The following is a 72,089-nucleotide window of genomic DNA, read 5'->3' as shown; positions in this document are numbered from 1 at the left end:
GTAGATATTTCCATGTTCATACAGATAGCGGTGTAGATAGTTCCAGGTTCATTCAGATAGCGGTGCTGATATTTCCATGTTTATACAGGTAGCGGTGTAGATATTTCCATGTTTATACAGATAGCGGTGTAGATATTTCCATGTTTATACAGATAGCGGTGTAGATATTTCCATGTTTATTCAGATAGCGGTGTAGATATCTCCATCTTAATACAGATGGCGGTGTAGATATTTATATGTTCATACAGATGGCGGTGCAGATATTTCCATGTTCATACAGATGGCGGTGTAGATATTTCCATGTTCATACAGATAGCGGTGTGGTTATTTCCATGTGTAAAGAGATAGCAGTGTAGCTATTTCCATGTATATGCAGATAGCTGTGTAGATATTTCCATTTTCATGCAGATAGCTGTGTATATATTTCCATCTTCAAACAGATAGCGGTGTAGTTATTTCCATGTTCATACAGATAGCGGTGTAGATATTTCCATGTTTATACAGATAGCGGTGAATATGTATGCATGTTTACACAGATAGCGGTGTGGATATTTCCATGTTCATCCAGAGGGCTGTGTAGATATATCCATGTTCATACAGATAGCGGTGTAGATATTTCCATGTTCATACAGATAGCGGTGTAGATATTTCCATGTTCATACAGATAGCTGTGTAGTTATTTCCATGTGTAAAGAGATAGCTGTGTAGATATTTCCATGTATATGCCGATAGCTGTGTAGATATTTCCATTTTCATGCAGATAGCGGTGTAGATATTTCCATGTTCAAAAAGATAGCGGTGTAGATATTTCCATGTTCATACAGATAGCGGTGTAGATATTTCCATGTTCATACAGATAGCGGTGTAGATATTTCCATGTTTTTACAGATAGCAGTGAAGATGTATGCATGTTTACACTGATAGCGGTGTAGATATTTCCATGTTCATCCACATGGCTGTGTAGATATATCCATGTTCACACAGATAGCAGTGTAGATATTTCCATGTTCATACAGATAGCGGTGTAGATATATCCATGTTCATACAGATAGCGGTGTAGATACTTCCATGTTCGTACAGATAGCGGAGTAGCTATTTCCATGTTGATACAGATAACGGTGTAGCTATTTCCATGTTCACACAGATAGCGGTGTAGATATTTCCATGTTCATACAGATAGCGGTGTAGATATATCCATGTTCATACAGATAGCGGTGCTGATATTTCCAGGTTTATACAGGCAGCGGTGTAGATATTTCCATGTTTATACAGATAGCGGTTTAGATATTTCCTTCTTAATTCAGATGGCGGTGTAGATATTTATATGTTCATACAGATGGCGTTGCAGATATTTCCATGTTCATACAGATGGCGGTGTAGATATTTCCATGTTTATAGATATAGCGGTGTAGTTATTTCCATGTGTAAAGAGATAGCTGTGTAGATATTTCCATGAATATGCAGATAGCTTTGTAGATATTTCCATTTTCATGCAGATAGCGGTGTAGATATTTACATGTTCAAACAGATAGCGGTGTAGATATTTCCATGTTCATTCAGATAGCTTTGTAGATATTTCCATGTTCATACAGATAGCGGTGTAGATATTTCCATGTTCATACAGATAGCGGTGTAGATATTTCCATGTTCATACAGATAGCAGTGTAGATATTTCCATGTAAATACAGATAGCGGTGTAGATATTTCCATGTTCATACTGATACCGGTGCTGATATTTCCATGGTTATACAGGCAGCGGTGTAGATATTTCCATGTTTATACAGATAGCAGTTTAGATATTTCCTTCTTAATACAGATGGCGGTGTAGATATTTATATGTTCATACAGATGGCGGTGCAGATATTCCCATGTTCCTACAGATGGCGGTGTAGATATTTCCATGTTTATAGATATAGCGGTGTAGTTATTTCCATGTGTAAAGAGATAGCTGTGTAGATATTTCTATGTATATGCAGATAGCTTTGTAGATATTTCCATTTTCATGCAGATAGCGGTGTAGATATTTACATGTTCAAACAGATAGCAGTGTAGATTTTTCCATGTTCATTCAGATAGCTTTGTAGATATTTCCACGTTCATACAGATAGCGGTGTAGATACTTTCATGTTCATACAGATAGCGGTGTATATATTTCCATGTTCATTCAGATAGCGGTGCTGATATTTCCATGTTTATACAGGTTGCGGTGTAGATATTTCCATGGTTATACAGATAGCGGTGTAGATATTTCCATGTTTATACAGATAGCGGTGTAGATATTTCCATGTTTATTCAGATAGCGGTGTAGATATCTCCATCTTAATACAGATGGAGGTGTAGATATTTATATGTTCATACAGATGGCGGTGCAGATATTTCCATGTTCATACAGATGGCGGTGTAGATATTTCCATTTTCATACAGATAGCGGTGTAGTTATTTCCATGTGTAAAGAGATAGCTGTGTAGATATTTACATGTATATGCTGATAGCTGTGTAGATATTTCCATTTTCATGCAGATACCAGTGTATATATTTCCATCTTCAAACAGATAGCGGTGTGGATATTTCCATGTTCATCCAGAGGGCTGTGTAGATATATCCATGTTCATACAGATAGCGGTGTAGATATTTCCTTGTTCATACTGATAGCGGTGTAGATATTTCCATGTTCATACAGATAGCGTTGTAGATATTACCAGGTTCATACAGATAGCGGTGTAGATATTTCCATGTTCATACAGATAGCGGTGCTGATATTTCCATGTTTATACTGGTAGCGGTGTAGATATTTCCATGTTTATACAGATAGTGGTGTACATATTTCCATGTTTATACAGATAGCTGTGTAGATATTTCCATGTTTATACAGATAGCGGTGTAGATATCTCCATCTTAATACAGATGGCGGTGTAGATATTTATATGTTCATACAGATGGCGGTGCAGATATTTCCATGTTCTTACAGATGGCGGTTTGGATATTTCCATGTTCATACAGATAGCCGTGTAGTTATTTCCATGTGTAAAGAGATAGCTGTGTAGATATTTCCATGTATATGCAGATAGCAGTGTAGATATTTCCATTTTCATGCAGATAGCGGTGTAGATATTTCCATGTTCAAAAAGATAGCGGTGTAGATATTTCCATGTTCATACAGATAGAGGTGTAGATATTTCCATGTTCATACAGATAGCGGTGTAGATATTTCCATGTTTATACAGATAGCGGTGAAGATGTATGCATGTTTACAAAGATAGCGGTGTAGATATTTACATGTTCATCCAGATGGCTGTGTAGATATATCCATGTTCATACAGATAGCGGTGTAGATATTTCCATGTTCATACAGATAGCGGTGTAGCTATATAAATGTTCATACAGATAGCGGTGTAGATATTTCCATGTTTATACTGATAGCAGTGAATATGTATGCATGTTTACACAGATAGCGGTGTAGATATTTCCATGTTCATACAGATAATGGTGTAGATATTTCCATGTTCATCCAGATGGCTGTGTAGATATATCCATGTTCATACAGATAGTGGTGTAGATATTTCCATGTTCATACAGATAGCGGTGCTGATATTTCCATGTTTATATAGGCAGCGGTGTAGCTATTTCTATGTTCCTACAGATAGCGGTGCAGATATTTCCATGTTCAAACAGATAGCGGTGCTGATATTTCCATGTTTATACAGGCAGCGGTGTAGATATTTCCATTTTTATACAGATAGCGGTTTAGATATTTCCTTCTTAATACAGATGGCGGTGTAGATATTTATATGTTCATACAGATGGCGGTGTTGATATTTCCATGTTTATACAGATAGCAGTGTAGATATCTCCATCTTAATACAGATGGCAGTGTAGATATTTATATGTTCATACAGATGGCGGTGCAGATATTTCCATGTTCATACAGATGGCGGTGTAGATATTTCCATGTTCATACAGATAGTGGTGTAGTTATTTCCAGGTGTAAAGGGATAGCTGTGTAGATATTAAAATGTATATGCAGATAGCAGTGTAGATATTTGCATTTTCATGCAGATAGCGGTGTAGATATTTCCATGTTCAAACAGATAGCGCTGTAGATATTTCCATGTTCATACAGATAGTGGTGTAGATATTTCCATGTTCATACAGATAGCGGTGTAGATATTTCCATGTTTATACAGATAGCGGTGAAGATGTATGCATGTTTACACAGATAGCGGTGTAGATATTTCCATGTTCATCCAGATGGCTGTGTAGATATATCCATGTTCATACAGATAGCGGTGTAGATATTTCCATGTTCATACAGATAGCGGTGTAGCTATTTCCATGTTCATACAGGCAGCGGTGTAGATATTTCCATGTTTATACAGATAGGGGTTTAGATATTTCCTTCTTTGTACAGATGGCGGTGTAGATAGTTATATGTTCAGACTGAAGGCGGTGTAGATATTTCCATGTTTATACTGATAGCAGTGTAGATATCTCCATCTTAATACAGATGGCGGTGTAGATATTTATATGTTCATACAGATGGCGGTGCAGATATTTCCATGTTCATACAGATGGCGGTGTAGATATTTCCATGTTCATACAGATAGTGGTGTAGTTATTTCCATGTGTAAAGAGATAGCTGTGTAGATATTTAAATGTATATGCAGATAGCAGTGTAGATATTTCCATTTTCATGCAGATAGCGGTGTAGATATTTCCATGTCCAAACAGATAGCGGTGTAGGTATTTCCATGTTCATACAGATAGTGGTGTGGATATTTCCATGTTCATACCGATAGCGGTGCCGATATTTCCATGTTTATACAGATAGTGGTGAAGATGTATGCATGTTTACAAAGATAGAGGTGTAGATATTTCCATGTTCATCCAGATGGCTGTGTAGATATATCCATGTTCATACAGATAGCGGTGTAGATATTTCCATGTTCATCCAGATGGCTGTGTAGATATATCCATGTTCATACATATAGCGGTGTAGATATTTCCATGTTCATACAGATAGTGGTGTTGCTATTTCCATTTTCATACAGATAACGGTGTAGCTATTTCCATGTTCATACAGATAGCAGTGTAGATATTTCCATGTTCATACAGATAGCGGTGTAGATATTTCCATTTTCATACAGATAGCGTTGCTGATATTTCCATGTTTATACAGGCAGCGGTGTAGATATTTCCATGTTTAAACAGATAGCGGTTTAGATATTTCCTTCTTAATACAGATGGCGGTGTAGATATTTATATGTTCATACAGATGGCGGTGCAGATATTTCCAAGTTCATACAGATGGTGGTGTAGATATTTCCATGTTTATAGATATAGCGGTGTAGTTATTTCCATGTGTAAAGAGATAGCTGTGTAGATATTTCCATGTATATGCAGATAGCTTTGTAGATATTTCCATTTTCATGCAGATAGCGGTGTAGATATTTACATGTTCAAACAGATAGCGGTGTAGATATTTCCATGTTCATTCAGATAGCTTTGTAGATATTTCCATGTTCATACAGATGGCGGTGTAGATATTTCCATGTTCATACAGATAGCGGTGTAGATAGTTCCAGGTTCATTCAGATAGCGGTGCTGATATTTCCATGTTTATACAGGTAGCGGTGTAGATATTTCCATGTTTATACAGATAGCGGTGTAGATATTTCCATGTTTATACAGATAGCGGTGTAGATATTTCCATGTTTATTCAGATAGCGGTGTAGATATCTCCATCTTAATACAGATGGCGGTGTAAATATTTATATGTTCATACAGATGGCGGTGCAGATATTTCCATGTTCATACAGATGGCGGTGTAGATATTTCCATGTTCATACAGATAGCGGTGTAGTTATTTCCATGTGTAAAGAGATAGCAGTGTAGCTATTTCCATGTATATGCAGATAGCTGTGTAGATATTTCCATTTTCATGCAGATAGCTGTGTATATTTTTCCATCTTCAAACAGATAGCGGTGTAGATATTTCCATGTTCATACAGATAGCGGTGTAGATATTTCCATGTTTATACAGATAGCGGTGAATATGTATGCATGTTTACACAGATAGCGGTGTGGATATTTCCATGTTCATCGAGAGGGCAGTGTAGATATATCCATGTTCATACAGATAGCGGTGTAGATATTTCCATGTTCATACAGATAGCGGTGTAGATATTTCCATGTTCATACAGATTGCTGTGTAGTTATTTCCATGTGTAAAGAGATAGCTGTGTAGATATTTCCATGTATATGCAGATAGCTGTGTAGGTATTTCCATTTTCATGCAGATAGCGGTGTAGATATTTCCATGTTCAAACAGATAGCGGTGTAGATATTTCCATGTTCATACAGATAGCGGTGTAGATATATCCATGTTCATACAGATAGCGGTGTAGATACTTCCATGTTCGTACAGATAGCGGAGTAGCTATTTCCATGTTGATACAGATAACGGTGTAGCTATTTCCATGTTCACACAGATAGCGGTGTAGATATTTCCATGTTCATACAGATAGCCGTGTAGATATATCCATGTTCATACAGATAGCGGTGCTGATATTTCCAGGTTTATACAGGCAGCGGTGTAGATATTTCCATGTTTATACAGATAGCGGTTTAGATATTTCCTTCTTAATACAGATGGCGGTGTAGATATTTATATGTTCATACAGATGGCGGTGCAGATATTTCCATGTTCATACAGATGGCGGCGTAGATATTTCCATGTTTATAGATATAGCGGTGTAGTTATTTCCATGTGTAAAGAGATAGCTGTGTAGATATTTCCATGAATATGCAGATAGCTTTGTAGATATTTCCATTTTCATGCAGATAGCGGTGTAGATATTTACATGTTCAAACAGATAGCGGTGTAGATATTTCCATGTTCATTCAGATAGCTTTGTAGATATTTCCATGTTCATACAGATAGCCGTGTAGATATTTCCATGTTCATAAAGAGAGCGGTGTATATATTTCCATGTTCATACAAATAGCAGTGTAGATATTTCCATGTTAATACAGATAGCGGTGTAGATATTTCCATGTTCATACAGATAGTGGTGCTGATATTTCCATGGTTATACAGGCAGCGGTGTAGATATTTCCATGTTTATACAGATAGCATTTTAGATATTTCCTTCTTAATACAGATGGCGGTGTAGATATTTATATGTTCATACAGATGGCGGTGCAGATATTCCCATGTTCCTACAGATGGCGGTGTAGATATTTCCATGTTTATAGATATAGCGGTGTAGTTATTTCCATGTGTAAAGAGATAGCTGTGTAGATATTTCTATGTATATGCAGATAGCTTTGTAGATATTTCCATTTTCATGCAGATAGCGGTGTAGATATTTACATGTTCAAACAGATAGCGGTGTAGATTTTTCCATGTTCATTCAGATAGCTTTGTAGACATTTCCACGTTCATACAGATAGCGGTGTAGATACTTCCATGTTCATACAGATAGCTGTGTAGATATTTCCATGTTCATTCAGATAGAGGTGCTGATATTTCCATGTTTATACAGGTTGCGGTGTAGATATTTCCATGGTTATACAGATAGCGGTGTAGATATTTCCATGTTTATACAGATAGCGGTGTAGATATTTCCATGTTTATTCAGATAGCGGTGTAGATATCTCCATCTTAATACAGATGGCGGTGTAGATATTTATATGTTCATACAGATGGCGGTGCAGATATTTCCATGTTCGTACAGATGGCGGTGTAGATATTTCCATGTTCATACAGATAGCGGTGTAGTTATTTCCATGTGTAAAGAGATAGCTTTGTAGATATTTACATGTATATGCTGATAGCTGTGTAGATATTTCCATTTTCATGCAGATACCAGTGTATATATTTCCATCTTCAAACAGATAGCGGTGTGGATATTTCCATGTTCATCCAGAGGGCTGTGTAGATATATCCATGTTCATACAGATAGCGGTGTAGATATTTCCTTGTTCATACTGATAGCGGTGTAGATATTTCCATGTTCATACAGATAGCGTTGTAGATATTACCAGGTTCATACAGATAGCGGTGTAGATATTTCCATGTTCATACAGATAGCGGTGCTGATATTTCCATGTTTATACTGGTAGCGGTGTAGATATTTCCATGTTTATACAGATAGTGGTGTACATATTTCCATGTTTATACAGATAGCTGTGTAGATATTTCCATGTTTATACAGATAGCGGTGTAGATATCTCCATCTTAATACAGATGGCGGTGTAGATATTTATATGTTCATACAGATGGCGGTGCAGATATTTCCATGTTCTTACAGATGGCGGTGTGGATATTTCCATGTTCATACAGATAGCCGTGTAGTTATTTCCATGTGTAAAGGGATAGCTGTGTAGATATTTCCATGTATATGCAGATAGCAGTGTAGATATTTCCATTTTCATGCAGATAGCGGTGTAGATATTTCCATGTTCAAAAAGATAGCGGTGTAGATATTTCCATGTTCATACAGATAGAGGTGTAGATATTTCCATGTTCATACAGATAGCGGTGTAGATATTTCCATGTTTATACAGATAGCGGTGAAGATGTATGCATGTTTACAAAGATAGCGGTGTAGATATTTACATGTTCATCCAGATGGCTGTGTAGATATATCCATGTTCATACAGATAGCGGTGTAGATATTTCCATGTTCATACAGATAGCGGTGTAGCTATTTAAATGTTCATTCAGATAGTGGTGTAGATATTTCCATGTTTATACTGATAGCAGTGAATATGTATGCATGTTTACACAGATAGCGGTGTAGATATTTCCATGTTCATACAGATAATGGTGTAGATATTTCCATGTTCATCCAGATGGCTGTGTAGATATACCCATGTTCATACAGATAGTGGTGTAGATATTTCCATGTTCATACAGATAGCGGTGCTGATATTTCCATGTTTATATAGGCAGCGGTGTAGCTATTTCTATGTTCTTACAGATAGCGGTGTAGATATTTCCATGTTCAAACAGATAGCGGTGCTGATATTTCCATGTTTATACAGGCAGCGGTGTAGATATTTCCATGTTTATACAGATAGCGGTTTAGATATTTCCTTCTTAATACAGATGGCGGTGTAGATATTTATATGTTCATACAGATGGCGGTGTTGATATTTCCATGTTTATACAGATAGCAGTGTAGATATCTCCATCTTAATACAGATGGCAGTGTAGATATTTATATGTTCATACAGATGGCGGTGCAGATATTTCCATGTTCATACAGATGGCGGTGTAGATATTTCCATGTTCATACAGATAGTGGTGTTGTTATTTCCAGGTGTAAAGGGATAGCTGTGTAGATATTAAAATGTATATGCAGATAGCAGTGTAGATATTTCCATTTTCATGCAGATAGCGGTGTAGATATTTCCATGTTCAAACAGATAGCGGTGTAGATATTTCCATGTTCATACAGATAGCGGTGTAGATATTTCCATGTTCATACAGATAGCGGTGTAGATATTTCCATGTTTATACAGATAGCGGTGAAGATGTATGCATGTTTACACAGATAGCGGTGTAGATATTTCAAAGTTCATCCAGATGGCTGTGTAGATATATCCATGTTCATACAGATAGCGGTGTAGATATTTCCATGTTCATACAGATAGCGGTGTAGCTATTTCCATGTTCATACAGGCAGCGGTGTAGATATTTCCATGTTTATACAGATAGGGGTTTAGATATTTCCTTCTTAGTACAGATGGCGGTGTAGATAGTTATATGTTCAGACATATGGCGGTGTAGATATTTCCATGTTTATACAGATAGCAGTGTAGATATCTCCATCTTAATACAGATGGCGGTGTAGATATTTATATGTTCATACAGATGGCGGTGCAGATATTTCCATGTTCATACAGATGGCGGTGTAGATATTTCCATGTTCATACAGATAGTGGTGTAGTTATTTCCATGTGTAAAGAGATAGCTGTGTAGATATTTAAATGTATATGCAGATAGCAGTGTAGATATTTCCATTTTCATGCAGATAGCGGTGTAGATATTTCCATTTCCAAACAGATAGCGATGTAGGTATTTCCATGTTCATACAGATAGCGGTGTGGATATTTCCATGTTCATACCGATAGCGGTGCACATAGTTCCATGTTTATACAGATAGTGGTGAAGATGTATGCATGTTTACACAGATAGAGGTGTAGATATTTCCATGTTCATCCAGATGGCTTTGTAGATATACCCATGTTCATACAGATAGCGGTGTAGATATTTCCATGTTCATACAGATAGCGGTGTAGATATTTCCATGTTCATCCAGATGGCTGTGTAGATATATCCATGTTCATACATATAGCGGTGTAGATATTTCCATGTTCATACAGATAGCGGTGTAGCTATTTCCATTTTCATACAGATAACGGTGTAGCTATTTCCATGTTCATACAGATAGCAGTGTAGATATTTCCATGTTCATACAGATAGCGGTGTAGATATTTCCATTTTCATACAGAGAGCGTTGCTGATATTTCCATGTTTATACAGGCAGCGGTGTAGATATTTCCATGTTTAAACAGATAGCGGTTTAGATATTTCCTTCTTAATACAGATGGCGGTGTAGATATTTATATGTTCATACAGATGGCGGTGCAGATATTTCCATGTTCATACAGATGGTGGTGTAGATATTTCCATGTTTATAGATATAGCGGTGTAGTTATTTCCATGTGTAAAGAGATAGCTGTGTAGATATTTCCATGTATATGCAGATAGCTTTGTAGATATTTCCATTTTCATGCAGATAGCGGTGTAGATATTTACATGTTCAAACAGATAGCGGTGTAGATATTTCCATGTTCATTCAGATAGCTTTGTAGATATTTCCATGTTCATACACATAGCGGTGTAGATATTTCCATGTTCATACAGATAGCGGTATAGATAGTTCCAGGTTCATTCAGATAGCGGTGCTGATATTTCCATGTTTATACAGGTAGCGGTGTAGATATTTCCATGTTTATACAGATAGCGGTGTAGATATTTCCATGTTTATTCAGATAGCGGTGTAGATATCTCCATCTTAATACAGATGGCGGTGTAGATATTTATATGTTCATACAGATGGCGGTGCAGATATTTCCATGTTCATACAGATGGCGGTGTAGATATTTCCATGTTCATACAGATAGCGGTGTAGTTATTTCCATGTGTAAAGAGATTGCTGTGTAGATATTTCCATGTATATGCAGATAGCTGTGTAGATATTTCCATTTTCATGCAGATAGCTGTGTATATATTTCCATCTTCAAACAGATAGCGGTGTAGATATTTCCATGGTCATACAGATAGCGGTGTAGATATTTCCGTGTTTATACAGATAGCGGTGAAGATGTATGCATGTTTACACAGATAGCGGTGTGGATATTTCCATGTTCATCCAGAGGGCTGTGTAGATATATCCATGTTCATACAGATAGCGGTGTAGATATTTCCATGTTCATACAGATAGCGGTGAAGATATTTCCATGTTCATACAGATAGCGGTGCTGATATTTCCATGTTTATACAGGTAGCGGTGTAGTTATTTCCATGTTTATACAGATAGCAGTGTAGATATTTCCGAGTTTATACAGATAGCGGTGCAGATATTTCCATGTTTATACAGATAGCGGTGTAGATATCTCCATCTTAATACAGATGGAGGTGTAGATATTTATATGTTCATACAGGTGGCGGTGCAGATATTTCCATGTTCATACAGATGGCGGTGTAGATATTTCCATGTTCATAAAGATAGCGGTGTAGTAATTTCCATGTGTAAAGAGATAGCTGTGTAGATATTTCCATGTATATGCAGATAGCAGTGTAGATATTTCCATTTTCATGCAGATAGCGGTGTAGATATTTCCATGTTCAAACAGATAGCGGTGAAGATATTTCCATGTTCAGACAGATAGCGGTGCAGATATTTCCATGTTCATACAGATAGCGGTGTAGATATTTCCATGTTTATACAGATAGCGGTGAAGATGTATGCATGTTTACACGGATAGCGGTGTAGATATTTCCATGTTCATCCAGATGGCTGTGTAGATATATCCATGTTCATACAGATAGCGGTGTAGATATTTCCATGTTCATACAGATAGCGGTGTAGCTATTTCGATGTTCATACAGATAGCGGTGTAGATATTTCCATGTTTATACTGATAGCGGTGAATATGTATGCATGTTTACACAGATAGCGGTGTAGATATTTCCATGTTCATACAGATAGCTGTGTAGCTATCTCCATGTTCATACAGGCAGCGGTGTAGATATTTCCATGTTTATACAGATAGGGGTTTAGATATTTCCTTCTTAGTACAGATGGCGGTGTAGATAGTTATATGTTCTGAATAGATGGCGGTGTAGATATTTCCATGTTTATACACATAGCAGTGTAGATATCTCCATCTTAATACAGATGGCGGTGTAGATATTTATATGTTCATACAGATGGCGGTGCAGATATTTCCATGTTCATACAGATGGCGGTGTAGATATTTCCATGTTCATACAGATAGTGGTGTAGTTATTTCCATGTGTAAAGAGATAGCTGTGTAGATATTTAAATGTATATGCAGATAGCAGTGTAGATATTTCCATTTTCATGCAGATAGCGGTGTAGATATTTCCATGTCCAGACAGATAGCGGTGTAGGTATTTCCATGTTCATACAGATAGCGGTGTGGATATTTCCATGTTCATACAGATAGCGGTGCAGATATTTCCATGTTTATACAGATAGTGGTGAAGATCTATGCATGTTTACACAGATAGAGGTGTAGATATTTCCATGTTCATCCAGATGGCTGTGTAGATATATCCATGTTCATACAGATAGCGGTGTAGATATTTCCATGTTCATACAGATAGCGGTGTAGATATTTCCATGTTCATCCAGATGTCTGTGTAGATATATCCATGTTCATACATATAGCGGTGTAGATATTTCCATGTTCATACAGATAGCGGTGTAGCTATTTCCATTTTCATACAGATAACGGTGTAGCTATTTCCATGTTCATACAGATAGCAGTGTAGATATTTCCATGTTCATACAGATAGCGGTGTAGATATTTCCATTTTCATACAGAGAGCGGTGCTGATATTTCCATGTTTATACAGGCAGCGGTGTAGATATTTCCATGTTTAAACAGATAGCGGTTTAGATATTTCCTTCTTAATACAGATGGTGGTGTAGATATTTATATGTTCATACAGATGGCGGTGCAGATATTTCCATGTTCATACAGATGGTGGTGTAGATATTTCCATGTTTATAGATATAGCGGTGTAGTTATTTCCATGTGTAAAGAGATAGCTGTGTAGATATTTCCATGTATATGCAGATAGCTTTGTAGATATTTAAATTTTCATGCAGATAGCGGTGTAGATATTTACATGTTCAAACAGATAGCGGTGTAGATATTTCCATGTTCATTCAGATAGCTTTGTAGATATTTCCATGTTCATACAAATAGCGGTGTAGATATTTCCATGTTCATACAGATAGCGGTGTAGATAGTTCCAGGTTCATTCAGATAGCGGTGCTGATATTTCCATGTTTATACAGGTAGCGGTGTAGATATTTCCATGTTCATACAGATGGCGGTGTAGATATTTCCATGTTCATACAGATATCAGTGTAGTTATTTCCATGTGTAAAGAGATAGCTGTGTAGATATTTCCATGTATATGCAGATAGCAGTGTAGATATTTCCATTTTCATGCAGATAGCTGTGTACATATTTCCATGTTCAAACAGATAGCGGTGTAGATATTTCCATGTTCATACAGATAGCGGTGCAGATATTTCCATGTTCATACAGATAGCGGTGTAGATATTTCCATGTTCATCCAGATGGCTGTGTAGATATATCCATGTTCATACAGATAGCGGTGTAGATATTTCCATGTTCATACAGATAGCGGTGTAGTTATTTCCATGTTCATACAGATAGCGGTGTAGATATTTCCATGTTTATACTGATAGTGGTGAAGATGTATGCATGTTTATACAGATAGCGGTGTAGATATTTCCATGTTCATACAGATAGCGGTGTAGATATTTCCGTGTTCATCCAGATGGCTGTGTAGATATATCCATGTTCATACAGATAGCGGTGTAGATATTTCCATGTTTATACAGATAGCGGTGAAGATGTATGCATGTTTACACGGATAGCGGTGTAGATATTTCCATGTTCATCCAGATGGCTGTGTAGATATATCCATGTTCATACAGATAGCGGTGTAGATATTTCCATGTTCATACAGATAGCGGTGTAGCTATTTCGATGTTCATACAGATAGCGGTGTAGATATTTCCATGTTTATACTGATAGCGGTGAATGTGTATGCATGTTTACACAGATAGCGGTGTAGATATTTCCATGTTCATACAGATAGCTGTGTAGCTATCTCCATGTTCATACAGGCAGCGGTGTAGATATTTCCATGTTTATACAGATAGGGGTTTAGATATTTCCTTCTTAGTACAGATGGCGGTGTAGATAGTTATATGTTCTGAATAGATGGCGGTGTAGATATTTCCATGTTTATACACATAGCAGTGTAGATATCTCCATCTTAATACAGATGGCGGTGTAGATATTTATATGTTCATACAGATGGCGGTGCAGATATTTCCATGTTCATACAGATGGCGGTGTAGATATTTCCATGTTCATACAGATAGTGGTGTAGTTATTTCCATGTGTAAAGAGATAGCTGTGTAGATATTTAAATGTATATGCAGATAGCAGTGTAGATATTTCCATTTTCATGCAGATAGCGGTGTAGATATTTCCATGTCCAGACAGATAGCGGTGTAGGTATTTCCATGTTCATACAGATAGCGGTGTGGATATTTCCATGTTCATACAGATAGCGGTGCAGATATTTCCATGTTTATACAGATAGTGGTGAAGATCTATGCATGTTTACACAGATAGAGGTGTAGATATTTCCATGTTCATCCAGATGGCTGTGTAGATATATCCATGTTCATACAGATAGCGGTGTAGATATTTCCATGTTCATACAGATAGCGGTGTAGATATTTCCATGTTCATCCAGATGTCTGTGTAGATATATCCATGTTCATACATATAGCGGTGTAGATATTTCCATGTTCATACAGATAGCGGTGTAGCTATTTCCATTTTCATACAGATAACGGTGTAGCTATTTCCATGTTCATACAGATAGCAGTGTAGATATTTCCATGTTCATACAGATAGCGGTGTAGATATTTCCATTTTCATACAGAGAGCGGTGCTGATATTTCCATGTTTATACAGGCAGCGGTGTAGATATTTCCATGTTTAAACAGATAGCGGTTTAGATATTTCCTTCTTAATACAGATGGTGGTGTAGATATTTATATGTTCATACAGATGGCGGTGCAGATATTTCCATGTTCATACAGATGGTGGTGTAGATATTTCCATGTTTATAGATATAGCGGTGTAGTTATTTCCATGTGTAAAGAGATAGCTGTGTAGATATTTCCATGTATATGCAGATAGCTTTGTAGATATTTAAATTTTCATGCAGATAGCGGTGTAGATATTTACATGTTCAAACAGATAGCGGTGTAGATATTTCCATGTTCATTCAGATAGCTTTGTAGATATTTCCATGTTCATACAAATAGCGGTGTAGATATTTCCATGTTCATACAGATAGCGGTGTAGATAGTTCCAGGTTCATTCAGATAGCGGTGCTGATATTTCCATGTTTATACAGGTAGCGGTGTAGATATTTCCATGTTCATACAGATGGCGGTGTAGATATTTCCATGTTCATACAGATATCAGTGTAGTTATTTCCATGTGTAAAGAGATAGCTGTGTAGATATTTCCATGTATATGCAGATAGCAGTGTAGATATTTCCATTTTCATGCAGATAGCTGTGTACATATTTCCATGTTCAAACAGATAGCGGTGTAGATATTTCCATGTTCATACAGATAGCGGTGCAGATATTTCCATGTTCATACAGATAGCGGTGTAGATATTTCCATGTTCATCCAGATGGCTGTGTAGATATATCCATGTTCATACAGATAGCGGTGTAGATATTTCCATGTTCATACAGATAGCGGTGTAGTTATTTCCATGTTCATACAGATAGCGGTGTAGATATTTCCATGTTTATACTGATAGTGGTGAAGATGTATGCATGTTTATACAGATAGCGGTGTAGATATTTCCATGTTCATACAGATAGCGGTGTAGATATTTCCGTGTTCATCCAGATGGCTGTGTAGATATATCCATGTTCATACAGATTGCGGTGTAGATATTTCCATGTTCATACAGATAGTGGTGCTGATATTTCCATGTGTATACAGGCAGCGGTGTAGATATTTCCATGTTATACAGATAGCGGTTTAGATATTTCCTTCTTAATACAGATGGCGGTGTAGATATTTATATGTTCATACAGATGGCGGTGTAGATATTTCCATGTTTATACTGATAGCAGTGTAGATATCTCCATCTTAATACAGATGGCGGTGTAGATATTTATATGTTCATACAGATGGCGGAGCAGATATTTCCATGTTCATACAGATGGCGGTGTAGATATTGCCATGTTCATACAGATATCGGTGTAGTGATTTCCATGTGTAAAGTGATAGCTGTGTAGATATTTCCATGTATATGCAGATAGCAGTGTAGATATTTCCATTTTCATGCAGATAGCTGTGTACATATTTCCATGTTCAAACAGATAGCGGTGTAGATATTTCCATGTTCATACAGATAGCGGTGCAGATATTTCCATGTTCATACACATAGCGGTGTACATATTTCCATGTTTATACAGATAGCGGTGAAGATGTATGCATGTTTACACAGATAGCGGTGTAGATATTTCCATCTTCATCCAGATGGCTGTGTAGATATATCCATGTTCATACAGATAGCAGTGTAGATATTTCCATGTTCATACAGATAGCGGTGTAGTTATTTCCATGTTCATACAGATAGCGGTGTAGATATTTCCATATTTATACAGATAGCGGTTTAGATATTTCCTTCTTAATACAGATGGCGGTGTAGATATTTATATGTTAATACAGATGGCAGTGCAGATATTTCCATGTTCATACAGATGGCGGAGTAGATATTTCCATGTTTATAGATATAGCGGTGTAGTTGTTTCCATGTGTAAAGAGATAGCTGTGTAGATATTTCCATGTATATGCAGATAGCTTTGTAGATATTTCCATTTTCATGCAGATAGCGGTGTAGATATTTACATGTTCAAAGAGATAGCGGTGTAGATATTTCCATGTTCATTCAGATAGCTTTGTAGATATTTCCTTGTTCATACAGATAGCGGTGTAGATATTTCCAGGTTCATACAGATAGCGGTGCTGATATTTCCATGTTTATACAGATAGCGGTGTAGATATTTCCATGTTTATTCAGATAGCGGTGTAGATATCTCCATCTTAATACAGATGGCGGTGTAGATATTTACATGTTCATACAGATGGCGGTGCAGATATTTCCATGTTCATACAGATGGCGGTGTAGATATTTCCATATTCATACAGATAGCGGTTTAGTTATTTCCACGTGTAAAGAGATAGCAGTGTAGATATTTCCACGTATATGCAGATAGCTGTGTAGATATTTCCATTTTCATGCAGATAGCTGTGTATATATTTCCATCTTCAAACAGATAGCGGTGTAGATATTTCCATGTTCATACAGATAGCGGTGTAGATATTTCCGTGTTTATACAGATAGAGGTGAAGATGTATGCATGTTTACACAGATAGCGGTGTGGATATTTCCATGTTCATCCAGAGGGCTGTGTAGATATATCCATGTTCATACAGATAGCGGTGTAGATATTTCCATGTTCATACAGATAGCGGTGTAGATATTTCCATGTTCATACAGATAGTGGTGCTGATATTTCCATGTTTATACAGGTAGCGGTGTAGTTATTTCCATGTTTATACAGATAGCAGTGTAGATATTTCCGTGTTTGTACAGATAGCGGTGTAGATATTTCCATGTTTATACAGATAGCGGTGTAGATATCTCCATCTTAATACAGATGGTGGTGTAGATATTTATATGTTCATACAGATGGCGGTGCAGATATTTCCATGTTCATACAGATGGCGGTGTAGATATTTCCGTGTTCATACAGATAGCGGTGTAGTAATTTCCATGTGTAAAGAGATAGCTGTGTAGATATTTCCATGTATATGCAGATAGCAGTGTAGATATTTCCATTTTCATGCAGATAGCGGTGTAGATATTTCCATGTTCAAACAGATAGCGGTGAAGATATTTCCATGTTCAAACAGATAGCGGTGAAGATATTTCCATGTTCAGACAGATAGCGGTGTAGATATTTCCATGTTTATACAGATAGCGGTGAAGATGTATGCATGTTTACACAGAAAGCGGTGTAGATATTTCCATGTTCATCCAGATGGCTGTGTAGATATATCCATGTTCATACAGATAGCGGTGTAGATATTTCCATGTTCATACAGATAGCGGTGTAGCTATTTCGATGTTCATACAGATAGCGGTGTAGATATTTCCATGTTTATACTGATAGCGGTGAAGATGTATGCATGTTTACACAGATAGCGGTGTAGATATTTCCATGTTCATACAGATAGCGGTGTAGATATTTCCATGTTCATCTAGATGGCTGTGTAGATATATCCATGTCCATACAGATAGTGGTGTAGATATTTCCATGTTCTTACAGATAGCGGTGCTGATATTTCCATGTTTATACAGGCAGCGGTGTAGCTATTTCCATGTTACTACATATTGCGGTGTAGATATTTCCATGTTCATACAGATAGCGGTGCAGATATTTCCATGTTTATACAGGCAGCGGTGTAGATATTTCCATGTTTATACAGATAGCGGTTTAGATATTTCCTTCTTAATACAGATGGCGGTGTAGATATTTATATGTTCATACAGATGGCGGTGTAGATATTTCCATGTTTATACAGATAGCAGTGTAGATATCTCCATCTTAATACAGATGGCGGTGTAGATATTTATATGTTCATAAAGATGGCGGTGCAGATATTTCCATGTTCATACAGATGGCGGTGTAGATATTTCCATGCTCATACAGATAGCGGTGTAGTTATTTCCATGTGTAAAGAGATAGCTGTGTAGATATTTAAATGTATATGGAGATAGCAGTGTAGATATTTCCATTTTCATGCAGATAGCGGTGTAGATATTTCCATTTTCAAACAGATAGCGGTGTGGATATTTCCATGTTCATACAGATAGCGGTGTAGATATTTCCATATTCATACAGATAGCGGTGTAGATATTTCCATGTTTATACAGATAGTGGTGAAGATGTATGCATGTTTACACAGATAGCGGTGTAGATATTTCCATGTTCTTCCAGATGGCTGTGTAGATATATCCATGTTCATACAGATAGCGGTGTATATATTTCCATGTTCATACAGATAGCGGTGCAGATATTTCCATGTTCATCCAGATGGCTGTGTAGATATATCCATGTTCATACAGATAGCGGTGTAGATATTTCCATGTTCATACAGATTGCGGTGTAGATATCTCCATTTTCAAACAGAGAGCGGTGCTGATATTTCCATGTTTATATAGGCAGCGGTGTAGATATTTCCATCTTTATACAGATAGCGTTTTAGATATTTCCTTCTTAATACAGATGGCGGTGTAGATATTTATATGTTCATACAGATGGCGGTGCAGATATTTCCATGTTCATACAGATGGCGGTGTAGATATTTCCATGTTTATAGATATAGCGGTGTAGTTATTTCCATGTGTAAAGAGATAGCTGTGTAGATATTTCCATGTATATGCTGATAGCTTTGTAGATATTTCCATTATCATGCAGATAGCGGTGTTGATATTTCCATGTTCAAACAGATAGCGGTGTAGATATTTCCATGTTCATTCAGACAGCTTTGTAGATATTTCCATGTTCATACAGATAGCGGTGTAGATATTTCCATGTTCATACAGATAGCGGTGTAGATATTTCCAGGTTCATACAGATAGCGGTGCTGATATTTAAATGTTTATACTGGTAGTGGTGAAGATATTTCCATGTTTTTACAGATAGCGGTGTAGTTATTTCCATGTTTATACAGATAGTGGTGTAGATATTTCCATGTTTATTCAGATAGCGGTGTAGATATCTCCATCTTAATACAGATGGCAGTGTAGATATTTATATGTTCATACAGATGGCGGTGCAGATATTTCCATGTTCATACAGATGGCGGTGTAGATATGTCCCTGTTCATACAGATAGCGGTGTAGTTATTTCCATGTGTAAAGAGATAGCTGTGTAGATATTTCCATCTATATGCAGATAGCTGTGTAGATATTTCCATTTTTATGCAGATAGTGGTGTACATATTTCCATCTTCAAACAGATAGCGGTGTAGATATTTCCATGTTCATACAGATAGCGGTGTAGATATTTCCATGTTTTTACAGATAGCGGTGAAGATGTATGCATGTTTACACAGATAGCGGTGTGGATATTTCCATGTTCATCCAGAGGGCTGTGTAGATATATCCATGTTCATACAGATAGCGGTGTAGGTATTTCCATGTTCATACAGATAGCGGTGTAGATATTTCCATGTTCACACAGATAGCGGTGCTGATATTTCCATGTTTATACAGGTAGCGGTGTAGATATTTCCATGTTTATACAGATAGCGGTGTAGATATTTCCATGTTTATACAGATAGCGGTGTAGATATTTCCATGTTTATACAGATAGCGGTGTAGATATCTCCATCTTAATACAGATGGCGGTGTAGATATTTATATGTTCATACAGATGGCGGTGCAGATATTTCCATGTTCATACAGATGGCGGTGTAGATATTTCCATGTTCATACAGATAGCGGTGTAGTTATTTCCATGTGTAAAGAGATAGCTGTGTAGATATTTCCATGTATATGCAGATAGCAGTGTAGATATTTCCATTTTCATGCAGATAGCGGTGTAGATATTTCCATGTTCAAACAGATAGCGGTGTAGATATTTCCATGTTTATACAGATAGCGGTGAAGATGTTTGCATGTTTACACAGATAGCAGTGTAGATATTTCCATGTTCATACAGATAGCGGTTTAGTTATTTCCATGTTCATACAGATAGCGGTGTAGATATTTCCATTTTCATCCAGATGGCTGTGTAGATATATCCATGTTCATAGAGATTGCGGTGTAGATATTTCCATGTTCATACAGATAGTGGTGCTGATATTTCCATGTTTATACAGGCAGCGGTTTAGATATTTCCATGTTTTTACAGATAGCGGTTTAGATATTTCCTTCTTAATACAGATGGCGGTGTAGATATTTATATGTTCATACAGATGGCGGTGTAGATATTTCCATGTTTATACTGATAGCAGTGTAGATATCTCCATCTTAATACAGATGGCGGTGTAGATATTTATATGTTCATACAGATGGCGGTGCAGATATTTCCATGTTCATACAGATGGCGGTGTAGATATTACCATGTTCATACAGATATCGGTGTAGTTATTCCCATGTGTAAAGAGATAGCTGTGTAGATATTTCCATGTATATGCAGATAGCAGTGTAGATATTTCCATTTTCATGCAGATAGCGGTGTAGATATTTCCATGTTCAAACAGATAGCGGTGTAGATATTTCCATGTTTATACAGATAGCGGTGAAGATGTTTGCATGTTTACACAGATAGCAGTGTAGATATTTCCATGTTCATACAGATAGCGGTGTAGTTATTTCCATGTTCATACAGATAGCGGTGCAGATATTTCCATGTTCATACAGATAGCGGTGTAGATATTTCCATGTTTATACAGATAGCGGTGAAAATGTATGCATGTTTACACAGATAGCGGTGTAGATATTTCCATGTTCATCCAGATGGCTGTGTAGATATATCCATGTTCATACAGATAGCGGTGTAGATATTTCCATGTTCATACAGATAGCGGTGTAGTTATTTCCATGTTCATACAGATAGCAGTGTAGATATTTCCATGTTTATACTGATAGTGGTGAAGATGTATGCATATTTACACAGATAGCGGTGTAGATATTTCCATGTTCATACAGATAGCGGTGTAGATATTTCCATGTTCATCCAGATGGCTGTGTAGATATATCCATGTTCATACAGATTGCGGTGTAGATATTTCCATGTTCATACAGATAGTGGTGCTGATATTTCCATGTTTATACATGCAGCAGTGTAGATATTTCCATGTTTATACAGATAGCGGTTTAGATATTTCCTTCTTAATACAGATGGCGGTGTAGATATTTATATGTTCATACAGATGGCGGTGTAGATATTTCCATGTTTATACTGATAGCAGTGTAGATATCTCCATCTTAATACAGATGGCGGAGTAGATATTTATATGTTCATACAGATGGCGGTGCAGATATTTCCATGTACATACAGATGGCGGTGTAGATATTACCATGTTCATACAGATATCGGTGTAGTTATTTCCAAGTGTAAAGAGATAGCTGTGTAGATATTTCCATGTATATGCAGATAACAGTGTAGATATTTCCATTTTCATGCATATAGCTGTGTACATATTTCCATGTTCAAACAGATAGCGGAGTAGATATTTCCATGTTCATACAGATAGCGGTGCAGAAATTTCAATGTTCATACAGATAGCGGTGTACGTATTTCCATGTTTATACAGATAGCGGTGAAGATGTATGCATGTTTACACAGATAGCGGTGTAGATATTTCCATGTTCATCCAGATGGCTGTGTAGATATATCCTTGTTCATACAGATAACGGTGTAGATATTTCCATGTTCATACAGATAGCGGTGTAGTTATTTCCATGTTCATACAGATAGTGGTGTAGATATTTCCATGTTTATACAGATAGCGGTTTAGATATTTCCTTCTTAATACAGATGGCGGTGTAGATATTTATATGTTCATACAGATGGCGGTGCAGATATTTCCATGTTCATACAGATGGCGGTGTAGATATTTCCATGTTTATAGATATAGCGGTGTAGTTATTTCCATGTGTAAAGAGATAGCTGTGTAGATATTTCCATGTATATGCAGATAGCTTTGTAGATATTTCCATTTTCATGCAGATAGCGGTGTAGATATTTACATGTTCAAACAGATAGCGGTGTAGATATTTCCATGTTCATTCAGATAGCTTTGTAGATATTTCCTTGTTCATACAGATAGCGGTGTAGATATTTCCATGTTCATACAGATAGCGGTGTAGATATTTCCAGGTTCATACAGATAGCGGTGCTGATATTTCCATGTTTATACAGGTAGCGGTGTAGATATTTCCATGTTTATACAGATAGTGGTGTAGATATTTCCATGTTTATACAGATAGCTGTGTAGATATTTCCATGTTTATTCAGATAGCGGTGTAGGTATCTCCAACTTCATACAGATGGCGGTGTAGATATTTATATGTTCATACAGATGGCGGTGCAGATATTTCCATGTTCATACTGATAGCGGTGTATTTATTTCCATGTGTAAAGAGATAGCTGTGTAGATATTTCCATCTATATGGAGATAGCTGTGTAGATATTTCCATTTTCATGCAGATAGCGGTGTATATATTTCCATCCTCAAAGAGATAGCGGTGTAGATATTTCCATGTTCATACAGATAGCGGTGTAGATATTTCCATGTTTATACAGATAGCGGTGAAGATGTTTGCATGTTTACACAGATAGTGGTGTGGATATTTCCATGTTCATCCAAGGGCTGTGTAGATATATCTATGTTCATACAGATAGCGGTGTAGATATTTCCATGTTCATACAGATAGCGGTGTAGTTATTTCCATGTTCATACAGATAGCGGTGCAGATATTTCCATGTTCATACAGATAGCGGTGTAGATATTTCCATGTTTATACAGATAGCGGTGTAGATATTTCCATGTTCATCCAGATGGCTGTGTAGATATATCCATGTTCATACAGATAGCGGTGTAGATATTTCCATGTTAATACAGACAGTGGTGTAGATATTTCCATGTTCATACAGATAGCGGTGTAGCTATTTCCATGTTCATACAGATAGCGGTGTAGATATTTCCATGTTCGCACAGATAGCGGTGTAGATATTTCCATGTTCCTGCAGATAGCGGTGCTGATATTTCCATGTTTATACAGGTAGCGGTGTAGATATTTCCATGTTTATACACATAGCGGTGAAGATGTATGCATGTTTACACAGATAGCGGTGTGGATATTTCCATGTTCATCCAGAGGGCTGTGTAGATATATCCATGTTCACACAGATAGCGGTGAAGATATTTCCTGGTTCATACAGATAGCGGTGTAGATATTTCCATGTTCAGACAGATAGCGGTGCTGATATTTCCATGTTTATACAGGTAGCGGTGTAGATATTTCCATGTTTATACAGATTGCGGTGTAGATATTTCCATGTTTATACAGATAGCGGTGAAGATATCTCCATCTTAATACAGATGGCGGTGTAGATATTTATATGTTCATACAGATGGCGGTGCAGATATTTCCATGTTCATACAGATAGCGGTGTAGATATTTCCATGTTCATACAGATAGCGGTGTAGTTATTTCAATGTGTAAAGAGACAGCTGTGTAGATATTTCCATGTATATGCAGATAGCAGTGTAGATATTTCCATTTTCATGCAGATAGCGGTGTAGATATTTCCATGTTCAAACAGACAGCGGTGTAGATATTTCCATGTGTATACAGATAGCACTGAAGATATATGCATGTTTACACAGATAGCGGTGTAGATATTTTCATGTTCATCCAGATGGCTGTGTAGATATATCCATGTTCATACAGATATCGGTGTAGATATTTCCATGTTCATACAGATAGCGGTGTAGCTATTTCCATGTTCATACAGATAGCGGTGTAGATATTTCCATGTGTGTACAGATAGCGGTGAAGATGTATGCATGTTTACACAGATAGCGGTGTAGATATTTCCATGTTCATACAGATAGCGGTGTAGATATTTCCATGTTCATCCAGATAGCTGTGGAGGTATATCCATGTTCATACAGATAGCGGTGTAGATATTTCCATGTTCATACAGATAGTGGTGTAGATATTTCCATGTTCATACAGATATCGGTGTAGCTATTTCCTTGTTCATACAGATAGCGGTGTATATATGTCCATGTTCGTACAGATAGCGGTGTAGATATTTCCATGTTCCTACAGATAGCGGTGCTGATATTTCCATGTTTATACAGGTAGCGGTGTAGAAATTTCCATGTTTATACAGATAGCGGTGTAGATATTTCCATGTTTATACAGATAGCGGTGTAGATATTTCCAGGTTTATACAGATAGCGGTGTAGATATCTCCATCTTAATACAGATGGCGGTGTAGATATTTATATGTTCATACAGATGGCGGTGTAGATATTTCCATGTTCATCCAGATGGCTCTGTAGATATATCCGTGTTCGTACAGATGGCGGTGAAGATATTTCCATGTTCATACAGATAGCGGTGTAGATATTTCCATGTTCATACAGATAGCGGTGTAGATATTTCCATGTTCATACAGATAGCGGTGTAGCTATTTCCATGTTCATACAGATAGCGGTGTAGATATTTCCATGTTCATCCAGATGGCTGTGTAGATATATCCATGTTCATACAGATGGCGGTGTAGATATATCCATGTTCATACAGATAGAGGGGCTGATATTTCCATGTTCATACAGATAGCGGTGCTGATATTTCCATTTTTATACAGATAGCAGTGTAGATATTTCCATGTTTATTCAGATAGCGGTGTAGGTATCTCCATCTTAATACAGATGGCGGTGTAGATATTTATATGTTCATACAGATGGCGGTGCAGATATTTCCATGTTCATACAGATGGCGGTGTAGATATTTCCATGTTCATACAGATACCGGTGTAGATATTTCCATGTTCATACAGATAGCGGTGCTGATATTTCCATGTTTATACAGGTAGCGGTGTAGATATTTCCATGTTTATACAGATAGCGGTGTAGATATTTCCATGTTTATACAGATAGCGGTGTAGATATTTCCATGTTTATACAGATAGCGGTGTAGATATATCCATCTTAATACAGATCGAGGTGTAGATATTTATATATTCATACAGATGGCGGTGCAGATATTTCCATGTTCATACAGATGGCGGTGTAGATATTTCCATGTTCATACAGATAGCAGTGTAGTTATTTCCATGTGTAAAGAGATAGCTGTGCAGATATTTCCATGTATATGCAGATAGCAGTGTAGATATTTCCATTTTCATGCAGATAGCGGTGTTGATATTTCCTTGTTCAAACAGATAGCGGTGTAGATATTTCTATGTTCATACAGATAGCGGTGCAGATATTTCCATGTTCATACAGATAGCGGTGTAGATATTTCCATGTTTATACAGATAGCGGTGAAGATGTATGCATGTTTACACAGATAGCGGTGTAGATATTTCCATGTTCATCCAGATGTCTGTGTAGATATATCCATGTTCATACAAATAGCGGTGTAGATATTTCCATGTTCATACAGAGAGCGGTGTAGCTATTTCCATGTTCATACAGATAGCGGTGTAGATATTTCCATGTTTATACAGATAGCGGTGAAGATGTATGCATGTTTACACAGATAGCGGTGTAGATATTTCCATGTTCATACAGATAGCGGTGTAGTTATTTCCATGTTCATCCAGATGGCTGTGTAGATATATCCATGTTCTTACAGATAGCGGTGTAGATATTGCCATGTTCATACAGATAGTGGTGTAGATATTTCCATGTTCATACAGATAGCGGTGTAGCTATTTCCATGTTCATACAGATAGCGGTGTAGATATTTCCATGTTCCTACAGATATCGGTGCTGATATTTCCATGTTTATACAGGTAGCGGTGTAGAAATTTCCATGTTTATACAGATAGCGGTGTAGATATTTCCATGTTTATACAGATAGCGGTGTAGATATTTCCAGGTTTATACAGATTGCGGTGTAGTTATCTCCATCTTAATACAGATGGCGGTGTAGATATTTATATGTTCATACAGATGGCGCTGTAGATATTTCCATGTTCATCCAGATGGCTGTTTAGATATATCCATGTTCATACAGATGGCGGTGTAGATATCTCCATGTTCATACAGATAGAGGGGCTGATATTTCAATGTTCATACAGATGGCGGTATAGATATTTCCATGTTCATACAGATAGCGGTGTAGTTATTTCCATGTGTAAAGAGATAGCTGTGTAGATATTTCCATGTATATGCAGATAGCTGTGTAGATATTTCCATTTTCATGCAGATAGCTGTGTAGATATTTCCATTTTCATGCAGATAGCGGTGTATATATTTCCATCTTCAAACAGATAGCGGTGTAGATATTTCCATGTTCATACAGATAGCGGTGTAGATATTTCCATCTTTATACAGATAGCGGTGAAGATGTATGCATGTTTACACAGATAGCGGTGTGGATATTTCCTTGTTCATCCAGAGGGCTGTGTAGATATATCCATGTTCATCCAGATGGCTGTGTAGATATATCCATGTTCATACAGATGGCGGTGAAGGTATTTCCATGTTCATACAGATAGCGGTGTAGATATTTCCATGTTCATACAGATAGCGGTGTAGATATTTCCATGTTCGTACAGATAGCGATGTAGATATTTCCATGTTCCTGCAGATAGCGGTGCTGATATTTCCATGTTTATACAGGTAGCGGTGTAGAAATTTCCATCTTTATACAGATAGCGGGGTAGATATTTCCATGTTTATACAGATAGCGGTGTAGATATTTATAGGTTTATACAGATAGCGGTGTAGATATCTCCATCTTAATACAGATGGCGGTGTAGATATTTATATGTTCATACAGATGGCGCTGTAGATATTTCCATGTTCATCCAGATGGCTCTGTAGATATATCCATGTTCATACAGATGGCGGTGAAGATATTTGCATGTTCATACAGATGGCGGTGTAGATATTTCCATGTTCATACAGATATCGGTGTAGTTATTTCCATGAGTAAAGAGATAGCTGTGTAGATATTTCCATCTATATGCAGATAGCTGTGTAGATATTTCCATTTTCATGCAGATAGCGGTGTATATATTTCCATCTACAAACAGATAGCGGTGTAGATATTTCCATGTTCATACAGATAGCGGTGAAGATGTATGCATGTTTACACAGATAGCGGTGTGGATATTTCCATGTTCATCCAGAGGGTTGTGTAGATATATCCATGTTCGTACAGATAGCGGTGTAGATATTTCCATGTTCATACAGATAGCGGTGTAGATATTTCCATGTTCAGACAGATAGCGGTGCTGATATTTCCATGTTTATACAGGTAGCGATGTAGATATTTCCATGTTTATACAGATAGCGGTGTAGATATTTCCATGTTTATACAGATAGTGGTGAAGGTATTTCCATCTTAATACAGATGGCGGTGTAGATATTTATATGTTCATACAGATGGCGGTGCAGATATTTCCATGTTAATACAGATAGCGGTGTAGATATTTCCATGTTCATACAGATAGCGGTGTAGTTATTTCCATGTGTAAAGAGATAGCTGTGTAGGTATTTCCATGTATATGCAAATAGCAGTGTAGATATTTCCATTTTCATGCAGATAGCGGTGTAGATATTTCCATGTTCAAACAGACAGCGGTGTAGATATTTCCATGTTCATACAGATAGCGGTGCAGATATTTCCATGTTCATACAGATAGCGGTGTAGATATTTCCATGTGTATACAGATAGCACTGAAGATATATGCATGTTTACACAGATAGCGGTGTAGATATTTTCATGTTCATCCGGATGGCTGTGTAGATATATCCATGTTCATACAGATATCGGTGTAGATATTTCCATGTTCATACAGATAACGGTGTAGCTATTTCCATGTTCATACAGATAGCGGTGTAGATATTTCCATGTGTGTACAGATAGCGGTGAAGATGTATGCATGTTTACACAGATAGCGGTGTAGCTATTTCCATGTTCTTACAGATAGCGGTGTAGATATTTCCATGTTCATCCAGATGGCTGTGTAGATATATCCATGTTCATACAGATGGCGGTGTAGATATCTCCATGTTCATACAGATAGAGGGGCTGATATTTCCATGTTCATACAGATAGCGGTGCTGATATTTCCATTTTTATACAGATAGCAGTGTAGATATTTCCATGTTTATTCAGATAGCGGTGTAGATATCTCCATCTTAATACAGATGGCGGTGTAGATATTTATATGTTCATACAGATGGCGGTGCAGATATTTCCATGTTCATACAGATGGCGGTGTAGATATTTCCATGTTCATACAGATAGCGGTGTAGTTATTTCCATGTGTAAAGAGATAGCTGTGCAGATATTTCCATGTGTATGCAGATAGCAGTGTAGATATTTCCATTTTCATGCAGATAGCGGTGTTGATATTTCCTTGTTCAAACAGATAGCAGTGTAGATATTTCTATGTTCATACAGATAGCGGTGCAGATATTTCCATGTTCATACAGATAGCGGTGTAGATATTTCCATGTTTATACAGATAGCGGTGAAGATGTATGCATGTTTACACAGATAGCGGTGTAGATATTTCCATGTTCATCCAGATGTCTGCGTAGATATATCCATGTTCATACACATAGCGGTGTAGATATTTCCATGTTCATACAGATAGCGGTGTAGCTATTTCCATGTTCATACAGATAGCGGTGTAGATATTTCCATGTTCATACAGATAGCAGTGCTGATATTTCCATGTTTATACAGGTAGCGGTGTAGAAATTTCCATGTTTATCCAGATAGCGGTGTAGATATTTCCATGTTTATACAGATAGCGGTGTAGATATTTCCAGGTTTATACAGATAGCGGTGTAGAAATCTCCATCTTAATACATATGGCGATTTAGATATTTATATGTTCATACAGATGGCGGTGTACATATTTCCATGTTCATCCGGATGGCTCTGTAGATATATCCATGTTCGTACAGATGGCGGTGAAGATATTTCCTTGTTCATACAGATAGCGGTGTAGATATTTCCATGTTCATATAGATAGCGGTGCAGATATTTCCATGTTCATACAGATAGCGGTGTACATATTTCCATGTTTATACAGATAGCGGTGAAGATGTATGCATGTTTACACAGATAGCGGTGTGGATATTTCCATATTCATCCAGAGGGCTGTGTAGATATATCCAAGTTCATCCAGATGGCTGTGTAGATATATCCATGTTCATACAGATGGCGGTGAAGGTATTTCCATGTTCATACAGATAGCGGTGTAGATATTTCCATGTTCATACAAATAGCGGTGTAGATATCTCCATGTTCATACAGATAGAGGGGCTGATATTTCCATGTTCATACAGATAGCCGTGCTGATATTTCCATGTTTATACAGGTAGCGGTGTAGATATTTCCATGTTTATACAGATAGCGGTGTAGATATTTCCATGTTTATACAGATAGCGGTGTAGATATTTCCATGTTCATACAGATATCGGTGTAGATATCTCCATCTTAATACAGATGGCCGTGTAGATATGTATATGTTCATACAGATGTCGGTGCAGGTATTTCCATGTTCATACAGATGGCGGTGTAGATATTTCCATGTTCATACAGATAGCCTTGTAGACATTTCCATGTTTATACAGATAGCGGTGAAGATGTATGCATGTTAACACAGATAGCGGTGTAGATATTTCCATGTTCATACAGATAGCGGTGTAGCTGTTTCCATGTTCATACAGATAGCGGTGTAGATATTTCCATGTTTATACAGATAGCGGTGAAGATGTATGCATGTTTACACAGATAGCGGTGTTTATATTTCCATGTTCATCCAGAGGGCTGTGTAGATATTTCCATGTTTATACAGATAGCGGTGAAGATGTATGCATGTTTACACAGATAGCCGTGTAGATATTTCCATGTTCATCCAGATGACTGTGTAGACATATCCATGGTCATACAGATATCGGTGTAGATATTTCCATGTTCATACAGATAATGGTGTAGTTATTTCCATGTTCATACAGATAGCGGTGTAGATATTTCCATGTTCATACAGATAGCGGTGAAGATTTATGCATGTTTACAAAGATAGCGGTGTAGATATTTCCATGTTCATACAGATAGCGGTGTAGATATTTCCATGTTCATCCAGATGGCTGTGTAGATATATCCATGTTCATCCAGATGGCTGTGTAGATATATCCATGTTCATACAGATAGCGGTGTAGATATTTCCATGTTCATACAGATAGTGGTGTAGATATTTCCATGTTCATACAGATAGCGGTGTAGCTATTTCCATGTTCATACAGAGAGAGGTGTAGATATTTCCATGTTCGTTCAGATAGCGGTGTAGATATTTCCATGTTCCTACAGATAGCGGTGCTGATATTTCCATGATTATACAGGTAGCGGTGTAGAAATTTCCATGTTTATACAGATAGCGGAGTAGATATTTCCATGTTTATACAGATAGCGGTGTAGATATTTCGAGGTTTATACAGAGAGCGGTGTAGATATCTCCATCTAAATACAGATGGCGGTGTAGATATTTATATGTTCATACAGATGGCGCTGTAGATATTTCCATGTTCATCCAGATGGCTGTTTAGATATATCCATGTTCATACAGATGGCGGTGTAGATATTTCCATGTTTATACAGATAGCGGTGAAGATGTATGCATGTTTACACAGATAGCGGTGTTTATATTTCCATGTTCATCCAGAGGGCTGTGTAGATATTTCCATGTTTATACAGATAGCGGTGAAGATGTATGCATGTTAACACAGATAGCGGTGTAGATATTTCCATGTTCATACAGATAGCGGTGTAGCTGTTTCCATGTTCATACAGATAGCGGTGTAGATATTTCCATGTTTATACAGATAGCGGTGAAGATGTATGCATGTTTACACAGATAGCGGTGTTTATATTTCCATGTTCATCCAGAGGGCTGTGTAGATATTTCCATGTTTATACAGATAGCGGTGAAGATGTATGCATGTTTACACAGATAGCCGTGTAGATATTTCCATGTTCATCCAGATGACTGTGTAGACATATCCATGGTCATACAGATATCGGTGTAGATATTTCCATGTTCATACAGATAATGGTGTAGTTATTTCCATGTTCATACAGATAGCGGTGTAGATATTTCCATGTTCATACAGATAGCGGTGAAGATTTATGCATGTTTACAAAGATAGCGGTGTAGATATTTCCATGTTCATACAGATAGCGGTGTAGATATTTCCATGTTCATCCAGATGGCTGTGTAGATATATCCATGTTCATCCAGATGGCTGTGTAGATATATCCATGTTCATACAGATAGCGGTGTAGATATTTCCATGTTCATACAGATAGTGGTGTAGATATTTCCATGTTCATACAGATAGCGGTGTAGCTATTTCCATGTTCATACAGAGAGAGGTGTAGATATTTCCATGTTCGTTCAGATAGCGGTGTAGATATTTCCATGTTCCTACAGATAGCGGTGCTGATATTTCCATGATTATACAGGTAGCGGTGTAGAAATTTCCATGTTTATACAGATAGCGGAGTAGATATTTCCATGTTTATACAGATAGCGGTGTAGATATTTCGAGGTTTATACAGAGAGCGGTGTAGATATCTCCATCTAAATACAGATGGCGGTGTAGATATTTATATGTTCATACAGATGGCGGTGTAGATAATTCCATGTTCATCCAGATGGCTCTGTAGATATATCCATGTTCGTACAGATGGCGGTGAAGATATTTCCATGTTCATACAGATAGCGGTGTAGATAATTCCATGTTCATACAGATAGTGGTGTCGATATTTCCATGTTCATACAGATAGCGGTGTAGCTATTTCCATGTTCATACAGATAGCGGTGTAGATATTTCCATGTTCATCCAGACGGCTGTGTAGATATATCCATGTTCATACAGATGGCGGTGTAGATATCTCCATGTTCATACAGATAGAGGGGCTGATATTTCCATGTTCATACAGATAGCGGTGCTGATATTTCCATGTTTATACAGATAGCGGTGTAGATATTTCCATGTTTATTCAGATAGCGGTGTAGATATCTCCATCTTAATACAGATGGCGGTGTAGATATTTATATGTTCATTCAGATGGCGGTGCAGATATTTCCATGTTCATACAGATGGCGGTGTAGATATTTCCATGTTCATACAGATAGCGGTGTAGATATTTCCACGTTCATACAGATAGCGGTGCTGATATTTCCATGTTTATACAGGTAGCGGTGTAGATATTTCCATGTTTATACAGATAGCGGTGTAAATATTTCCATGTTTATACAGATAGCGGTGTAGATATTTCCATGTTTATACAGATAGCGGTGTAGATATCTCCATCTTAATACAGATGGCAGTGTAGATATTTATATGTTCATACAGATGGCGGTGCAGATATTTCCATGTTCATACAGATGGCGGTGTATATATTTCCATGTTCATACAGATAGCGGTGTAGTTATTTCCATGTGTAAAGAGATAGCTGTGTAGATATTTCCATGTATATGCAGATAGCAGTGTAGATATTTCCATTTTCATGCAGATAGCGGTGTAGATATTTCCATGTTCAAACAGATAGCGGTGTAGATATTTCCCTGTTCATACAGATAGCGGTGTAGATATTTCCATGTTCATACAGATAGCGGTGTGGCTATTTCCATGTTTATACAGATAGCGGTGAAGATCTATGCATTTTTACACAGATAGCGGAGTAGATATTTCCATGTTCATCCAGATGGCTGTGTAGATATTTCCATGTTCATACAGATAGCGGTGTAGTTATTTCCATGTTCATACAGATAGCGGTGTAGTTATTTCCATGTTCATACAGATAGCGGTGTAGCTATTTCCATGTTCATACAGATAGCGGTGTAGATATTTCCATGTTCATACAGATAGCGGTGAAGATATATGCATGTCTACACAGATAGCGGTGTAGATATTTCCATGTTCATCCAGATGGCTGTGTAGATATATCCATGGTCATACAGATAGCGGTGTAGATATTTCCATGTTCATACAGATAGCGGTGTAGCTATTTCCATGTTCATACAGATAGCGGTGTAGATATTTCCATGTTCATACAGATAGCGGTGAAGATGTATGCATGTTTACACAGATAGCGGTGTAGATATTTCCATGTTCATACAGATAGCGGTGTAGATATTTCCATGTTCATCCAGATGGCTGTGTAGATATATCCATGTTCATCCAGATGGCTGTGTAGATATATCCATGTTCATACAGATAGCGGTGTAGATATTTCCATGTTCATACAGATAGTGGTGTAGATATTTCCATGTTCATACAGATAGCGGTGTAGCTATTTCCATGTTCATACAGAGAGCGGTGTAGATATTTCCATGTTCGTTCAGATAGCGGTGTAGATATTTCCATTTTCCTACAGATAGCCGTGCTGATATTTCCATGATTATACAGGTAGCGGTGTAGAAATTTCCATGTTTATACAGATAGCGGAGTATATATTTCCATGTTTATAGAGATAGCGGTGTAGATATTTCGAGGTTTATACAGATAGCGGTGTAGATATCTCCATCTTAATACAGATGGCGGTGTAGATATTTATATGTTCATACAGATGGCGGTGTAGATAATTCCATGTTCATCCAGATGGCTCTGTAGATATATCCATGTTCGTACAGATGGCGGTGAAGATATTTCCATGTTCATAAAGATAGCGGTGTAGATATTTCCATGTTCATACAGATAGTGGTGTAGATATTTCCATGTTCATACAGATAGCGGTGTAGCTATTTCCATGTTCATACAGATAGCGGTTTAGATATTTCCATGTTCAAACAGATAGCGGTGTAGATATTTCCAAGTTCATACAGATAGCGGTGTTGATATTTCCATGCTTATACAGATTGCGGTGAAGATGTATGCATGTTTACACAGATAGCGGTGTAGGTATATCCATGTTCATGCAGATAGCGGTGTAGATATTTCCATGTTCATCCAGATGGCTGTGTAGATATATCCATGTTCATAGAGATAGCGGTGTAGATATTTCCATGTTCCTACAGATAGTGGTGTAGATATTTCCATGTTCATACAGATAGCAGTGTAGCTATTTCCGTGTTCATACAGATAGCGGTGTAGATATTTCCATGTTCATAGAGATAGCGGTGTAGATATTTCCATTTTCATACAGATAGCGGTGCTGATATTTCCATGTTTATACAGGTAGCGGTGTAGGTATTTCCATGTTTATTCAGATAGCGGTGTAGATATTTCCAAGTTTATACAGATAGCGGTGTAGATATCTCCATCTTAATACAGATGGCGGTGTAGATATTTATATGTTTATACAGATGGCGGTGCAGATATTTCCATGTTCATACAGATGGCGGTACAGATATTTCCGTGTTTATAGAGATAGCGGTGTAGTTATTTCCATGTGTAAAGAGATAGCTTTGTAGATATTTCCATGTATATGCAGATAGCTGTGAAGATATTTCTATTTTCATGCAGATAGCGGTTTAGATATTTCCATGTTCGTACAGATAGCGGTGTAGATATTTCCATGTTCATACAGATAGCCTTGTAGACATTTCCATGTTTATACAGATAGCGGTGAAGATGTATGCATGTTAACACAGATAGCGGTGTAGATATCTCCATGTTCATACAGATAGCGGTGTAGCTGTTTCCATGTTCATACAGATAGCGGTGTAGATATTTCCATGTTTATACAGATAGCGGTGAAGATGTATGCATGTTTACACAGATAGCTGTGTTTATATTTCCATGTTCATCCAGAGGGCTGTGTAGATATTTCCATGTTTATACAGATATCGGTGAAGATGTATGCATGTTTACACAGATAGCCGTGTAGATATTTCCATGTTCATCCAGATGACTGTGTAGACATATCCATGGTCATACAGATATCGGTGTAGATATTTCCATGTTCATACAGATAATGGTGTAGTTATTTCCATGTTCATACAGATAGCGGTGTAGATATTTCCATGTTCATACAGATAGCGGTGAAGATTTATGCATGTTTACAAAGATAGCGGTGTAGATATTTCCATGTTCATACAGATAGCGGTGTAGATATTTCCATGTTCATCCAGATGGCTGTGTAGATATATCCATGTTCATCCAGATGGCTGTGTAGATATATCCATGTTCATACAGATAGCGGTGTAGATATTTCCATGTTCATACAGATAGTGGTGTAGATATTTCCATGTTCATACAGATAGCGGTGTAGCTATTTCCATGTTCATACAGAGAGAGGTGTAGATATTTCCATGTTCGTTCAGATAGCGGTGTAGATATTTCCATGTTCCTACAGATAGCGGTGCTGATATTTCCATGATTATACAGGTAGCGGTGTAGAAATTTCCATGTTTATACAGATAGCGGAGTAGATATTTCCATGTTTATACAGATAGCGGTGTAGATATTTCGAGGTTTATACAGAGAGCGGTGTAGATATCTCCATCTAAATACAGATGCCGGTGTAGATATTTATATGTTCATACAGATGGCGGTGTAGATAATTCCATGTTCATCCAGATGGCTCTGTAGATATATCCATGTTCGTACAGATGGCGGTGAAGATATTTCCATGTTCATACAGATAGCGGTGTAGATAATTCCATGTTCATACAGATAGTGGTGTCGATATTTCCATGTTCATACAGATAGCGGTGTAGCTATTTCCATGTTCCTACAGATAGCGGTGTAGATATTTCCATGTTCATCCAGACGGCTGTGTAGATATATCCATGTTCATACAGATGGCGGTGTAGATATCTCCATGTTCATACAGATAGAGGGGCTGATATTTCCATGTTCATACAGATAGCGGTGCTGATATTTCCATGTTTATACAGATAACGGTGTAGATATTTCCATGTTTATTCAGATAGCGGTGTAGATATCTCCATCTTAATACAGATGGCGGTGTAGATATTTATATGTTCATTCAGATGGCGGTGCAGATATTTCCATGTTCATACAGATGGCGGTGTAGATATTTCCATGTTCATACAGATAGCGGTGTAGATATTTCCACGTTCATACAGATAGCGGTGCTGATATTTCCATGTTTATACAGGTAGCGGTGTAGATATTTCCATGTTTATACAGATAGCGGTGTAAATATTTCCATGTTTATACAGATAGCGGTGTAGATATTTCCATGTTTATACAGATAGCGGTGTAGATATCTCCATCTTAATACAGATGGCAGTGTAGATATTTATATGTTCATACAGATGGCGGTGCAGATATTTCCATGTTCATACAGATGGCGGTGTATATATTTCCATGTTCATACAGATAGCGGTGTAGTTATTTCCATGTGTAAAGAGATAGCTGTGTAGATATTTCCATGTATATGCAGATAGCAGTGTAGATATTTCCATTTTCATGCAGATAGCGGTGTAGATATTTCCATGTTCAAACAGATAGCGGTGTAGATATTTCCATGTTCATACAGATAGCGGTGTAGATATTTCCATGTTCATACAGATAGTGGTGTGGCTATTTCCATGTTTATACAGATAGCGGTGAAGATCTATGCATTTTTACACAGATAGCGGAGTAGATATTTCCATGTTCATCCAGATGGCCGTGTAGATATTTCCATGTTCATACAGATAGCGGTGTAGTTATTTCCATGTTCATACAGATAGCGGTGTAGTTATTTCCATGTTCATACAGATAGCAGTGTAGCTATTTCCATGTTCATACAGATAGCGGTGCTGATATTTCCATGTTTATACAGGTAGCGGTGTAGGTATTTCCATGTTTATTCAGATAGCGGTGTAGATATTTCCAAGTTTATACAGATAGCGGTGTAGATATCTCCATCTTAATACAGATGGCGGTGTAGATATTTATATGTTTATACAGATGGCGGTGCAGATATTTCCATGTTCATACAGATGGCGGTACAGATATTTCCGTGTTTATAGAGATAGCGGTGTAGTTATTTCCATGTGTAAAGAGATAGCTTTGTAGATATTTCCATGTATATGCAGATAGCTGTGAAGATATTTCTATTTTCATGCAGATAGCGGTTTAGATATTTCCATGTTCGTACAGATAGCGGTGTAGATTTTTCCATGTTCATACAGATAGCGTTGTAGATATTTCCATGTTTATACAGATAGCGGTGAAGATGTATGCATGTTTACACAGACAGCGGTGTAGATATTTCCATGTTCATACAGATAGCGGTGTAGATATTTCAATGTTCATACAGATAGCGGTTTAGATATTGCCTTCTTAATACAGATGGCGGTGTAGATATTTATATGTTCATACAGATGGTGGTGCAGATATTTCCATGTTCATACAGATGGCGGTGTAGATATTTCCATGTTTATAGATATAGCGGTGTAGTTATTTCCATGTGTAAAGAGATAGCTGTGTAGATATTTCCATGTATATGCAGATAGCTTTGTAGATATTTCCATTTTCATGCAGATAGCGGTGTAGATATTTCCGTGTTCAAAAAAATAGCGGTGTAGATATTTCCATGTTCATACAAATAGCGGTGTAGATATTTCCATGTTCATACAGATAGCGGTGTAGATATTTCCATGTTCATACAGATAGCGGTGTAGATAATTCCATGTTCATACAGATAGCGGTGCTGATATTCCCATGTTTATACAGGTAGCGGTGTAGATATTTCCATGTTCATACAGATAGCGGTGTAGATATTTCCATGTTTTTACAGATAGCGGTGAAGATGTATGCATGTTTACACAGATAGCGGTGTAGATATTTCCATGTTCATCCAGATGGCTGTGTAGATATATCCATGTTCACACAGATAGCGGTGTAGATATTTCCACGTTCATACAGATAGCGGTGTTGATATTTCCATGTTCATCCAGACGGCTGTGTAGATATATCCATGTTCATACAGATAGTGGTGTAGATACTTCCATGTTCATACAGATAGCGGTGTAGCTATTTCCATGTTCATACTGATAGCGGTGTAGATACTTCCATGTTCATACAGATAGAGGGGCTGATATTTCCATGTTCATAAAGATAGCGGTGTAGATATTTCCATGTTCATACAGATAGCGGTGTAGATATTTCCATGTTTTTACAGATAGCGGTGAAGATGTATGCATGTTTACACAGATAGCGGTGTAGATATTTCCATGTTCATCCAGATGGCTGTGTAGATATATCCATGTTCACACAGATAGTGGTGTAGATATTTCCATGTTCATACAGATAGCGGTGTAGATATTTCCATGTTCATCCAGATGGTTGTGTAGATATATCCATGTTCATACAGATAGCGGTGTAGATACTTCCATGTTCATACCGATAGCGGTGTAGCTATTTCCATGTTGATACAGATAACGGTGTAGCTATTTCCATGTTCATACAGATAGCGGTGTAGATATTTACATGTTCATACAGATAGCTTTGTAGCTATTTCCATGTTCATACAGATAACTGTGTCGCTATTTCCATGTTCATACAGATTGCAGTGTAGATATTTCCATGTTCATACAGATAGCGGTGTAGATATTTCCTTTCTCTTACAAAGAGCGGTGATGATATTTCCATGTTTATACAGGCAGCGGTGTAGATATTTCCATGTTTAAACAGCGGTTTAGATATTTCCTTCTTAATACAGATGGCGTTGTAGATATTTATATGTTCATACAGATGGTGGTGCAGATATTTCCATTTTCATACAGATGGCGGTGTAGATATTTCCATGTTTATAGAAATAGCGGTGCAGTTATTTCCATGTGTAAAGAGATAGCTGTGTAGATATTTCCATGAATATGCAGATAGCTTTGTAGATATTTCCATTTTCATGCAGATAGCGGTGTAGATATTTACATGTTCAAACAGATAGCGGTGTAAATATTTCCATGTTCATTCAGATAGCTTTGTAGATATTTCCATTTTCATACAGATAGCGGTGTAGATATTTCCATGTTCATATGGAGAACGGTGTAGATATTTCCTTGTTCATACAGATAGCAGTGTAGATATTTCCATGTTAATACAGATAGCGGTGTAGATATTTCCATGTTCATACAGATAGCGGTGCTGATATTTCCATGGTTATACAGGCAGCGGTGTAGATATTTCCATGTTTATACAGATAGCGGTGTAGATATTTCCATGTTTATACAGATAGCGGTGTAGATATTTCCATGTTTATTCAGATAGCGGTGTAGATATCTCCATCTTAATACAGATGGCGGTGTAGATATTTATATGTTCATACAGATGGCGGTGCAGATATTTCCATGTTCATACAGATGGAGGTGCAGATATTTCCATGTTCATACAGATAGCGGTGTAGTTATTTCCATGTGTAAAGAGGTAGCTGTGTAGATATTTCCATATATATGCTGATAGCTGTGTAGATATTTCCATTTTCATGCAGATAGCGGTGTATATATTTCCATCTTCAAACAGATAGCGGTGTAGATATTTACATGTTCATACAGATAGCGGTGCTGATATTTCCATGGTTATACAGGCAGCGGTGTAGATATTTCCATGTTCATACAGATAGCGGTGTAGAAATTTCCATGTTCATAGAGATAGCAGTGTAGATATTTCCAAGTTTATACAGATAGCGGTGTAGTTATCTCCATCTTAATATAGATGGCGGTGTAGATATTTATATGTTCATACAGATGGCGGTGAAGATATTTCCATGTTCATACAGATGGCGGTGTAGCTATTTCCATGTTTATAGAGATAGCGCTGTACTTATTTCCGCGTGTAAAGAGATAGCTTTGTAGATATTTCCATGTATTTGCAGATCGCTGTGTAAATATTTCCATTTTCATGCAGATAGCGGTGTAGATATTTCCATGTTCAAACAGATAGCGGTGTAGATATTTCCATGTTCATAAAGATAGCAGTGTAGATATTTCCATGTTTATACAGATAGCAGTGAATGTGTATGCATGTTTTCACAGATAGCAGTGTAGATATTTCCATGTTCCTACAGATAGCGGTGTAGATATTTCCATGTTCATCCAGATGGCTGTGTAGATATATCCATGTTCCTACAGATGGCGGTGAAGATATTTCCATGTTCATACAGATAGCGGTGCAGTTATTTCCATGTGTAAAGAGATAGCTGTGTAGATATTTCCATGTATATGCAGATAGCTGTGTATATATTTCCATTTTCATGCAGATAGCGGTTTAGATATTTCCATGTTTATACAGATAGCAGTGTAGATATCTCCATCTTAATACAGATGGCGGTGTAGATATTTATATGTTCATACAGATGGCGGTGCAGACATTTCCATGTTCATACAGATAGCGGTGCAGTTATTTCCATGTGTAAAGAGATAGCTGTGTAGATATTTCCATGTATATGCAGATAGCTGTGTATATATTTCCATTTTCATGCAGATAGCGGTTTAGATATTTCCATGTTCAAACAGATAGCGGTGTAGATATTTCCTTGTTCATAGAGATAGCGGTGTAGATACTTCCATGTTCATACAGATAGAGGGGCTGATATTTCCATGTTCATACAGAGAGCGGTGCTGATATTTCCATTTTTATACAGATAGCGGTGTAGATATTTCCATGTTTATACACATAGCGGTGTAGATATTTCCATGTTTATAGAGATATCGGTGTAGATATCTCCATCTTAATACAGATGGTGGTGTAGATATTTATATGTTCATACAGATGGCAGTGCAGATATTTCCATGTTCATACAGATAGCGGTGTAGTTATTTCCATGTGTAAAGAGATAGCTGTGTAGATATTTCCATGTATATGCAGATAGCTGTGTAGATATTTCCATTTTCATGCTGATAGCGGTTTAGATATTTCCATGTTCAAACAGATAGCGGTGTAGATATTTCCACGTTCATACAGATAGCGGTGTTGATATTTCCATGCTTATACAGATTGCGGTGAAGATGTATGCATGTTTACACTGATAGCGGAGTAGATATTTCCATGTTCATGCAGATAGCGGCGTAGATATTTCCATGTACATCCAGATGGCTGTGTATATATATCCATGTTCATACAGATAGCGGTGTAGATATTTCCATGTTCATAAAGATAGTGGTGTAGATATTTCCATGTTCATACTGATAGCGGTGTAGATATTTCCATGTTCATCCAGATGGCTGTGTAGGTATATCCATTTTTATACAGATAGCGGTGTAGATATTTCCATGTTCATACAGGTAGCGGTGTAGATATTTCCATGTTCATACAGATAGCGGTGTAGCTATTTCCATGTTCATACAGATAGCGGTGTAGAAATTTCCATGTTCATAGAGATAGCAGTGTAGATATTTCCAAGTTTATACAGATAGCGGTGTAGTTATCTCCATCTTAATATAGATGGCGGTGTAGATATTTATATGTTCATACAGATGGCGGTGAAGATATTTCCATGTTCATACAGATGGCGGTGTAGCTATTTCCATGTTTATAGAGATAGCGCTGTACTTATTTCCGCGTGTAAATAGATAGCTTTGTAGATATTTCCATGTATTTGCAGATCGCTGTGTAAATATTTCCATTTTCATGCAGATAGCGGTGTAGATATTTCCATGTTCAAACAGATAGCGGTGTAGATATTTCCATGTTCATAAAGATAGCAGTGTAGATATTTCCATGTTTATACAGATAGCGGTGAATGTGTATGCATGTTTTCACAGATAGCAGTGTAGATATTTCCATGTTCATACAGATAGCGGTGTAGATATTTCCATGTTCATCCAGATGGCTGTGTAGATATATCCATGTTCCTACAGATGGCGGTGAAGATATTTCCATGTTCATACAGATAGCGGTGCAGTTATTTCCATGTGTAAAGAGATAGCTGTGTAGATATTTCCATGTATATGCAGATAGCTGTGTATATATTTCCATTTTCATGCAGATAGCGGTTTAGATATTTCCATGTTTATACAGATAGCAGTGTAGATATCTCCATCTTAATACAGATGTCGGTGTAGATATTTATATTTTCATACAGATGGCGGTGCAGACATTTCCATGTTCATACAGATAGCGGTGCAGTTATTTCCATGTGTAAAGAGATAGCTGTGTAGATATTTCCATGTATATGCAGATAGCTGTGTATATATTTCCATTTTCATGCAGATAGCGGTTTAGATATTTCCATGTTCAAACAGATAGCGGTGTAGATATTTCCTTGTTCATAGAGATAGCGGTGTAGATACTTCCATGTTCTTACAGATAGAGGGGCTGATATTTCCATGTTCATACAGAGAGCGGTGCTGATATTTCCATGTTTATACAGATAGCGGTGTAGATATTTCCATGTTTATACACATAGCGGTGTAGATATTTCCATGTTTATAGAGATAGCGGTGTAGATATCTCCATCTTAATACAGATGGTGGTGTAGATATTTATATGTTCATACAGATGGCAGTGCAGATATTTCCATGTTCATACAGATAGCGGTGTAGTTATTTCCATGTGTAAAGAGATAGCTGTGTAGATATTTCCATGTATATGCAGATAGCTGTGTAGATATTTCCATTTTCATGCTGATAGCGGTTTAGATATTTCCATGTTCAAACAGATAGCGGTGTAGATATTTCCACGTTCATACAGATAGCGGTGTTGATATTTCCATGCTTATACAGATTGCGGTGAAGATGTATGCATGTTTACACTGATAGCGGAGTAGATATTTCCATGTTCATGCAGATAGCGGCGTAGATATTTCCATGTACATCCAGATGGCTGTGTATATATATCCATGTTCATACAGATAGCGCTGTAGATATTTCCATGTTCATAAAGATAGTGGTGTAGATATTTCCATGTTCATACAGATAGCGGTGTAGCTATTTCCATGTTCATACAGATAGCAGTGTAGATATTTCCATGTTAATAGAGTTAGCGGTGTAGATATTTCCATGTTCATACAGATAGCGATGCTGATATTTCCATGTTTATACAGGTAGCGGTGTAGATATTTCCATGTTTATACAGATAGCGGTGTAGGTATTTCCATGTTTATACAGATAGCGGTGTAGTTATTTCCTAGTTTATACAGATAGCGGTGTAGATATCTCCAACTTAATACAGATGGCGGTGTAGGTCTATATATGTTTATACAGATGGCGGTGCAGATATTTCCATGTTCATACAGATGGCGGTGTAGATATTTCGGTGTTTATAGAGATAGCGGTGTAGGTATTTCCATGTGTAAAGAGATAGCTTTGTAGATATTTCCATGTATATGCAGATAGCTGTGTAGATATTTCTATTTTCATGTAGATAGCGGTTTAGATATTTCCATGTTCGTACAGATAGCGGTATGGATATTTCCATGTTCATACAGATAGTGTTGTAGATATTTAAATGTTTATACAGATAGCGGTGAAGATGTATGCATGTTTACACAGATATCGGTGTAGATATTTCCATGTTCGTACAGATAGCTGTGTAGATATTTCCATGTTCATACAGATAGCAGTGCTGATATTTCCATGTTTATACAGGGAGCGGTGTAGATATTTCCATGTTTATACAGATAGCGGTGTAGATATTTCCATGTTTATACAGATAGCGGTGTAGATATTTCCATGTTTATACCGATAGCGGTGTAGATATTTCCGTGTTTATACAGATAGCGGTGAAGATGTATGCATGTTTACACAGATAGCGGTGTAGATATTTCCATGTTCATCCAGATGGCTGTGTAGATATATCCATGTTCATACAGATATCGGTGTAGATATTTCCATGTTCATACAGATAGCGGTGTAGCTATTTCCATGTTCATACAGATAGCGGTGTAGATATTTCCATGTTCATACAGATAGCGGTGAAGATGTATGCATGTTTACACAGAGAGCGGTGTAGATATTTCCATGTTCATACAGATAGCGGTGTAGATATTTCCATGTTCATCCAGATGGCTGTGTAGATATATCCATGTTCATCCAGATGGCTGTGTAGATATATCCATGTTCATACAGATAGCGGTGTAGATATTTCCATGTTCATACAGATAGTGGTTTAGATATTTCCATGTTCATACAGATAGCGGTGTAGCTATTTCCATGTTCATACAGAGAGCGGTGTAGATATTTCCATGTTCGTACAGATAGCGGTGTAGATATTTCCATTTTCCTACAGATAGCGGTGCTGATATTTCCATGATTATACAGGTAGCGGTGTATAAATTTCCATGTTTATACAGATAGCGGTGTAGATATTTCCATGTTTATACAGATAGCGGTGTAGATATTTCGAGTTTTATACAGATAGCGGTGTAGATATCTCCATTTTAATACAGATGGCGGTGTAGATATTTATATGTTCATACAGATGGCGGTGTAGATATTTCCATGTTCATCCAGATGGCTCTGTAGATATATCCATGTTCGTACAGATGGCGGTGAAGATATTTCCATGTTCATACAGATAGCGGTGTAGATATTTCCATGTTCATACAGATAGCGGTGTAGATATTTCCATGTTCATACAGATAGCGGTGTAGCTATTTCCATGTTCATACAGATAGCGGTGTAGATATTTCCATGTTCATCCAGATGGCTGTGTAGATATATCCAAGTTCATACAGATGGCGGTGTAGATATCTCCATGTTCATACAGATAGAGGGGCTGATATTTCCATGTTCATACAGACAGCGGTGCTGATATTTCCATGTTTATACAGATAGCGGTGTAGATATTTCCATGTTTATTCAGATAGCGGTGTAGATATCTCCATCTTAATACAGATGGCGGTGTAGATATTTATATGTTCATTCAGATGGCGGTGCAGATATTTCCATGTTCATACAGATGGCGGTGTAGATATATCCATGTTCAAACAGATATCGGTGTAGATATTTCCATGTTCATACAGATAGCGGTGCTGATATTTCCATGTTTATACAGGTAGCGGTGTAGATATTTCCATGTTTATACAGATAGCGGTGTAGATATTTCCATGTTTATACAGATAGCGGTGTAGATATTTCAATGTTTATACAGATAGCCGTGTAGGTATCTCCATCTTAATACAGATGGCGGTGTAGATATTTATATGTTCATACAGATGGCGGTGCAGATATTTCCATGTTCATACAGATGGCGGTGTAGATATTTCCATGTTCATACAGATAGCGGTGTAGATATTTCCATGTGTAAAGAGATAGCTGTGTAGATATTTCCATGTATATGCAGATAGCAGTGTAGATATTTCCATTTTCATGCAGATAGCGGTGTAGATATTACCATTTTCAAACAGATAGCGGAGTAGATATTTCCATGTTCATACAGATAGCGGTGCAGATATTTCCATGTTCATACAGATAGCAGTGTAGATATTTCCATGTTTATACAGATAGCGGTGAAGATGCATGCATGTTTACACAGATAGTGGTGTAGATATTTCCATGTTCATCCAGATGGCTGTGTAGATATATCCATGTTCATACAGATAGCGGTGTAGATAATTCCATGTTCATACAGATAGAGGTGTAGCTATTTCCATGTTCATAGAGATAGCGGTGTAGAAATTTCCATGTTAATCCAGATAGCGGTGTAGAGATTTCCATGTTTATACAGATAGCGGTGTAGAGATTTCCATGTTTATACAGATAGCGGTGCTGATATTTCCATGTTTATACAGATAGCGGTGTAGATATTTCCAGATTTATACAGATAGCGGTGTAGATATCTCCATCTTAATACAGATGGCTGTGTTGATATTTATATGTTCATACAGATGGCGGTGTAGATATTTCCATGTTCATCCAGATGGCTCTGTAGATATATCCATGTTCATACAGATAGCGGTGAAGATATTTCCTTGTTCATACAGATGGCGGTGCAGATATTTCCATGTTCATACAGATGGCGGTGTAGATATTTCCATGTTCATACAGATAGCGGTGTAGTTATTTCCATGTGTAAAGAGATAGCTGTGTAGATATTTCCATGTATATGCAGATAGCAGTGTAGATATTTCCATTTTCATGCAGATAGCGGTGTAGATATTTCCATGTTCAAACAGATAGCGGTATAGATATTTCCATGTTCATACAGATAGCGGTGCAGATATTTCCATGTTCATACTGATAGCGGTGTAGATATTTCCATGTTTATACAGATAGCGGTGAAGATGTATGCATGTTTACACAGATAGCGGTGTAGATATTTCCATGTTCATCCAGATGGCTGTGTAGATATATCCATGTTCATACAGATAGCGGTGTAGATATTTCCATGTTCATACAGATAGAGGTGTAGCTATTTCCATGTTCATACAGATAGCGGTGTAGGTATTTCCATGTTCGTACAGATAGCGGTGTAGATATTTCCATGTTCCTACAGATAGCGGTGCTGATATTTCCATGTTTATACAGGCAGCGGTGTAGAAATTTCCATGTTAATCCAGATAGCGGTGTAGATATTTCCATGTTTATACAGATAGCGGTGTAGATATTTCCACGTTTATACAGATAGCGGTGTAGATATCTCCATCTTAATACAGATGGCGGTGTAGATATTTATATGTTCATACAGATGGCGGTGTAGATAATTCCATGTTCATCCAGATGGCTCTGTAGATATATCCATGTTCATACAGATAGCGGTGAAGATATTTCCTTGTTCATACAGATAGCGGTGTAGATATTTCCATGTTCATACAGATAGCGGTGTAGATATTCCCATGTTCATACAGATAGCGGTGTAGCTATTTCCATGTTCATACAGATAGCGGTGTTGATATTTCCATGTTCCTCCAGATGGCTGTGTAGATATATCCATGTTCATACAGATGGCGGTGTAGATATCTCCATGTTCATACAGATAGAGGGGCTGATATTTCCATGTTCATACAGATAGCGGTGCTAATATTTCCATGTTTATAATGATAGCGGTGTAGATATTTCCATGTTTATTCAGATAGCGGTGTAGATATCTCCATCTTAATACAGATGGCAGTGTAGATATTTATATGTTCATACAGATGGCGGTGCAGATATTTCCATGTTCATACAGATGGCGGTGTAGATATTTCCATGTTCATACAGATAGCGGTGTAGTTATTTCCATGTGTAAAGAGATAGCTGTGTAGATATTACCATGTATATGCAGATAGCTGTGTAGGTATTTCCATTTTCATGCAGATAGCTGTGTAGATATTTCCATTTTCATGCAGATAGCGGTGTATATATTTCCATTTTCAAACAGATAGCGGTGTAGGTATTTCAATGTTCATACAGATAGCGGTTTAGATGTTTCTTTCTTAATACAGATGGCGGTGTAGATATTTTTATGTTCATAGAGATGGCGGTGCAGATATTTCCATGTTTGTACAGATAGCGGTGTAGATATTTCCATGTTTCTACAGATAGTGGTGCTGATATTTCCATGTTTATACAGGTAGCGGTGTAGAAATTTCCATGTTTATACAGATAGCGGTGTAGATATTTCCATGTTTATACAGATAGCGGTGTAGATATTTCCAGGTTTATACAGATAGCGGTGTAGAAATCTCCATCTTAATACATATGGCGATTTAGATATTTATATGTTCATACAGATGGCGGTGTAGATATTTCCATGTTCATCCAGATGGCTCTGTAGATATATCCATGTTCGTACAGATGGCGGTGAAGATATTTCCTTGTTCATACAGATAGCGGTGTAGATATTTCCATGTTCATACAGATAGCAGTGCAGATATTTCCATGTTCATACAGATAGCGGTGTAGATATTTCCATGTTTATACAGATAGCGGTGAAGATGTATGCATGTTTACACAGATAGCGGTGTGGATATTTCCATATTCATCCAGAGGGCTGTGTAGATATATCCATGTTCATCCAGATGGCTGTGTAGATATATCCATGAACATACAGATGGCGGTGAAGGTATTTCAATGTTCATACAGATAGCGGTGTAGATATTTCCATGTTCATACAAATAGCGGTGTAGATATCTCCATGTTCATACAGATAGAGGGGCTGATATTTCCATGTTCATACAGATAGCCGTGCTGATATTTCCATGTTTATACAGGTTGCGGTGTAGATATTTCCATGTTTATACAGATAGCGGTGTAGATATTTCCATGTTTATACAGATAGCGGTGTAGATATTTCCATGTTCATCCAGATGGCTCTGTAGATATATCCATGTTCGTACAGATGGCGGTGAAGATATTTCCTTGTTCATACAGATAGCGGTGTAGATATTTCCATGTTCATACAGATAGCGGTGCAGATATTTCCATGTTCATACAGATGGCGGTGTAGATATTTCCATGTTCATACAGATAGCCTTGTAGACATTTCCATGTTTATACAGATAGCGGTGAAGATGTATGCATGTTTACACAGATAGCGGTGTAGATATTTCCATGTTCATACAGAGAGCGGTGTAGCTGTTTCCATGTTCATACAGATAGCGGTGTAGATATTTCCATGTTTATACAGATAGCGGTGAAGATGTATGCGTGTTTACACAGATAGCGGTGTTTATATTTCCATGTTCATCCAGAGGGCTGTGTAGATATTTCCATGTTTATACAGATAGCGGTGAAGATGTATGCATGTTTACACAGATAGCCGTGTAGATATTTCCATGTTCATCCAGATGACTGTGTAGATATATCCATGGTCATACAGATATCGGTGTAGATATTTCAATGTTCATACAGATAGCGGTGTAGCTATTTCCATGTTCATACAGATAGCGGTGAAGATGTATGCATGTTTACACAGATAGCGGTGTAGATATTTCCATGTTCATACAGATAGCTGTGTAGATATTTCCATGTTCATCCAGATGGCTGTGTAGATATATCCATGTTCATCCAGATGGCTGTGTAGATATATCCATGTTCATACAGATAGCGGTGTAGATATTTCCATGTTCATACAGATAGTGGTGTAGATATTTCCATGTTCATACAGATAGCGGTGTAGCTATTTCCATGTTCATACAGAGAGCGGTGTAGGTATTTCCATGTTTATACAGATAGCGGTGAAGATGTATGCATGTTTACACAGATAGCCTTGTTTATATTTCCATGTTCATCCAGAGGGCAGTGTAGATATTTCCATGTTTATACAGATAGCGGTGAAGATATATGCATGTCAACACAGATAGCGGTGTAGATATTTCCATGTTCATCCAGATGGCTGTTTAGATATATCCATGGTCATACAGATATCGGTGTAGATATTTCCATGTTCATACAGATAGCGGTGTAGCTATTTCCATGTTCATACAGATAGCGGTGTAGATATTTCCATGTTCATACAGATAGCGGTGAAGATGTATGCATGTTTACACAGATAGCGGTGTAGATATTTCCATGTTCATACAGATAGCGGTGTAGATATTTCCATGTTCATCCAGATGGCTGTGTAGATATATCCATGTTCATCCAGATGGCTGTGTAGATATATCCATGTTCATACAGATAGCGGTGTAGATATTTCCATGTTCATACAGATAGTGGTGTAGATATTTCCATGTTCATACAGATAGCGGTGTAGCTATTTCCATGTTCATACAGAGAGCGGTGTAGATATTTCCATGTTCGTACAGATAGCGGTGTAGATATTTCCATGTTCCTACAGATAGCGGTGCTGATATTTCCACGATTATATAGGTAGCGGTGTAGAAATTTCCATGTTTATACAGATAGCGTTGTAGATATTTCGAGGTTTATACAGATAGCGGTGTACATATCTCCATTTTAATACAGATGGCGGTGTAGATATTAATATGTTCATACAGATGGCGGTGTAGATAATTCCATGTTCATCCAGATGGCTCTGTAGATATATCCATGTTCGTACAGTTGGCGGTGAAGATATTTCCATGTTCATAAAGATAGCGGTGTAGATATTTCCATGTTCATACAGATAGTGGTGTAGATATTTCCATGTTCATACAGATAGCGGTGTAGCTATTTCCATGTTCATACAGATAGCGGTGTAGATATTTCCATGTTCATCCAGATGGCTGTGTAGTTATTTCCATGTGTAAAGAGATAGCTGTGTAGATATTACCATGTATATGCAGATAGCTGTGTAGGTATTTCCATTTTCATGCAGATAGCTGTGTAGATATTTCCATTTTCATGCAGATAGCGGTGTATATATTTCCATCTTCAAACAGATAGCGGTGTAGTTATTTCCATGTTCATACAGATAGCGGTGTTGATGTTTCCATGTTTATACAGATAGCGGTGAAGATGTATGCATGTTTACACAGATAGCGGTGTGGATATTTCCATGTTCATCCAGAGGGCTGTGTCGATATATCCATGTTCATCCAGATGGCTGTGTTGATATATCCATGTTCATAAAGATGGCGGTGAAGGTATTTCCATGTTCATACAGATAGCGGTGTAGATATCTCCATGTTCATACAGATAGCGGTGTAGATATTTCCATGTTCATACAGATAGCGGTTTAGATATTTCCATGTTCAAACAGATAGCGGTGTAGATATTTCCATGTTCATACAGATAGCGGTGTAGATATCTCCATGTTCATACAGATAGCGGTGTAGATATTTCCAGGTTCAGATAGCGGTTTAGATATTTCCATGTTCAAACAGATAGCGGTGTAGATATTTCCAAGTTCATACAGATAGCTGTGTTGATATTTCCATGCTTATACAGATTGCGGTGAAGATGTATGCATGTTTACACAGATAGCGGTTTAGGTATTTCCATGTTCATACAGATAGCGGTGTAGATATTTCCAGGTTCAGATAGCGGTTTAGATATTTCCATGTTCAAACAGATAGCGGTGTAGATATTTCCAAGTTCATACAGATAGCTGTGTTGATATTTCCATGCTTATACAGATTGCGGTGAAGATGTATGCATGTTTACACAGATAGTGGTATAGGTATTTCCATGTTCATGCAGATAGCGGTGTAGATATTTCCATGTTCATCCAGATGGCTGTGTAGATATATCCATGTTCATAGAGATAGCGGTGTAGATATTTCCATGTTCCTACAGATAGTGGTGTAGATATTTCCATGTTCATACAGATAGCAGTGTAGCTATTTCCGTGTTCATACAGATAGCGGTGTAGATATTTCCATGTTCATAGAGATAGCGGTGTAGATATTTCCATTTTCATACAGATAGCGGTGCTGATATTTCCATGTTTATACAGGTAGCGGTGTAGGTATTTCCATGTTTATACAGATAGCGGTGTAGGTATTTCCATGTTTATACAGATAGCGGTGTAGATATTTCCAAGTTTATACAGATAGCGGTGTAGTTATCTCCATCTTAATATAGATGGCGGTGTAGATATTTATATGTTCATACAGATGGCGGTGCAGATATTTCCATGTTCATACAGATGGCGGTGTAGCTATTTCCATGTTTATAGAGATACCGCTGTACTTATTTCCACGTGTAAAGAGATAGCTTTGTAGATATTTCCATGTATTTGCAGATCGCTGTGTAGATATTTCCATTTTCATGCAGATAGCGGTGTAGATATTTCCATGTTCAAACAGAAAGCGGTGTAGATATTTCCATGTTCATAAAGATAGCAGTGTAGATATTTCCATGTTTATACAGATAGCGGTGAAGATGTATGCATGTTTTCACAGATAGCGGTGTAGATATTTCCATGTTCATACAGATAGCGGTGTAGATATTTCCATGTTCATCCAGATGGCTGTGTAGATATATCCATGTTCCTACAGATGGCGGTGAAGGTATTTCCATGTTCATACAGATAGCGGTGCCGTTATTTCCATGTGTAAAGAGATAGCTGTGTCGAAATTTCCATGTATATGCAGATAGCTGTTTATATATTTCCATTTTCATGCAGATAGCGGTTTAGATACTTCCATGTTCAAACAGATAGCGGTGTAGATATTTCCATGTTCATAGAGATAGCGGTGTAGATACTTCCATGTTCATACAGATAGACTGGCTGATATTTCCATGTTCATACAGACAGCGGTGCTGATATTTCCATTTTTATTCAGAGAGCGGTGTAGATATTTCCATGTTTATACAGATAGCGGTTTAGATATTTCCATATTTATACAGATAGCAGTGTAGATATCTCCATCTTAATACAGATGGCGGTGTAGATATTTATATGTTCATACAGATGGCGGTGCAGACATTTCCATGTTCATACAGATAGCGGTGTAGTTATTTCCATGTGTAAAGAGATAGATGTGTAGATATTTCCATGTATATGCAGATAGCTGTGTAGATATTTTCATTTTCATGCTGATAGCGGTTTAGATATTTCCATGTTCAAACAGATAGCGGTGTAGATATTTCCAAGTTCATACAGATAGCGGTGTTGATATTTCCATACTTATACAGATTGCGGTGAAGATGTATGCATGTTTACACTGATAGCGGTGTAGATATTTCCATGTTCATGCAGATAGCGGTGTAGATATTTCCATGTTCATCCAGATGGCAGTGTAGATATATCCATGTTCATACAAATAGCAGTGTAGATATTTCCATGTTCCTACAAATAGCGGTGTAGGTATTTCCATGTTTATACAGATAGCGGTGTAGATATCTCCATCTTAATACAGATGGCGGTGTAGATATCTATATGTTTATACAGATGGCGGTGCCGATATTTCCATGTTCATACAGATGGCGGTGTAGATATTTCCGTGCTTATAGAGATAGCGGTGTAGTTATTTCCATGTGTAAAGAGATAGCTTTCTAGATATTTCCATGTATATGCAGATAGCAGTGTAGATATTTCTATTTTCATGCTGATAGCGGTTTAGATATTTCCATGTTCGTGCAGATAGCGGTGTAGATATTTCCATGTTCATACAGATAGCTTTGTAGATATTTCCATGTTTATACAGATAGCGGTGAAGATGTATGCATGTTTACACAGATAGCGGTGTAGATATTTCCATGTTCATACAGATAGCCGTGTAGATACTTCAATGTTCATAGAGATAGCGGTTTAGATATTTCCTTCTTAATACAGATGGCGGTGTAGATATTTATATGTTAATAGAGATGGTGGTGCAGATATATCCATGTTCATACAGATGGAGGTGTAGATATTTCCATGTTTATAGATATACCGGTGTAGTTATTTCCATGTATAAAGAGATAGCTGTGTAGATATTTCCATGTGTATGCAGATAGCTTTGTAGATATTTCCATTTTCATGCAGATAGCGGTGAAGATATTTCCATGTTCAAACAGATAGCGGTGTAGATATTTCCATGTTCATACAGATAGCAGTGTAGATATTTCCATGTTTATACAGATAGCGGTGAAGATGTATGCATGTTTACACAGATAGCGGTGTAGATATATCCATGTTCATAAAGATAGCGGGGTAGATATTTCCATGTTCATCCAGATGGCTGTGTAGATATATCCATGTTCATACAGATGGCGGTGAAGATATTTCCATGTTCATACAGATAGCGGTGTAGTTATTTCCATGTGTAAAGAGATAGCTGTGTAGATATTTCCAAGTATATGCTGATAGCTGTGTATATATTTCCATTTTCATGCAGATAGCGGTTTAGATATTTCCATGTTCAAACAGATAGCGGTGTAGATATTTCCATGTTCATACAGATAGTGGTGTAGATATTTCCATGTGCATACAGATAGCGGTGTAGATATTTCCATGTTCATACAGATAGCGGTGCTGATATTTCCATGTTTATACAGGCTGCGGTGTAGATATTTCCACGTTTATACAGATAGCGGTTTAGATATTTCCTTCTTAATACAGATGGCGGTGTAGATATTTTATGTTCATACAGATGGCGGTGTAGATATTTCCATGATGATACAGATAGCGGTGTAGATATTTCCATGTTCATACAGATAGCTGTGTAGATATTTCCATGTTCATACAGATAGCAGTGCTGATATTTTCATGTTTATACAGGGAGCGGTGTATATATTTCCATGTTTATACAGATAGCTGTGTAGATATTTCCATGTTTATTCAGATAGCGGTGTAGATATTTCCACGTTTATACAGATAGCGGTGTAGATATCTCCTTCTTAATACAGATGGCAGTGCAGATATTTATATGTTCATACAGATGGCGGTGCGGATATTTCCATGTTCATACAGATGGCGGTTTAGATATTTCCATGTTTATAGAGATAGCGGTGTAGTTATTTCCATGTGTAAAGAGATAGCTGTGTAGATATTTCCATGTATATGCAGATAGCTTTGTAGATATTTCCATTTTCATGCAGACAGCGGTGTGGATATTTCCATTTTCAAACAGATAGCGGTGTAGATATTTCCATGTTCATACAGATAGCGGTGTACATATTTCCATGTTCATACAGATAGCGGTGTAGATATTTCCATGTTCATACAGATAGCGGTGTAGATATTTCCATGTTCATACATATAGCGGTGCTGATATTTCCATGTTTATACAGGTAGTGGTGTAGATATTTCCATGTTTATATTGGTAGCGGTGTAGATATTTCCATGTTTATACAAATAGCGGTGTAGACATTTCCATGTTTATACAGATAGCAGTGTAGATATCTCCATCTTAATACGGATGGCGGTGTAGATATTTATATGTTCATACAGATGGCGGTGCAGATATTTCCATGTTCATACAGATGGCGGTGTAGATATTTCCATGTTCATACAGATAGCGGTGTAGTTATTTCCATCTGTAAAGAGATAGCTGTGTAGATATTTCCATGTATATGCAGATAGCAGTGTAGATATTTCCATTTTCATGCAGATAGCGGTGTAGATATTTCCATGTTCAAACAGATAGCGGTGTAGATATTTCCATGTTCATACAGATAGCGGTGTAGATATTTCCATGTTCATACAGATAGCGGTGTGGATATTTCCATGTTTATACAGATAGCGGTGAAGATCTATGCATTTTTACACAGATAGCGGAGTAGATATTTCCATGTTCATCCATATGGCTGTGTAGATATTTCCATGTTCATACAGATAGCTCTGTAGCTATTTCCATGTTCATACAGATTGCGGTGTAGCTGTTTCCATGTTCATACAGATAGCGGTGTAGATATTTCCATGTTTATACAGATAGCGGTGAAGATGTATGCATGTTTACACAGATAGCGGTGTTTATATTTCCATGTTCATCCAGAGGGCTGTGTAGATATTTCCATGTTTATACAGATAGCGGTGAAGATGTATGCATGTTTACACAGATAGCCGTGTAGATATTTCCATGTTCATCCAGATGGCTGTGTAGATATATCCGTGGTCATACAGATAGCGGTGTAGATATTTCCATGTTCATACAGATAGCTGTGAAGAAGTATGCATGTTTACACAGATAGCGGTGGAGATAGTTCCATGTTCATACAGATAGCTGTGTAGATATTTCCATGTTCATCCAGATGGCTGTGTAGATATATCCATGTTCATCCAGATGGCTGTGTAGATATATCCATGTTCATACAGATAGCGATGTAGATATTTCCATGTTCATACAGATAGTGGTGTAGATATTTCCATGTTCATGCAGATAGCGGTGTAGCTATTTCCATGTTCATACAGAGAGCGGTGTAGATATTTCCATGTTCGTACAGATAGCGGTGTAGATATTTCCATGTTCCTACAGATAGCGGTGCTGATATTTCCATGATTATACAGGTAGCGGTGTAGAAATTTCCATGTTTATACAGATAGCGGAGTAGATAATTCCATGTTTATACAGATAGCGGTGTAGATATTTCGAGGTTTATACAGATAGCAGTGTAGATATCTCCATCTTAATACAGATGGCGGTGTAGATATTTATATGTTCATACAGATGGCGGTTTAGATAATTCCATGTTCATCCAGATGGCTCTGTAGATATATCCATGTTCGTACAGATGGCGGTGAAGATATTTCCATGTTCATACAGATAGCGGTGTAGATATTTCCATGTTCATACAGATAGTGGTGTAGATATTTCCATGTTCATACAGATAGCGGTGTAGCTATTTCCATGTTCATACAGATAGCGGTGTAGATATTTCCATGTTCATCCACAAGGCTGTGTAGATATATCCATGTTCATACAGATGGCGGTGTAGATATCTCCATGTTCATACAGATAGAGGGGCTGATATTTCCATGTTCATACAGATAGCGGTGCTGATATTTCCATGTTTATACTGATAGCGGTGTAGATATTTCCATGTTTATTCAGATAGCGGTGTAGATATCTCCATCTTAATACAGATGGCGGTGTAGATATTTATATGTTCATTCAGATGGCGGTGCAGATATTTCCATGTTCATACAGATGGCGGTGTAGATATTTCCATGTTCATACAGATAGCGGTGTAGATATTTCCATGTTCATACAGATAGCGGTGCAGATATTTCCATGTTTATACAGGTAGCGGTGTAGATATTTCCATGTTTATACAGATAGCGGTGTAGATATTTCCATGTTAATACAGATAGCGGTGTAGATATTTCCATGTTTATACAGATAGCGGTGTAGATATCTCCATCTTAATACAGATGGCAGTGTAGATATTTATATGTTCATACAGATGGCGGTGCAGATATTTCCATGTTCATACAGATGGCGGTGTAGATATTTCCATGTTCATACAGATAGCGGTGTAGTTATTTCCATGTGTAAAGAAATAGCTGTGTAGATATTTCCATGTATATGCAGATAGCAATGTAGATATTTCCATTTTCATGCAGATAGCGGTGTAGATATTTCCATGTTCAAACAGATAGCGGTGTAGATATTTCCATGTTCATACAGATAGCGGTGTAGATATTTCCATGTTCATACAGATAGCGGTGTGGATATTTCCATGTTTATACAGATAGCGGTGAAGATCTATGCATTTTTACACAGATAGCGGAGTAGATATTTCCATGTTCATCCAGATGGCTGTGTAGATATTTCCATGTTCATACAGATAGCGGTGTAGTTATTTCCATGTTCATACAGATAGCGGTGTAGCTATTTCCATGTTCATACAGATAGCGGTGTAGATATTTCCATGTTTATACAGATAGCGGTGAAGATGTATGCATGTTTACACAGATAGCGGTGTTTATATTTCCATGTTCATCCAGAGGGCTGTGTAGATATTTCCATGTTTATACAGATAGCGGTGAAGATATATGCATGTCTACACAAATAGCGGTGTAGATATTTCCATGTTCATCCAGATGGCTGTGTAGATATATCCATGGTCATACAGATATCGGTGTAGATATTTCCATGTTCATACAGATAGCGGTGTAGCTATTTCCATGTTCATACAGATAGCGGTGTAGATATTTCCATGTTCATACAGATAGCGGTGAAGATGTATGCATGTTTACACAGATAGCGGTGTAGATATTTCCATGTTCATACAGATAGCGGTGTAGATATTTCCATGTTCATCCAGATGGCTGTGTAGATATATCCATGTTCATCCAGATGGCTGTGTAGATATATCCATGTTCATACAGATAGCGGTGTAGATATTTCCATGTTCATACAGATAGTGGTGTAGATATTTCCATGTTCATACAGATAGCGGTGTAGCTATTTCCATGTTCATACAGAGAGCGGTGTAGATATTTCCATGTTCGTTCAGATAGCGGTGTAGATATTTCCATTTTCCTACAGATAGCGGTGCTGATATTTCCATCATTATACAGGTAGCGGTGTAGAAATTTCCATGTTTATACAGATAGCGGAGTAGATATTTCCATGTTTATACAGATAGCGGTGTAGATATTTCGAGGTTTATACAGATAGCGGTGTAGATATCTCCATCTTAATACAGATGGCGGTGTAGATATTTATATGTTCATACAGATGGCGGTGTAGATAATTCCATGTTCATCCTGATGGCTCTGTAGATATATCCATGTTCGTACAGATGGCGGTGAAGATATTTCCATGTTCATACAGATAGCGGTGTAGATATTTCCATGTTCATACAGATAGTGGTGTAGATATTTCCATGTTCGTACAGATAGCGGTGTAGCTATTCCCATGTTCATACAGATAGCGGTGTAGATATTTCCATGTTCATCCAGATGGCTGTGTAGATATATCCATGTTCATACAGATGGCGGTGTAGATATCTCCATGTTCATACAGATAGAGGGGCCGATATTTCCATGTTCATACAGATAGCGGTGCTGATATTTCCATGTTTATACTGATAGCGGTGTAGATATTTCCATGTTTATTCAGATAGCGGTGTAGATATCTCCATCTTAATACAGATGGCGGTGTAGATATTTATATGTTCATTCAGATGGCGGTGCAGATATTTCCATGTTCATACAGATGGCGGTGTAGATATTTCCATGTTCATACAGATAGCGGTGTAGATATTTCCATGTTCATACAGATAGCGGTGCTGATATTTCCATGTTTATACAGGTAGCGGTGTAGATATTTCCATGTTTATACAGATAGCGGTGTAGATATTTCCATGTTTATACAGATAGCGGTGTAGATATTTCCATGTTTATACAGATAGAGGTGTAGATATCTCCATCTTAATACAGATGGTAGTGTAGATATTTATATGTTCATACAGATGGCGGTGCAGATATTTCCATGTTCATACAGATGGCGGTGTAGATATTTCCATGTTCATACAGATAGCGGTGTAGTTATTTCCATGTGTAAAGAAATAGCTGTGTAGATATTTCCATGTATATGCAGATAGCAGTGTAGATATTTCCATTTTCATGCAGATAGAGGTGTAGATATTTCCATGTTCAAACAGATAGCGGTGTAGATATTTCCATGTTCATACAGATAGCGGTGTAGATATTTCCATGTTCATACAGATAGCGGTGTGGATATTTCCATGTTTATACAGATAGCGGTGAAGATCTATGCATTTTTACACAGATAGCGGAGTAGATATTTCCATGTTCATCCAGATGGCTGTGTAGATATTTCCATGTTCATACAGATAGCGGTGTAGTTATTTCCATGTTCATACAGATAGCGGTGTAGCTATTTCCATGTTCATACAGATAGCGGTGTAGATATTTCCATGTTTATACAGATAGCGGTGAAGATGTATGCATGTTTACACAGATAGCGGTGTTTATATTTCCATGTTCATCCAGAGGGCTGTTTAGATATTTCCATGTTTATACAGATAGCGGTGAAGATATATGCATGTCTACACAGATAGCGGTGTAGATATTTCCATGTTCATCCAGATGGCTGTGTAGATATATCCATGGTCATACAGATATCGGTGTAGATATTTCCATGTTCATACAGATAGCGGTGTAGCTATTTCCATGTTCATACAGATAGCGGTGTAGATATTTCCATGTTCATACAGATAGCGGTGTAGATATTTCCATGTTCATCCAGATGGCTGTGTAGATATATCCATGTTCATCCAGATGGCTGTGTAGATATATCCATGTTCATACAGATAGCGGTGTAGCTATTTCCATGTTCATACAGAGAGCGGTGTAGATATTTCCATGTTCATACAGATAGCGGTGTAGCTATTTCCATGTTCATACAGAGAGAGGTGTAGATATTTCCATGTTCGTTCAGATAGCGGTGTAGATATTTCCATTTTCCTACAGATAGCGGTGCTGATATTTCCATGATTATACAGGTAGCGTTGTAGAAATTTCCATGTTTATACAGATAGCGGAGTAGATATTTCCATGTTTATACAGATAGCGGTGTAGATATTTCGAGGTTTATACAGATAGCGGTGTAGATATCTCCATCTTAATACAGATGGCGGTGTAGATATTTATATGTTCATACAGATGGCGGTGTAGATAATTCCATGTTCATCCAGATGGCTCTGTAGATATATCCTTGTTCGTACAGATGGCGGTGAAGATATTTCCATGTTCATAAAGATAGAGGTGTAGATATTTCCATGTTCATACAGATAGTGGTGTAGATATTTCCATGTTCATACAGATAGCGGTGTAGCTATTTCCATGTTCATACAGATAGCGGTGTAGATATTTCCATGTTCATCCAGATGGCTGTGTAGTTATTTCCATGTGTAATGAGATAGCTGTGTAGATATTACCATGTATATGCAGATAGCTGTGTAGGTATTTCCATTTTCATGCAGATATCTGTGTAGATATTTCCATTTTCATGCAGATAGCGGTGTATATATTTCCATCTTCAAACAGATAGCGGTGTAGATATTTCCATGTTCATACAGATAGCGGTGTAGATATTTCCATGTTTATACAGATAGCGGTGAAGATGTATGCATGTTTACACACATAGCGGTGTGGATATTTCCATGTTCATCCAGAGGGCTGTGTCGATATATCCATGTTCATCCAGATGGCTGTGTAGATATATCCATATTCATACAGATGGCGGTGAAGGTATTTCCATGTTCATACAGATAGCGGTGTAGATATCTCCATGTTCATACAGATAGCGGTGTAGATATTTCCATGTTCATACAGATAGCGGCTTAGATATTTCCATGTTATAACAGATAGCGGTGTAGATATTTCCATGTTCATACAGATAGCGGTGTAGATATCTCCATGTTCATACAGATAGCGGTGTAGATATTTCCATGTTCATACAGATAGCGGTTTAGATATTTCCATGTTCATACAGATAGCGGTGTAGATATTTCCAAGTTCATACAGATAGCGGTGTTGATATTTCCATGCTTATACAGATTGCGGTGAAGATGTATGCATGTTTACACAGATAGCGGTGTAGGTATTTCCATGTTCATGCATATAGCGGTGTAGATATTTCCATCTTCATCCAGATGGCTGTGTAGATATATCCATGTTCATAGAGATAGCGGTGTAGATAATTCCATGTTCCTACAGATAGTGGTGTAGATATTTACATGTTCATACAGATAGCAGTGTAGCTATTTCCGTGTTCATACAGATAGCGGTGTAGATATTTCCATGTTCATAGAGATAGCGGTGTAGATATTTCCATTTTCATACAGATAGCGGTGCTGATATTTCCATGTTTATACAGGTAGCGGTGTAGGTATTTCCATGTTTATTCAGATAGCGGTGTAGGTATTTCCATGTTTATACAGATAGCGGTGTAGATATTTCCAAGTTTATACAGATAGCGGTGTAGATATCTCCATCTTAATACAGATGGCGGTGTAGATATTTATATGTTTATACAGATGGTGGTGCAGATATTTCCATGTTCATACAGATGGCGGTGTAGATATTTCCATGTTTATAGATATAGCGGTGTAGTTATTTCCATGTGTAAAGAGATAGCTGTTTAGATATTTCCATGTATATGCAGATAGCCTTGTAGATATTTCCATTTTCATGCAGATAGCGGTGTAGATATTTCCATGTTCAAATAGAGAGCGGTGTAGATATTTCCATGTTCATACAGATAGCACTGTAGATATTTCCATGTTTATACAGATAGCGGTGAAGATGTATGCATGTTTACACAGATAGCGGTGTAGATATTTCCATGTACATACAGATAGCAGTGTAGATATTTCCATGTTCATCCAGTTGGCAGTGTAGATATATCCATGTTCCTACAGATGGCGGTGAAGATATTTCCATGATCATACAGATAGCGGTATAGTTATTTCCATGTGTAAAGAGATAGCTGTGTAGATAATTCCATGTATATGCAGATAGCTGTGTATATATTTCCATTTTCATGCAGATAGCGGTTTAGATATTTCCATGTTCAAACAGATAGCGGTGTAGATATTTCCATGTTCATAGAGATAGAGGTGTAGATACTTCCATGTTCATACAGATAGAGGGGCTGATATTTCCATGTTCATACAGGTAGCTGTTTAGATATTTCCATGTTCATGCAGATAGCAGTGCTGATATTTCCGTGTTTATACAGGGAGCGGTGTAGATATTTCCATGTTTATACAGATAGCGGTGTAGATATTTCCATGTTTATACAGATAGCGGTATAGATATTTCCATGTTTATACAGATAGCGGTGTAGATATCTCCTTCTTAATATAGATGGCGGTGTAGATATTTATATGTTCATACAGATGGCGGTGCGGATATTTCCATGTTCATACAGAAGGCGGTGTAGATATTTCCATGTTTACAGACATAGCGGTGTAGTTATTTCCATGTGTAAAGAGATAGCTGTGTAGATATTTCCATGTGTATGCAGATAGCTGTGTAGATATTTCCATTTTCATGCAGACAGCGGTGTAGATATTTCCTAGTTCAAACAGATAGCGGTGTAGATATTTCCATGTTCATACAGATAGCGGTGTAGATATTTCCATGTTCATACAGATAGCGGTGCTGATATTTCCATGTTTATCCAGGCAGCGGTGTAGATATTTCAATGTTCATACAGATAGCGGTGTAGATATTTCAATGTTCATACAGATAGCGGTTTAGATATTTCTTTCTGAATACAGATGGCGGTGTAGATAATTATATGTTCATACAGATGGCGGTGCAGATATTTCCATGTTCATACAGATGGCGGTGTAGATATTTCCACGTTTATAGAGATAGCGGAGTACTTATTTCCATGTGTTAAGAGATAGCTGTGTAGATATTTCCAAGTGTATGCAGATAGCTGTGTAGATATTTCCATTTTCATGCAGACAGCTGTGTAGATATTTCCATGTTCAAACAAACAGCGGTGTAGATATTTCCATGTTCATACAAATAGCGGTGTAGATATTTCCATGTTCATACAGATAGCGGCGTAGATATTTCCATGTTCATACAGATAGCGGTGTAGATAATTCCATGTTCATACAGATAGCGGTGCTGATATTTCCATGTTTATACAGGTAGTGGTGTAGATATTTCCATGTTTGTACAGATAGCGGTGTAGATATTTCCATGTTTATACAGATATCGGTGTAGATATTTCCATGTTTATAGATATAGCGGTGTAGTTATTTCCATGTGTAAAGAGATAGCTGTGTAGATATTTCCATGTATATGCAGATAGCTTTGTAGATATTTCCATTTTCGTGCAGATAGCGTTGTAGATATTTACATGTTCAAACAGATAGCGGTGTAGATATTTCCATGTTCATTCAGATAGCTTTGTAGATATTTCCATGTTCATACAGATAGCGGTGTAGATATTTCCATGTTCATACTGATAGCGGTGTAGATACTTCCATGCTCATACAGATAGAGGGGCTGATATTTCTATGTTCATAAAGAAAGCGGTGCTGATATTTCCATGTTTATACAGATAGTGGTGTAGATATTTCCCTGTTTATACAGATAGCGGTGTAGATGTTTCCATGTTTATACAGATAGCGGTGTAGATATCTCCATCTTAATACAGATGGCGGTGTAGATATTTATATGTTCATACAGATGGCAGTGCAGATATTTCCATGTTCATACAGATGGCGGTGTAGATATTTCCATGTTCATACAGATAGCGGTGTAGTTATTTCCATGTGTAAAGAGATAGCTGTGTAGATATTTCCATGTATATGCAGATAGCTGTTTAGATATTTCCATTTTCATGCAGATAGTGTTGTTGATATTTCCATGTTCAAACAGATAGCGGTGTAGACATTTCCATGTTCATACAGATAGCGGTGTAGATATTTCCATGTTCATACAGATAGCGGTGTAGATATTTCCATGTTTTTACAGATAGCGGTGAAGATGTATGCATGTTTACACAGATAGCGGTGTAGATATTTCCATGTTCATCCAGATGGCTGTGTAGATATATCCACGTTAACACAGATAGCGGTGTAGATATTTCCACGTTCATACAGATAGCGGTGTTGATATTTCCATGTTCATCCAGATGGCTGTGTAGATATATCCATGTTCATACAGATAGCGGTGTAGATACTTCCATGTTCATACAGATAGCGGTGTAGCTATTTCCATGTTCATACTGATAGCGGTGTAGATACTTCCATGTTCATACAGATAGAGGGGCTGATATTTCCATGTTCATAAAGATAGCGGTGTAGATATTTCCATGTTCATACAGATAGCGGTGTAGATATTTCCATGTTTTTACAGATAGCGGTGAAGATGTATGCATGTTTACACAGATAGCGGTGTAGATATTTCCATGTTCATACAGATAGCTTTGTAGCTATTTCCATGTTCATACAGATAACTGTGTAGCTATTTCCATGTTCATACAGATTGCAGTGTAGATATTTCCATGTTCATACAGATAGCGGTGTAGATATTTCCATTCTCTTACAAAGAGCGGTGCTGATATTTCCACGTTTATACAGGCAGCGGTGTAGATATTTCCATGTTTAAACAGCGGTTTAGATATTTCCTTCTTAATACAGATGGCGGTGTAGATATTTATATGTTCATACAGATGGCGGTGCAGATGTTTCCATTTTCATACAGATGGCGGTGTAGATATTTCCATGTTCATAGATATAGCGGTGTAGTTATTTCCATGTGTAAAGAGATAGCTGTGTAGATATTTCCATGAATATGCAGATAGCTTTGTAGATATTTCCATTTTCATGCAGATAGCGGTGTAGATATTTCCATGTTCATTCAGATAGCTTTGTAGATATTTCCATGTTCATACAGATAGCGGTGTAGATATTTCCATGTTCATATGGAGAACGGTGTAGATATTTCCTTGTTCATACAGATAGCAGTGTAGATATTTCCATGTTAATACAGATAGCGGTGTAGATATTTCCATGTTCATACAGATAGCGGTGCTGATATTTCCATGGTTATACAGGCAGCGGTGTAGATATTTCCATGTTTATACAGATAGCGGTGTAGATATTTCCATGTTTATTCAGATAGCGGTGTAGATATCTCCATCTTAATACAGATGGCGGTGTAGATATTTATATGTTCATACAGATGGCGGTGCAGATATTTCCATGTTCATACAGATGGCAGTGCAGATATTTCCATGTTCATACAGATAGCGGTGTAGTTATTTCCATGTGTAAAGAGATAGCTGTGTAGATATTTCCATGTATATGCTGATAGCTGTGTAGATATTTCCATTTTCATGCAGATAGCGGTGTATATATTTCCATCTTCAAACAGATAGCGGTGTAGATATTTCCATGTTCATACAGATAGCGGTGTAGATATTACCATGTTCATACAGATAGCGGTGTAGATATTTCCATGTTCATACATATAGCGGTGCTGATATTTCCATGTTTATACTGGTAGCGGTGTAGATATTTCATGTTTATACAGATAGTGGTGTAGATATTTCCATGTTTATACAGATAGCGGTGTAGATATTTCCATGTTTATACAGATAGCGGTGTAGATATCTCCATCTTAATACAGATGGTGGTGTAGATATTTATATGTTCATACAGATGGCGGTGCAGATATTTCCATGTTCATACATATGGCGGTGTGGATATTTCCATGTTCATACAGATAGCGGTGTTGTTATTTCCATGTGTAAAGAGATAGCTGTGTAGATATTTCCATGTATATGCAGATAGCATTGTAGATATTTCCATTTTCATGCAGATAGCGGTGTAGATATTTCCATGTTCAAACAGATAGCGGTGTAGATATTTCCATGTTCATACAGATAGCGGTGTAGATATTTCCATGTTCATACAGATAGCGGTGTAGATATTTCCATGTTTATACAGATAGCGGTGAAGATGTATGCATGTTTACACAGATAGCGGTGTAGATATTTCCATGTTCATCCAGATGGCTGTGTAGATATATCCGTGTTCATACAGATAGCGGTGTAGGTATTTCCATGTTCATCCAGATGGCGGTGTAGATATTTATATGTTCATACAGATGGCAGTGCAGATATTTCCATGTTCATACAGATGGCGGTGTAGATATTTCCATGTTCATTCAGATAGCGGTGTAGATATTTCCATGTTCATACAGATAGCGGTGTAGATATTTCCATGTTTATACAGATAGCGGTGAAGATGTATGCATGTTTACACTGATAGCGGTGTAGATATTTCCATGTTCATCCAGATGGCTGTGTAGATATATCCATGTTCATACAGATAGCAGTGTAAATATTTCCATGTTCATACACATAGCGGTGAAGCTATTTCCATGTTCATACAGATAGCGGTGTAGATATTTCCATGTTTATACTGATAGCGGTGAATATGTATGCATGTTTACACAGATAGCGGTGTAGATATTTCCATGTTCATACAGATAGCGGTGCTGATATTTCCATGTTTATACAGGCAGCGGTGTAGCTATTTCTATGTTCCTACAGATAGCGGTGTAGATATTTCCATGTTCAAACAGATAGCGGTGCTGATATTTCCATGTTTATACAGGCAGCGGTGTAGATATTTCCATGTTTATACAGATAGCGGTTTAGATATTTCCTTCTTAATACAGATGGCGGTGTAGATATTTATATGTTCATACAGATGGCGGTGTTGATACTTCCATGTTTATACAGATAGCAGTGTAGATATCTCCATCTTAATACAGATGGCGGTGTAGATATTTATATGTTCATACAGATGGCGGTGCAGATATTTCCATGTTCATACAGATGGCGGTGTAGATATTTCCATGTTCATACAGATAGTGGTGTAGTTATTTCCATGTGTAAAGAGATAGCTGTGTAGATATTTAAATGTATATGCAGATAGCAGTGTAGATATTTCCATTTTCATGCAGATAGCGGTGTAGATATTTACATGTTCAAACAGATAGCGGTGTAGATATTTCCATGTTCATTCAGATAGCTTTGTAGATATTTCCATGTTCATACAGATAGCGGTGTAGATATTTCCATGTTCATACAGATAGCGGTGTAGATATTTCCATGTTCATACAGATAGCTTTGTAGCTATTTCCATGTTCATACAGATAACTGTGTAGCTATTTCCATGTTCATACAGATAGCAGTGCAGATATTTCCATGTTCATACAGATAGCGGTGTAGATATTTCCATTCTCTTACAGAGAGCGGTGCTGATATTTCCATGTTTATACAGGCAGTGGTGTAGATATTTCCATGTTTAAACAGCGGTTTAGATATTTCCTTCTTAATACAGATGGCGGTGTAGATATGTATAAGTTCATACAGATGGCCGTGCAGATATTTCCATGTTCATACAGATGGCGGTGTAGATATTTCCATGTTTATAGATATAGCGGTGTAGTTATTTCCATGTGTAAAGAGATAGCTGTGTAGATATTTCCATGAATATGCAGATAGCTTTGCAGATATTTCCATTTTCATGCAGATAGGGGTGTAGATATTTACATGTTCAAACAGATAGCGGTGTAAATATTTCCATGTTCATTCAGATAGCTTTGTAGATATTTCCATGTTCATACAGATAGCGGTGTGTATATTTCCATGTTCATACGGAGAACGGTGTAGATATTTCCTTGTTCATACAGATAGCAGTGTAGATATTTCCATGTTAATACAGATAGCGGTGTAGATATTTCCATGTTCATACAGATAGCGGTGTAGATATTTCCATGTTTATTCAGATAGCGGTGTAGATATCTCCATCTTAATACAGATGGCGGTGTAGATATTTATATGTTCATACAGATGGCGGTGCAGATATTTCCATGTTCATACAGATGGCGGTGTAGATATTTCCATGTTCATACAGATAGCGGTGTAGTTATTTCCATGTGTAAAGAGATAGCTGTGTAGATATTTCCATGTATATGCAGATAGCTGTTTAGATATTTCCATTTTCATGCAGATAGTGTTGTTGATATTTCCATGTTCAAACAGATAGCGGTGTAGACATTTCCATGTTCATACAGATAGCGGTGTAGATATTTCCATGTTCATACAGATAGCGGTGTAGATATTTCCATGTTTTTACAGATAGCGGTGAAGATGTATGCATGGTTACACAGATAGCGGTGTAGATATTTCCATGTTCATCCAGATGGCTGTGTAGATATATCCACGTTAACACAGATAGCGGTGTAGATATTTCCACGTTCATACAGATAGCGGTGTTGATATTTCCATGTTCATCCAGATGGCTGTGTAGATATATCCATGTTCATACAGATAGCGGTGTAGATACTTCCATGTTCATACAGATAGCGGTGTAGCTATTTCCATGTTCATACTGGTAGCGGTGTAGATACTTCCATGTTCATACAGATAGAGGGGCTGATATTTCCATGTTCATAAAGATAGCGGTGTAGATATTTCCATGTTCATACAGATAGCGGTGTAGATATTTCCATGTTTTTACAGATAGCGGTGAAGATGTATGCATGTTTACACAGATAGCGGTGTAGATATTTCCATGTTCATCCAGATGGCTGTGTAGATATATCCATGTTCACACAGATAGCGGTGTAGATATTTCCATGTTCATACAGATAGCGGTGTAGATATTTCCATGTTCATCCAGATGGATGTGTAGATATATCCATGTTCATACAGATAGCGGTGTAGATACTTCCATGTTCATACCGATAGCGGTGTAGCTATTTCCATGTTGATACAGATAACGGTGTAACTATTTCCATGTTCATACAGATAGCGGTGTAGATATTTCCATGTTCATACAGATAGCTTTGTAGCTATTTCCATGTTCATACAGATAACTGTGTAGCTATTTCCATGTTCCTACAGATTGCGGTGTAGATATTTCCATGCTCATACAGATAGCGGTGTAGATATTTCCATGTTCATACAGATAGCGGTGTGGATATTTCCATGTTCATACGGAGAACGGTGTAGATATTTCCTTGTTCATACAGATAGCAGTGTAGATATTTCCATGTTAATACAGATAGCGGTGTAGATATTTCCATGTTCATACAGATAGCGGTGTAGATATTTCCATGTTCATACAGATAGCTTTGTAGCTATTTCCATGTTCATACAGATAACTGTGTAGCTATTTCCATGTTCATACAGATAGCAGTGTAGATATTTCCATGTTCATACAGATAGCGGTGTAGATATTTCCATTCACTTACAGAGAGCGCTGCTGATATTTCCATGTTTATACAGGCAGCGGTGTAGATATTTCCATGTTTAAACAGCGGTTTAGATATTTTCTTCTTAATACAGATGGCGGTGTAGATATTTATATGTTCATACAGATGGCGGTGCAGATATTTCCATGTTCATACATATGGCGGTGTGGATATTTCCATGTTCATTCAGATAGCTTTGTAGATATTTCCATGTTCATACAGATAGCGGTGTAGATATTTCCATGTTCATACAGATAGCGGTGTAGATATTTCCATGTTCATACAGATAGCGGTGCTGATATTTCCATGTTCATACAGGTAGCGGTGTAGATATTTCCATGTTCATACAGATGGCGGTGTAGATATTTCCATGTTCATACAGATAGCGGTGTAGTTATTTCCATGTGTAAAGAGATAGCTGTGTACATATTTCCATGTATATGCTGATAGCTGTGTAGATATTTCCATTTTCATGCAGATAGCGGTGTATATATTTCCATCTTCAAACAGATAGCGGTGTAGATATTTCCATGTTCATACAGATAGCGGTGTAGATATTTCCATGTTTATACAGATAGCGCTGAAGATGTATGCATGTTTACACAGATAGCGGTGTGGATATTTCCATGTTCATCCAGAGGGCTGTGTGGATATATCCATCTTCATACAGATAGTGGTGTAGATATTTCCTTGTTCATACTGATAGCGGTGTAGATATTTCCATGTTCATACAGATAGCGGTGTAGATATTACCATGTTCATAAAGATAGCGGTGTAGATATTTCCATGTTCATACAGATAGCGGTGCTGATATTTCCATGTTTATACTGGTAGCGGTGTAGATATTTCCATGTTTAAACAGATAGTGGTGTAGATATTTCCATGTTTATACAGATAGCGGTGTAGATATCTCCATCTTAATACAGATGGCGGTGTAGATATTTATATGTTCATACAGATGGCGGTGCAGATATTTCCATGTTCATACAGATGGTGGTGTGGATATTTCCATGTTCATACAGATAGCGGTGTAGTTATTTCCATGTGTAAAGAGATAGCTGTGTAGATATTTCCAGGTATATGCAGATAGCAGTGTAGATATTTCCATTTTCATGCAGATAGCGGTGTAGATATTTCCATGTTCAAACAGATAGCGGTGTAGATATTTCCATGTTCATACAGATAGCGGTGTAGATATTTCCATGTTCATACAGATAGCGGTGTAGATATTTCCATGTTTATACAGATAGCGGTGAAGATGTATGCATGTTTACACTGATAGCGGTGTAGATATTTCCATGTTCATCCAGATGGCTGTTTAGATATATCCATGTTCATACAGATAGCGGTGTAGATATTTCCATGTTCATACAGTTAGCGGTGTAGCTATTTCCATGTTCATACAGATAGCGGTGTAGATATTTCCATGTTTATACTGATAGCGGTGAATATGTATGCATGTTTACACAGATAGCGGTGTAGATATTTCCATGTTCATACAGATAACGGTGTAGATATTTCCATGTTCTTCCAGATGGCTGTGTAGATGTATCCATGTTCATACAGATAGTGGTGTACATATTTCCATGTTCATACAGATAGCGGTGCTGATATTTCCATGTTTATACAGGCAGCGGTGTAACTATTTCTATGTTCCTACAGATAGCGGTGTAGATATTTCCATGTTCAAACAGATAGCGGTGCTGATATTTCAATGTTTATACAGGCAGCGGTGTAGATATTTCCATCTTTATACAGATAGCGGTTTAGATATTTCCTTCTTAATACAGATGGTGGTGTAGATATTTATATGTTCATACAGATGGCGGTGTTGATATTTCCATGTTTATACAGATAGCAGTGTAGATATCTCCATCTTAATACAGATGGCGGTGTAGATATTTATATGTTCA

Source organism: Gorilla gorilla, chromosome 21, assembly GCF_029281585.2.
Source record: "Gorilla gorilla gorilla isolate KB3781 chromosome 21, NHGRI_mGorGor1-v2.1_pri, whole genome shotgun sequence".
Lineage (NCBI taxonomy): Eukaryota > Metazoa > Chordata > Mammalia > Primates > Hominidae > Gorilla > Gorilla gorilla.
This window is presented reverse-complemented; position numbering follows the sequence as displayed.